This window comes from Nicotiana tabacum, chromosome 9 (assembly GCF_000715075.1).
Source record: "Nicotiana tabacum cultivar K326 chromosome 9, ASM71507v2, whole genome shotgun sequence".
NCBI lineage: Eukaryota > Viridiplantae > Streptophyta > Magnoliopsida > Solanales > Solanaceae > Nicotiana > Nicotiana tabacum.
Genome location: NC_134088.1, coordinates 22,270,384 through 22,342,472, shown reverse-complemented (window position 1 = coordinate 22,342,472; position 72,089 = coordinate 22,270,384). Strand labels below are relative to the sequence as shown.

The 72,089-nt window shown below is 37.8% G+C and overlaps 3 protein-coding genes across 3 annotated transcripts; all 3 read left to right on the top strand.

Moving 5' to 3' along the window:
• Window positions 1-4,623: 4,623 nt before the first annotated feature.
• Window positions 4,624-9,045, top strand: LOC142163817 (uncharacterized). Its single transcript, XM_075220962.1, has 8 exons — window positions 4,624-5,165; window positions 5,218-5,554; window positions 5,674-5,892; window positions 5,972-6,181; window positions 6,704-6,879; window positions 8,031-8,099; window positions 8,616-8,712; window positions 8,800-9,045. The coding sequence occupies exons 1-8, from the start codon at window positions 4,624-4,626 to the stop codon at window positions 9,043-9,045; spliced, it is 1,896 nt and encodes a 631-aa protein (XP_075077063.1).
• Window positions 9,046-28,880: 19,835 nt separating this feature from the next.
• Window positions 28,881-34,138, top strand: LOC107831748 (putative membrane protein At1g16860). The gene is made up of 5 exons (XM_016659543.2): window positions 28,881-29,143; window positions 30,435-31,437; window positions 32,123-32,278; window positions 33,256-33,467; window positions 33,594-34,138. Exons 2-5 carry the CDS (start codon window positions 30,580-30,582, stop codon window positions 33,784-33,786), a joined length of 1,419 nt encoding a protein of 472 aa, XP_016515029.1. The 5' UTR covers window positions 28,881-29,143; window positions 30,435-30,579; the 3' UTR covers window positions 33,787-34,138.
• A 4,719-nt stretch (window positions 34,139-38,857) lies between these two features.
• Window positions 38,858-47,232, top strand: LOC107831749 (RNA-binding KH domain-containing protein PEPPER). The gene is made up of 6 exons (XM_016659544.2): window positions 38,858-39,289; window positions 43,047-43,296; window positions 43,389-43,537; window positions 43,627-43,884; window positions 46,426-46,626; window positions 46,804-47,232. Exons 1-6 carry the CDS (start codon window positions 38,936-38,938, stop codon window positions 46,993-46,995), a joined length of 1,404 nt encoding a protein of 467 aa, XP_016515030.1. The 5' UTR covers window positions 38,858-38,935; the 3' UTR covers window positions 46,996-47,232.
• The last annotated feature ends 24,857 nt before the right edge of the window (window positions 47,233-72,089 follow it).

Genomic DNA, 72,089 nt, shown 5'->3' with positions numbered 1-72,089 from the left:
GCACAATTGTGACTGCGGCCGCACAATAATTGTGCGGTCCGTATTTTTGATGGACTTGAATTGCAGAGTCTCTGAACTTTGCTCTGACCCAGCTTCTGCGGCCGCACCATTCATGTGCAGACCGTTTGCACCAGTCTCTGATGGATTTTCCTTCATAACCTGTGGCCACAGATGATATTCTGTGGTCCGCATTTTTGAGCTTCTGTGCCTTATTTTGTCCTTGAGTTCAGATTACTCCTTCTTGAGTTGGATTTCATCTCGGGAGTTCATCTTCTAATATTCCTATAATGAAGCACATTTTATCAGTTTTCGGGAACATAATTAAACACTTTTGGACTAAAACGAAAGCTAAAAGGCGCTAATAAGTAGTAAAAATCCACACTTATCAACTCCCCTAAACTTAAGCTTTTGCTTGTCCTCAAGCAAATAAAGTGGTTCCCACCTCCACAAGTTAAGAGTCATTCCAGAAAATCAAAGTGAGTCACTCACACATCAATTGGGACCAACAATTACCCACACCACTTATGAATTATCAACAAGGCAACAAGTTAAACTTTTAAGCACAAATAGTTCTATTGTGACACTTGAGCATCAATAGTTGACTTTATTCATCAAGGAAGCTTCCTCTTTCATGTAGGTCATTGTGGATCCCAAACTCATCTTTCTCTACTCTCTGGTTGACTATCTCACTTAAGAATTTAGCACTCAATCCAAGGATTTGCTAAAAGTTCACTCATCTCTCTCAAAAGAATATCGCAAGTACGGCTTTAAGTACCATAGGCTTGCCCTCATGTAAATGACCACTAATGTAAGCTCACTCGGCTTGAAATCACGTAGGGCTTTTTTACGGAGTGCAATGAAAGCTTTTGGACTAAGGTTGGATATGCTATGATAGAACGAGTTCATCTTTCCTTAAGCACTTTTATTTTCTTTTCTCGGCTCATGCTTTTCCAACTCTTGAGGCATTGATGGTAGGCTATAATTGTATATTTTGGCCATTAATTGCACTATAATTCTCTGTACTTTACTAATATTTGAGCTTTAAATGGTATTAATTTGCACTGACTGTGTGCTTTATGCTTTGCAGGAGCGATTTTGAGCTACTATGGAGCTTTGAAGGCTAAGTAAAAGCTTATGGAGTAATTTGGGATTATGTTCGAGGATCAAAGGATGCTAGTGTACTTAAAAAGAAGAAGGAAGAAGAGAGCAGAAAGTTGCCCAGGTGCACGACCGCGTACTGGGCGCGCATGACAAGCAGAAACTGGCCAAATTGCGTGGCCATATGCGCCGTCACCTGCCCAGGTGCGCGACCGCGCACGTATATCGGAAACATTCTCCCAAGGCTAATTTTATAATTTTGGAGGCGACTTCCCTTGACCTATATGAAGCCCAACTCGTCTAAAAAGAGGGCATCTTGGATTTGGAGGGCATCTTTGCAGGGAGAAGAAGCACGGAAGCAACGGGAAAGCAAGATACTTGATCCAATTCACTCAATACAAAAGTTGGTTTGAATTTGGGAATTGTAATGTCTCCTTGTTCTTCTAATACTCTTGCTATGAATATTTTCTTCGTTATGGAGTAATTCTCCTCAGGGTTGTTGGCGGATGTTATGAATTGACTATTGTTTTGGGTTTTACTCTATGTTAATTGCTCGAATTTACTGAATGGGCTATTAATTGAATTGCAAGGTTTATCGTAGATTTACTTTAATTGAAAGAGAAGTCTGCTGCTATTTGCTTTGTACCATCTTAACTGGGTTGATTTTACGCCCCTTCTAGGTAATCGAAAGAGCTTAAGGAGTTATCGATTTACCTAGTTCAGGAGAATAACCGAGAGGAGCTCTTCGAAAGATCGTTCATTCACTATTTTAGTGCATATATTCAGAGGGCCTGTTATTAGGCTAGCTAAAGGAATCAAATTTATTCGGAAGAAGACTCAATCCCAACCGAGTTATCGAGGATGCATTTGAAAATGCAGGTCCTAGGCCTGGGAGATTATGCTAGATCGGTGTACAACCAACAACAGTCTAGTGTGAGGCCCCCAGAATAATTGCATTTTCAGAGGCAAACCCAATAAAGATTCCAACAACCATCTGATGGACTTTGATAAAATTGTGAACACATTCCGCTACAATGGAGCATCACATGATGCTATATACCTCAGAGCATTCTCGTTCTCGCTGAAGGATGATGCAAAGCAGTGCTTGAGAAGTTTGCCCACAGGGTCAATCTGTACGTGGGAGGAGATAACTACCAAGTTTCTGGAAAAATACTTCTCAGCTGCTAAGGCTAGAAGGATGAGGAAGGAGATACACAATTTCAGCCAAGGTGAAGGAGAGACAGTATTCGAAGCATGGGAAAGATTTAAGGAGATGCTGCAGAGGTGCCCTCACAACGGAATGGAACAATGGATGCAACTTCAGGACTTTTGGGACGGTTTAAACCCGTCATCTAGGAGATTGCTAAATAGTGCAGTTCCAGGCCCTTTGATGAAGAAAACTCCAGAAGAGATTGTCACTCCTTTGAATGAACTATCTGAAGATGCAGATCAATGGTCCACAGACCAAGTGGATCGGAGAAAATTAGCAGGGGTGCACCAAGTAGAATCATCTGTAGCAATGCAGGCCCAAATTGCAGTTATAGCTAAAGACATCAAGCAATTGACTATGGCTCAGGTGCAAACTCAACCACAGGTGGGTTGTGACATTTATGGGATGGGACACCCCACACATGAGTATCAAGCTACAGCTGAAGAGGTCAACATTGTGGGGAACTTTAATAGAGGAAACTACCAAGGTGGGAACAACTTTAATGCTATGGGTCAAAGACATCCAGGTTTTTCGTGGAGTTAACCTAATGGGATCTTGAACTCATGGCAGCAAAACAATCTCAAACCCTAGGGTCAGAGACCACCAAGTTTTCAAAACCAGCAGAGGCAACAATACCAGCCACCACAGCCAAATCAGTCAAATATTGAAGATCTCAGAAAGGCATTCATTAACAAAACAGATGAAAAATTCGAGACTCAGGGCATGACTATCCGGAACTTAGAAAGGCAAATGGGATAGATTACAAATTTGTTGTCTGAGAGGGCTCCTGGGACTGTTCCCTCCGACACTGAAAAGAACCCGAAGGAAACAATCAACATTGTATCTCTAAGAAGTAGAAAAACATTGACTGACCCAATACCAAAGGCTAAATCGGAGGTGGTTAACAAGCAGACCGAGACACTAGTAGAGGAAAAGAATGAAGAGCAAAAGAGCTAGAATAGTGGGGTACAAAAGAAAATTGAAGAAAGTAGTCATATGCCAGCTCTACCGTTCCCTAAAAAGATGAAGCGGGAGAAATTTGACAAATGTTTTGGGAGATTCTTGGAGATGCTCAAACAACTTTATGTGAACATTCCCTTCACAGAGGTACTCACTCAGATGTCTGCTTACGAAAAATTCTTGAAGGAAATCCTGTCTAGCAAGAGGAAATTAGAGGAGACAACAATGGTCACGTTGAATGCCCACTTCAGTGCCATATTGCAAAATAAAATTTCCCAAAAGTGTGGGGACCCAGGAAGCTTCACCATACCATGCTCGTTGGGGAGTGAGAAATTCGACAAGGCCCTCTGTGATTTGGGTGCGTCTATAAATCTAATGCCTGTCTGTATTCAGGAAACTGGAAGGTAAACTTGGAGTGATCAAATCAATACCAGTATCCCTACAACTGGCCGACTAGATCACCATTCTACCTAAGGGAATCATTGAAGATATTCTAGTACGGGTGGACAAGTTTGTATTCCCCGTAGACTATTATTGTGGTGGATATGGAGGTGAACAAGGAGGTGCCTTTAATTCTAGGGAAGCCATTTTTATGTACAGGTAGAGTCATCCTTGATATGTATGAGGGGCAGCTTATACTTAGAGTGGACAATGAGAAAGTAGTGTTCCAGATGAAGAGAATGATGAAATACCCCAGTGATGAGGCGTCTGCCTACTCGTGTTTCAAGCTAGATGTCATTGGAGAGTTGGCTGAAAAGTATAAGTTTGACAAGCTTGTGGGGGATACTCTAGAGAGGTGTATAACTCAGTCTAGCACAGTGGAGGATGAAGATCCTGAAATAAAAAAAGAGGCTGAAGCTCTTAAAACTGAGGATCAAGTAGTTGATGAGGAGGAACAAAAAGAGCAGGCTTCTAAGCCCAATGTGGAATTGAAAGTCCTCCCCACTCACTTGAAATATGCTTTTCTCGAAACTAACAATTTTCCTGTGATTATTTCTGCTGACTTGACAGGTACACATGAGCAAAAGCTGGTGGAGTTGCTGTCAAAGCACAAGAAGGCCATTGGTTGGAGCATACCTGATATTCAAAGAATCTGTCCAGCCATTTGCATGCACAAAATTCTGTTAGAAGAAAATAGCAAGCCAGTGGTGCAGCCTTAACGCAAGTTGAACAAAAATTTGGAGGAGGTAGTGCATAAGGATATCATCAAATTGCTAGATGCGGGAGTGATTTTTTCCATCTCTGATAGCCAGTGGACTAGTCCAGTGCAAGTTGTACCTAAAAAGGGGGGCATGATAGTGGTGAAAAATGAAAATAATGAACTGATCCCCACAAGAACAGTCACCGGGTGGATAATGTGCATTGATTATAGAAGATTGAATGATGCAACAAGGAAAGACCACTATCCACTCCCTTTTATTGATCAAATGCTCGAGAAGGTGGTTGGACACGGATGCTACTGCTTCCTGGATGGATATTCAGGCTTCAATCAGATACCCATTGCCCCAGAAGATGTTGAGAAGACCATATTTACTTGCCCGTCAGGTATTTTTGCTTACATGAGGATATCGTTTGGGCTATGTAATGCACCTGCCGCTTTTCAGAGGTGCATGATGTCTATATTCTCGGATTTAAATGGGAAGTATCTAGAGGTGTTCATGGATGATTTCACCCTTTTTGATGATGAATTTGAGGATTGCTTGATGAATTTGAAGCTCGTGCTTGAACGTTGTGATGCCACTCACTTGGTTCTTAACTGGGAGAAGTGTCACTTCATGGTGAATGAGGGAATTGTCCTAGGCCACAAAGAAATTGCGCATGGAATTGAAGTTGACCGAGCTAAGGTTGATGTTATTGCTAGGCTCCCCTCCCCCTACTTCGGTGAAGAGCATAAGACGTTTCTTGGGACATGCTGGGTTCTATAGGAGGTTCATCAAAAACTTTTCCAGCATTACCAAGCCATTGACAGCATTGCTAGCGAAAGATACCAAGTTTATTTTCAATGTGGAGTGCTTAAGAGCATTTGAATTGATAAAGGAAAAACTTGTTAGTGCTCCTATTATGGTAACACCTGATTGGAGCCAGCCATTTGAGATAATGTGTGATGCTAGTGATGTAGCTGTGGAAGCAGTTCTGGGGAAACGAAGAGATAAAATGTTTAGGCCTATCTACTATGCAAGCAGGATATTGAATGATGCTCAAGTCAATTATGCCACTACTGAGAAGGAATTTTTTGTTGTGGTCTTTGTTTTTGACAAGTTTAGATCTTACCTGGTTGGAAGTAAGGTGATTGTACACACTGATCACTCAGCGTTGAAATACCTATTGAGTAAGAAGGAATCCAAGCCGCGTCTGATGCGGTGGGTGTTGTTGCTCAAAGAGTTTGACTTGGAGATAAAAGATAGGAAGGGCACAGAAATCAAGTTGCAGATCATCTATCTCGACTTGAGAAACCTCCAGTTGAAACAATCGAAATAAGGGAAGAGTTCCCTGATGAGCAGATTGTTTCCATAGCAACAGTCTTTGAAAGGCCGCCTTGGTATGCGGATGTAGCCAACCTTTTGGCTAGTGGATGGTTACCCCGTGACCTCACTCATGATCAAAGGCGAAAGCTTCAAGGTGAGGTAAAAAGTTATTTTTGGGATGACCCTTTCTTGTTTAAACTATGTGCAGATGGTGTAATTCGAAGATGTGTGCCTGAAGGAGAAATGGAAAGCATTCTGTCTCATTGCCATGATGGATCATCTGGAGGACACTATGGTGGAAATCACACTGCAGCAAAGGTCATGGAAGCCGGTTTCTTTTTGGCCTACTCTGTACAAAGATGCAAGGGCGTATGTAGCTGCATGTGACAAGTGCCGGAGAACAGGCAATATTAGCAAGAGGGATGAAATGCCTCTCAACTCCATTCTGGTATGTGAAATTTTTGATGTTTGGGGCATTGACTTCATGGGTCTGTTCCCAATGTCGCATTCTCATGAGTATATCCTAGTACTCGTTGACTACGTCTCTAAATGGGTCGAATAAATCCCTACTAGGACCAATAATACTCGGATGGTGTGTGAGTTTTTGCGGAAAAACATCTTTACCCGTTTTGGGACACCTCGAGTGATTGTTAGTGATAATGGGTCACACTTTGTGAATGAATAGTTTGTTGCACTACTGTCCAAGTATGGGGTCACACACAAAATAGGAATCTCGTACCATGCCCAAACTAGTGGGCAAGTCGAAGTGGCCAATCGAGAACTAAAACAAATTCTTGAAAAGACGGTTAGTGCTTCTCATAAAGATTAGTCTGTCAAGTTGGATGAAGCACTATGGGCGTATAGAACTGCGTTCAAAATGACCATAGGGACTTTGCCATTCAAATTAATGTATGGTAAGTCGTGTCACCTACCTGTTGAGATAGAACATAAGGCTTATTGGGCAATTAAGGTGCTTAATCTTGATCTTAGTCTTACAGGTGATCACATGTTGGAGCAGATGAATGAATTGGAAGAGTTCACACTGGACGCATATGAAAGTGCGCGAATTTTCAAGGAAAAGACTAAAATGTGGCATGATCATATGATTAAGCCAAAGGAGTTTCATGAAGGGGACAAAGTCTTACTGTATAATAGTAGACTCAGATTATTTCCCGGAAAATTCAAGTCTAGATGGACGGGACCATATGTGGTGAAACATATATCACCATACGGGGCAATTGAGATCCAGAACCAAGACGGAATAGAAAGTTTTAAAGTAAATGGACACAAACTAAAACCGTATCTTGTTGGGGGATTTGCACAGCAATCCTCGAGCATCAAAATCAACTAGGATGCCCGATTGAGTCAAGCTGACGACTATAACTCAGAACTACCTCTAACCCTTCTGCTAGTTAGATTTTCTTTTTTTTTGCTTCACATTTGTTCACAGCAAAGAATAGATAAAAATTAGTGTATACTATGATGTAATAGGTACAGGAAGGCACATGTTGTGGAAGGTAGGAAGTTTTATAAAAATAAAAAAAATATAAATGTGCGCAGCCACGCACTGACCGCGCATATGGTCGCGCATTTTCAGACCTTCACTGCCTCACGTGTGCGGCTGCGCATTGACCGCGCACCGACCGCGCATTTTCAGACCTCCACTGCCTCACGTGTGCGGCCACGCACTGACCGCGCACAGGTAAGCTTTTTTTTTTCTTTAGTTAATTTTGGACCACCCCCCCTCTTCTTCTAAACAACTCCAATTTCGGACCCACCCCTTTCCTAAACAACCCCAATTTCAAAATCCCCCCTTTCCCCTTCTTCTAAACAACCCTAACCCAAACCCCTTCTCTCATCTCTTCTCTGAAGCATCCAATCCCACCATCAATTGACAGTGCCCACTTTCCTTTTCTCCTCTCCCCACAACCTCACGAGTTTCCCCTCAGGTAAGTGAGATGTTTTCCCCCACTTAGTTTAGTCTATTTTCTTTTCTTTTTCTTGAGTTGTAGTAGATTTTTGTTAATGTTTTCTTTCTAGTTATACTTGTTCTCTTATGGGGTGGTAGTTGAATTTCACCAAGACGGGCTACGTGTGACATTGGTGTATCTTTCATCGAATTGGGGGCTAAAAATTGTTGTGTGAGGGTTCGGTAGAACTGCGCATATCAGGTGTTCGTATAAATGCCACAAAGAGTTTGAGAGTGTAATTTTGTGACCAAGTGTGCTGGTGAAGTCTGAGTAACCGCTCTTGGTTTACCCATTGTGCCTTTAACTGATATTTGGTGTTTGTTACAGGTATTATGACGCCTTCCAAGAAACGAAGAACCACAAGTGCCTCCTCAAGCGCGCTGGCTCATCCGGGCTGTGAGTTTCTGCTAGTGCTCGCCCGTATGATAATAACAAGTTCGTCTCCAGTGAAGCCGAGGAACGCTTCAGTTATAAGGCAAGCAAGAAGCGTATATCGGAAAGGGGAATCGATATGGGGTCCTTCCAAAATGACTGCCCCAACATGTATCATGAATTAGTCAGGCGAGGGCTCATGATATTTTTTGAAGAACCTGACGAAGCCAACTTAATGGTTGTTCGGGAGTTTTATGCGAACTGCTTGGAACATGTTAACCATGTTTGCACAGTTCGAAAGAAGAGTGTAGACGCATCCACAGAGGCCATTCGAAGGGCCTACCATTTGCCAGTGTTTGGGGAAAATCCTAAAGCAGAAGACTACTATGACACGTATAGCCGAGAACCACCCATGTGGCAACTGTTCTTTAGAAAAATTTGTGTGCCCAACAAGGAGATAGTTTGGGTCACGCCGGGGCAAAAGTTTCATTCGGCATCATTAACCTTTGAAGGGAAGTGTTAGCTCTACATTATAAATAGTCGCCTGCTGCCTTCTTCAAACACCACTGAGGTGAATGGTCCCCGGGCTGCACTGATCTTGTGCATTATCAATGGCAATGATTTTGATGTGACTAAGGTTAGTCACGATGAGATGTTCATTCGTTGTCCTGTATAGAGGTATGGGTTCTTCTTTCCATCCTTAATCACTCGGTTATGCTGTGAGGCACGTGTACCGGAAAACAAGGACATGGATGGGAAAGTCAAAAAGGAACAAAACTTTCGGGCCGATAAAGTAGTAATTGGGAAGGACTCTGTTGGGCCTGTAGAGGTAAATAACGATGCGTCTTATGTACCCGACGATGGTAATGAGGTGCAAGCTGAGGATGTGGTTGCTTCCCTGCCGCACGAGCAGGTTGTTAGGGGAACCTCAGATGGCAGATGGGACACAAGAATGAGCGCCTTAGAGTAGGAGATGACGAGGATGCGTACCTCTATCACAGACTTGGGAGCTCGAGTGGATGCCCTTGCTACACAAAATACCAAGTCCGAGAGGAAGGTCATGGCATGGCTGCGTGCACTTGGCCGGGCTTGCCATCTAGACCCCGGCACTGTCTCCGACACGGACTGACTCTATCAGGGAAGTTTTCTTTACCTTGCATTTTTTCTTGTGTGACATGGGGGCATGCCACTATTTAAAGTGTGGGGTGGGGGATATGTTGTATGTATGTATGAATGTATATTAGTTTTAGTTTTCTTTTGTTAGTTGAGTAAAAAAATAAATTAAATTTTTGACTTTTCCCGACGATGGATATCATTCGACGGGTTTCTTGAGGGATTAAAGTCGAAAGAAAAAGACAAAAAGATTTTCTTTTGTTATGTAGTGTATTAATTCCCCCTTGGTTTTTCTTTGTGTCGCGGTTCTTTTTCAAGGGTTTTGTTTGAACCGGGTGTAGTTAGATTTTGGTTTTTATAAGTAGGAAAACCTTGTGCTATGATTTGAAATGGAAGCAATATCTCTTGACTTGAACATGCCTTGAGAATAGTGAGTGCTTTAGTTGTGACGCTTAGGCTCAGTTTTTGACTCTTGTATAAGTGCCTTAAATGGTATAATCTTGACTTTGCTAAACTGCTTTGACTAGAATGTTTTGATGATCCAATCTTGAGTGAGTCATGTGCCATGTGCGTGTGAGGTTTGGTGTATTCTGTGCATTGCATTTGATGTCTAGAACTTGCCCGGTGTGTTTGCAAAGCGAAATAGTAATTTTGTTCAGTTCTGGAAGTGATATAGGCATTTCTTTGTTAAGTCAGATATATAGTTTACCCACCAAATTGTTATGTAATCGTAGTCAAACCCATTGAGCCTATAATCATGTTCCTTGGTAACCACATTACAAGCCTTACCCATTTGTTTGAATTGTCCATCTTTTTGAACCGTGTACCTCTCATGAGCACTCGAATTTGTTATGAACTCTACAAAAGTTGAAGTGTGGGGTGGTTGGTTTGGTTTTTGAGTGGAACTAATAAAATAAGGAGAAAGGTGCACTGATTTGAAAAAGTAAGAGCTACTTGTACTGGAAAAAAAGATTTAGTTGTATTGTGTGCAGATATTCAGTGATAAGTGGTAACTCTTGATATAATTGTGCTTAAATAATGTGGGATTTGATGCATATTGGTGTGAAGGTGGAGTTTTGGTTTGACATAAGTGTGGGGTTTGAACAATGAAATATATGTACTAAAGTGCTTAGGGAGGTGTAGTCACTCTTATATCTAAATGTATCCTACCCGTCCCGCAGCCTACATTACAACCATTTAAAGTCATATTTGATCCTTGACTGAATGAACTCGATTAGTTGAGGAGTATACTATGGGCAAGCATATGGTTCATCATTTGTGGCATATGAATATTGGTTCTGAGAGTGAGTGAATTATTTCTATCATGAGTTCCTAATCATTCTTAACTTTTATTGTGTGTGGAACTACTCTCTTTTGTTGTGTGAGGGCACTTGATTCATGAAGAAAAGGCAACGTTATTGACCTCTATGTTAGAGAAAGTGAGTTGGTTATAGATAATGTGTGGTGCTGTTGAGTCAAATTTTGAGGTTAAGATGTCACAATATTGTACTTAATCTGTTTTAAAGAGTCTTGGTGTGATGAGTCTTGAGTGTTGTTGAAAAGGGGAGTATTTAGAGAAAGTGTAATTGGATTGCTCGGGGACGAGCAATGGTTTAAGTGTAGGGTGTTGATGGTAGGCTATACTTGTGTATTTTGGCCACTAATTGCACTCTAATTCGCTGCACTTTACTAATATTTGAGATTTAAATGGTATTAATTTGCACTGACTTTGTGCTTTATGCTTTGCAGGAGCGATTTTGAGCTACTATGGAGCTTTGAAGGCTAAGTAAAAGCTTATGGAGTAATTTGGGATTATGTTCAAGGATCAAAGGATGCTAGCGTACTTAAAAAGAAGAACGAAGAAGAGATCAGAAAGTTGCCCAGGTGCGTGGCCGTGCACTGGGCGCGCATGACAAGCAGAAACTGGCCAAAGTGCGCGGCCATATGCACGGTCACCTGCCCAGGTGCGCGGCCACGCACGTTTTTCCGAAAAAATTCTCCCAAGGCTGATTTTGTAATTTCGGAGGCGACTTTCCTTGACCTATATGAAGCCCAGCTCATCTAAAAAGAAGGTATCTTAGATTTGGAGGGAACCTTTGGAGGGAGAAGAAGCACGGAAGCAACGAGAAAGCAAGATACTTGATCCAATTCACTCAATACGAAAGTTGGTCTAAATTTAGGAATTGTAATGTCTCCTTGTTCTTCTAATACTCTTGCTATGAATATGTTCTTCATTATGGAGTAATTCTCCTCAGGGTTGTTGACGGATGTTGTGAATTGACTATTGTTTTGGGTTTTACTTTATGTTAATTGCTCGACTTTACTGAATGAGTTATTGATTGATTTGCAAGGTTTATCGTAGATTTACTTTAATCGAAAGAGAAGTCTGCTGCTATGTGCTTTGTACCATCTTAACTAGGTTGATTTTACGCCCCTTCTAGGTAATCGAAAGAGCTTAAGGAGTTATCGATTTACCCAGTTCAGGAGAATAACCGAGAGGTGCTTTTCGAAAGATCGTCCATTCACTATTTTAGTGCATATATTTAGAGGACCTGTTATTAGTCTAGCTAAAGGAATCAAATTTATTCGAAAGAAGAATTGGAATCCCTGAAGTAGTCTAAACATCTGTTGAAATCGAAAGAATCAATAGAAGTTAAGATTTAATTTAGCACAGAGTTACCCGGAACAATAGTTGATCACATATCTTGTCATTGCCCTTACCTCTCGCACTGATATCCATTGTTGTTACTAATCATTCGGGTATCTTTAGTTTCTTACAGTTGAAAATCTTAGTTTATTTGTAGTCAATAATAACATAAATTAAAAGGTTTATTATCCTGGATAGTGTGGAGCTGAAGAATTAATAGAACATTGTTGAAACCAACCCCTGTGGAGACGATTTAATACTATACTATCTTTGACTAGCGAGCCTATGTTATGTATACCGGTTTTTCACTCGTTAGGCATTTTTTTTCCTTAGGGGAACTAGAGAAACTTAACATCACTCTTTCTTGATCATGATATTCAATTTCTCCCTCTTTGATTTCTCAATTCTTTGCATCATTACTTTTGTTTTGAATCCCTTCCACTTTTCCTTCTCATTATTTCTTTTCTCTTTTTGTGCCTTGATACCTCTTTCAAGTTCCTCGTCTCTCCCCCAAACCTACGTTTTTAGCCAATTATTTCACAAAAGTGTTAAGGAAAGCTCGGGTGCCTAGAGAGGGTCACGATAAAACGGGTAAAGGCTTGTAATATGGTTATCAAATAAGAAAGGTTTTTAGGCTCAAATGGGTTGACTAGGGATAACAATATTGTTGGGCAATGAAAAACTTCAAGCAGGACAAGGAGAGCCTACAATCACTTCTCAAGCCAAGCAAAACTTAAATTTCGCCTAGAAACACATTCGGGCAAGTTCTAGACCATTCGCACGGGTACTTGGACTTACAACAACAACATCTCACCTCTCACGTCGATGGATTGTTAAAGAGGATAGAGTCGAGGGCCCACAATGACTATATTCAAGATTGAGAATCACTATGGTTCGATTAAACCACTCGATGATAGCCTAAGTCAATACAAGAGTCACAAGGTCACTAACTAGAGCTATTTCTTTCCAAATATCTTGTTTTTAACCATAAGCATGCAGTTAAGTGTGTTGGTACCAAGTGAAGCATGTTTAACTCTTCGAGCATGACTCAATTAGGCCTTGTTATTCATTACTACTACTATTATTATCTAAATACCAAAAATGGACTCAATCCCTTAAGAAGGTTGTCACGTCATCCATCGTTGGGAAGAGTCACCCGGTTCACACAAAAATCACCTTTTGAAAGAACCGTGGCATTAAGAAAACCGAAGGCTTATTATCCACTAAAACATAAAAAGAAGTTATTAAATAAAAAAGAAGCTACTAACTCAAAAAGAAGACAAACCTAAAGATAAAGAAGCTACAAAGCAAACTATTGAAAGCATAATGAATATACATAATGAGAGATACGATAGAATATATACATAATGAGAAAGAAGAAGAAAATAGTAACAAATTAATTACAGGCCAAATGTCTCATAGTTATCAAAATACAAGATGTATCAAAGAAACTCCCTCTCCCCCAGAATAAAAATAAGCATTGTCCCCAATGCTTAACAAAATACGAACAAAAGAATGGTGAAAGTGATGAAAACTCCCTATGGCTCTGTGGCCATCTCTGTGTCCCCGGCAGTGGCACCGACCTCAGCCTCATCCAATTGGATCTCATCATTCTCAAGTTCGGGAGTGGCTGGGTTGGTGAACATCTGACGTACTGCCTCGGCAATGTTAGCAGGGCTCCTCAGACTGGCCATCTGGTTCTGTAGGTGCTATAGGATCTGGGCCTTGGTGGTGCGGGTCTATCAGCATATCAAATGGAATGTCTCCGGCTGCTGCAATCTTGGTAATATATTGCCGGAGCTTGTCCACAGACTTCTTGGAGGCCTGTGATTTCTGCATCTTCTTCACTTCCTTTCCCAGCTCCTCTATGACTGACCCATATTGTACCAAAGTGGCCATAATTGTGTTCTGGTTGTCCAAGAGCTTCTTCAAGGATTCTTCAACTGTGGGGGGAATCTGAGGTTTCGGAATAGATGACTGTGCTGTAACCTAACCGGATATGTCAAACAGCTTTGTAGTAGCTGTCTGCATCCAGTTGTTGAGGCTCGCCAGTGTCTGGGAGACTCATAGCGCAGTAAGTGGAGCATTGGGCATAGGAACCAGTTTCAAAGCCGAGATGGAAGGCACTGAGGCTGAAGGTGGAGGCATGGTAGTTGCACTGGATGAAGGCTCTGCTAAAGCGGATGGCATATTGGTTGTCTCTGCAGCTACCACCGATGGTTCGTCATACTGGCCTACAGTGGTAGTCGGCTGACCCTTTCTATTCGGGTTGTGTGCATCCATCAGAGAATACCATAAGAAGGCTTCTTAGCCCTAACCTTCGTGTCAAAATCTCTAAGCTCTACCCGTGCATCCGTAAGGTACTCAGTGATGGTGTTGGGATACGGGTAGAAGGTATGAGCTTGCCTGGTGACCACTGACATGTTGGCCAATATTACGGCACCCACATTGATCGGGTACCCGACCATAATAGAGGCGACTAGAACTGCCCGTGGAATAGGTATGTTGGTTTCATTCTGGCACGGGTCTAGTCTGTTGCATACGAAGGTCTGCCATCCCTTCGCCTTAAAGTTTAGGGTGTTCCGCTGAATAGGAACCCTTATTCTGATCCATGGTAGATGTGGCCCTAGGGGCAATAATCTCAGCTAGCCATGGGCGAGCTGCATCACCCATCGCCAGCTTCTCCAAGTACTGTGCCAGCTCAACATCCTCAAACCCCAAATAGGTGTTCAGTGTGTGTTGGTCAAATCTCACCTTCATATTCCTCACTTTTGTCACTTTGGTCCCTTTCTTTATGTGCGCCACATTGGCATAGAACTCCCATACCAAATACTTCTTGGCATCCACAATAGTCTAGGTGAACCACATCCACTCCTTCATCTCTCGAAACTATCTCAACACTGCTGGATTGTACTTCTCTAGATCTTTGAGTTGGAACTGTCGCTCAAGAGTGAGTGATCTCACCGGCCACGACCCACGAAAACTGGTGAAGGTAGTTAGACTGATGAAACGATCCTCCCAGACCTCTTTCTTTTTTGATCCCTCAAGGCCGGCAACTGTCGTATCACCCCCTCAGCCATCATCCAGAATATCGTCAATAGTAGTCGCAGGTGCCTTAGGGACAAGTGCAGAAGAGGGCTCTAAAGCCTGACCGGCACTCTCCGAACCCTCGGAGGTGCTATGTGAGGAGGAAGGCTCATCCCAGAGTTGATACCTTCCATGTGATTGTGATTGGACAGCAGGTTGCTCTTGCACTGAGTTCGCCCTCCGAAGCTTCCCAAGATGGGGTATATGAACTAGATTCGGAGGGATATGGAATTCTTCCTCTGCCGACTGTAGCTTTCTTGGTGATAATCTTTTGGAGGGCGAGGGGTAAAGTGTTTTTGCCTTGACATCTGGAAGGTTCACCCCTCCCCTTTGATGTATCACCACAGCCTCGAGATCTGACCATTTTCTGTAACAAGTAACAGCAGTAGTCAGTTGTAATTCAATTGCAAGCAGACAGTAACATACAGTTTAGAATATGTTGGTAGGGTGGGGAAGTGCGGTCCGTACAAATACAAGTGTAGCCGCTGGCTGGGATATGCAGACCTCACAATTTGAACTTGCGGCTGCAGAGCTGGAACTGCGGTCCGCACAATTTTTAGTGCGACCGCAGATTTGAAGTGCGGTCCGCACTTTTATCATTGCGGCCGCACATTAGATATTCCAAAAGTGGAAACTCTCTGATGAAAGAGATTACGTTATTCTGCGGCCGCAATGGGATTTCTGCGTACCGCACAATTTCAAGTACGGCCGCAGATTCAGCCTTACTTACAGTACCCTAGTCGTAACTTCTGCGAACCACCCAATTTCTTGTGCGGCGCAGATTTCAAACCAAACTCGATTAGACTCCTAGGGTTTACATAATTTTTCACAAATTCGACATGGTATGAACACATAAGCATGAAAAATAAATCACCCATTCCCCATAGAGCAATTATCAATTAACCCAACACAGTTTAAATCCCACTTGGTAGTAAAATTGAAATCTTTGACAAATGGCCTAAAACTAAATTAAACTAAAAGTTGAAAAATTCTATGAGTAATTGAAGCATACCAGATATGAAGTAATGCAGATGAGTGATCACAGATATGGATTGAGTATGGCAGATGATTGAACAAACGATTTCAATGTTTTAGAGTTTAGAGTGCTCAGAGAGGGGAAAAATGTACAGTAACCACTAAGGTTACTATTTATACTTAAAAATCAGACCTGAGGGACAAGGGAGGAGTGCGGCCTCAGAATTCCTTCTGCGGTTCGAACTCTATTACTTGGGGCTCAAATGCCCTTGATGATCTACTGTCCGTAGATTTTTTGGTGCGAACTGCATATTTTGTTGTGCGACTCCACTTTGGCCATTTCTCTGACAGACCAAACTTCAGAGAGTTTGCAATTTTCCAACTCAATTTGTGTGGTCCGCACTTTAATTGTGTGGCCGCACTTCCCTTCTGCTGTAGCACCCACAATTGTGCGGTCCGTACAATCCATTTGCGGTCCGCACTTTTTTCACACTTAGCCAATTTTTCTGAGCACAGTTCCTGTAAAGCACACTCATTCCTGCAACACACTTCAAATCTAGTTAGCACAAAAATAACACCTATCTACAAAAGAAGAAAAGAAAAAGAAAAAGAAAAAGAAAAAAAAAGAAGAAAAAGAAACATGGGTTGCCATCACTTCAAATGAATAACTCCCACCACGTGGCCATCATCAACTTGTCCCAAATAATGCTTCACTCGGTGACCATTGACTTGGAATACCTCATCATTTTTGTTCTTCAAGTCTAATGCACCAAAAGGTGTCACACCCACAGTTTCAAAGGGACCACTCCATTTAGATTTCAGCTTTCCGGGAAACATCTTCAATCGTGAGTTGAATAACAAAACAAGATCGCCCACCTTGAACTCGTTGTTTCGGATGTATTTGTCATGAAGGTACTTCATCCTATCTTTGTACAAGGACGAACTTGCATATGCATGGTAGCGAAACTCATCCAATTCATTCAAATGTGCAACCCGCAAATTAGCGGCTGCATCCCAATCAAGATTCAACTTCTTTAAAGCTCACATGGATTTGTGCTCAAGTTCCACCGGAATATGACAAGCTTTTCTAAATACCAACCAGTATGGAGACATCCCGATAGGAGTTTTGAAAGCATCCTGATAAGCCCATAGTGCATCATCAAGCTTCTTTGACTAATCCGTCCAGTTAGCATTCACTATTTTGGACAAGATGCTCTTTATCTCCCGGTTGGAGACTTCCACTTGACCGCTAGCTTGTGGATGATATGGAGTTGTAACTTTATGAGTGACACCGTACTTGCTAAGCAAAGTGTCAAAAGCCTTGTTGCAAAAATGTGACCCCCCATCGCTTATGATAGCCCGCGGAGTACCAAATCTTGTGAAAATATTCTTCTTCAAGAACGCCACCACACTTCTCGCTTCATTGTTGGGTAGAGAAACGACCTCCACCCATTTAGACACATAATCAACCGCGACCAAGATGTAGGTGTTTCCACAAGAACTCACAAAAGGACCCATGAAGTCAATACCCCACATATCAAAAATATCAATCTCCAAGATGGTAGTGAGAAGCATTTCATTCTTCTTCGAGATTCCACCGGCCCGTTGGCATTCATCGTATATTTTTACCATATCACTTGCATCTTTGTAGAGAGTGGGCCAATAGAAATCGCAACTTAGCACTTTAGCCATCGTTCTTGCTCCGCCACGGTGACCACCATAAGGCGAAGAATAACTAGCCTCAAGAATAATATTTTGCTCTTCATCCGGTACACATCTTCTAATTACCTCATCCATGAAAATCCGGAAAAGGTATGGCTCGCCCCAATAATAATCTTGACAATCCCGTTTAAGCTTCTTCCTTTGATTTGAAGAGAGCTCATCCGGGATGATTCAACACACAAGGAAGTTTGCTAGATCCGCGAACCATGGCACCTCCTTCATTGACATATCCAAGAGTTGCTCGTCGGGGAAAGAGTCATTGATTTCAAGGCCATCATGCGGCCTCCCCTTCTCCTCCAAACGAGACAAGTGGTTCGCACTTGATTTTCACTACCTTTTCGATCTTGGATGTCAATATCAAACTCTTGGAATAATAGCACCCGTCTCATCAACCTAGCCTTTGAATCTTTCTTGCTCATAAGATATCGAGGTGCCGCATGATTCGTATGAACAATAACCTTTGCACCCATCAAGTATGGGCAGAATTTCTCAATTGCAAATACAATGGCAAAGAGCTCTTTTTCAGTAACGGTGTAATTAACTTGGGCATCATTCATGGTCTTACTAGCATAGTAGACCGGATGAAAAATCTTATTGATACGTTGCCCAAAAACTGCCCCAACCGCTACATCACTAGTATTGCACACGAACTCAAAAGGAATACTCCAATTAAGAGTGGTGATAATGAGAATTATTGTCAACTTGAACTTTAGCAATTTAGAAGCTCTCATGCAATCATCACTGAAGTGAAACCTAGCATCTTTCTCTAAGAGCTTGCACAATGGGTTCACCACTTTGGAAAACTCCTTTATGAAGCGCCGGTAGAACCCCGCGTGACCTAAGAAACTTTTTACGCCTTTCACTGAGGTTGGAGGTGGAAGTTTAGAAATCACCTCTATCTTCGCCTTGTTGACCTCTATGCCATTCTTTGAAATTTTGTGACCAAGGACAATGCCTTCTCGATCATGAAATGGCATTTCTCCCAATTTAGCAATAAGTTCGTTTCTTCATACCTTGCCAATACTTTATCCAAATTTGCCAAACAATCATCAAAGGAATCCCCGACTACCGATAAATCATCCATGAAGACTTCAAGGTAATCTTCTACCATATCCGTAAAGATCGCCATCATACACCGTTAACAAGTTGTCGGTGCATTGCATAAGCCAAATGGCATCCACTTGAAAGCAAAAGTGCCATAGGGACAAGTGAAAATTGTTTTCTCTTAATCTTCCGGGGCAACAAGGATTTGATTGTAGCCCGAATATCCATCTAGAAAGAAATAGAAAGCACGACCGGCCAACCTATCAAGCATTTGGTCAAGTAAAGGGAGTGTAAAATGGTCTTTCCTTGTGACTTTGTTTAGCTTCCGATAGTCCATACACACTCTCCAACTGGTCACCGTTCTTGTGAAAATCAACTTGTTCTTATCATTGGTGACCACTGTTATGCCCCCTTTTTTTCGGGACACATTGCACCGGAGAAGTCCATGAACTGTTGGAAATAGGGTAGACCACCCCGGCATCCAACTATTTGATAATCTTCTTTTTGACCACGTCTTGCATGGCTTAATTGAGTCTCCTTTGATGTTCAATTGAGGGTTTGGCATCTTCCTCCGAGTTAATCTTGTGCATGCATAATGTGGGGCTTATTTCCCGAATATCCGTCAAAGTCCACCCAATAGCTTTCTTCCTCTTGTGGAGCACCGCCAATGTAGAGTCAACCTGCACGTTAGTCAAGCAAGAGGAAAGAATAACCAGTAGAGTAGAACAAGGGACAAGAAATTCATACCTGAGATATGGAGGCAATGGATTCAACTCAAAGATCGGAGGCTATTCAATTGAAGGCTTTGTAAGAGGAGTTTTCCTATTCTTAAGATCCAAGAAAAGTTTCCGAGGTGCATATTTGTACGACCTCATTCCTTGCAAAGAATTAACACATTCCATAAAGCCATCCATCTCGTCATCATCAAAATTGAGCAAGACGGCCTCCAACATATCACCCACATTAACCGTGACACTTGTATCATTAATAATCATATCGGTCACCAAGTCCACGAAGGAACACACTTCATTGCAATTTGGTTGCCGCATAGATTTGCACACGTGGAAAACCACCTTTTCATCACCCACCTGGAAAGTGAGTTCTCCGGCTTTCACATCAACAAGAGCCTTCTCCGTAGCAAGGAAAGATCTACCAAGAATAATCGGCACCTCATAGTTCACTTCACAATCAAGAATAACAAAATCCACTGGGAGAATGAACTTATCAACACGAACTAATACATCTTCAATCACCCCCAACGGTCTCTTCATTGTACGATCGGCCATTTGTAATCTCATAGATGTGGGTCTTGGTTGCCAATTCCCAAGGTCTTGAAAATCGAATAGAGCATCAAATTGTTACTCTCCCCAAGATCACAAAGAGTTTTGGCAAACTCGGCACTTCCAATGGTGCAAGGGATTGTGAAAGCACCGGGATCTTCCAACTTAGGAGCCATCGAATACACAATTGCACTCACTTGGTGAGTGACTTTGATAGTTTCAAAATTCATCGACTGTTTCTTTATCACCAAGTCCTTCATGAACTTTGCGTATCCGGGCATTTGCTCTAAGGCTTCAACTAATAGCACATTTATCGAGAGACTCTTCATCATATCAATGAACTTTTTGAATTGATTCTCGCCATTTTTCTTGCGAGCCTTTGAGGATACAGAGGAGGTGGCTTAGGCAATGGTGCCTTAGCCTTTTACACTACCGGTTCTGGTATGTCAATCGCATGCTCCCTAGACGGTTTCACTTCCTCTTGAGTCTCTTCCACCGTGTCATCAATATCAATTCGCACTTCATCATTTTCTTGCAATACATTGGATGGGATCTCCTCTTATTCTACCACTTACTCAACATCCACAAGTTGCCTTTGACTTGATGTGGGTGCATTCCCACATCTTTCACTTCTTGTAGTAACGGCCATGGCATGCCCCGTATTGTTCCCACCCTTCGGGTTTACCATCGTGTCACTTTGTAGTGCCCCCTTAGGACGAGAATTTAAAGCTTGTAAGATTTGACCCATTTGCACCTCTAGATTGCGGATCGATGTGTTGTGTGAAGCAAGTTGGGCATCAGAATTGGCGTTCTTCTCCATCATTTGCTTGAACATATTCTTAATACAACCCATTTCATTATTAGAAGAACTAGGAGTATGGGAAGGATAAGGAGGTGTGTTGCTCGGTTGTAGATACATCGGGGGCCTTTGAAAACCTAACCCCCGATTTCCTTGATTGTTATTCCACCCGCCTTGATTGTTGCCTTCCCCATTGCCTTGGTTATTGTTGTTATGCCAATTCCCTTGATTATTGTTTCCACTCCAATTGCCTTGACTGTTGTTGTTATTCCAATTGTTTTGATTGTTTTCACCACTCCAATTACCTTGGTTGTGATAATTCCAATTGCCTTGATTATTTTGAGGTCTCCACTGTTGTTGGCTAGGGCTTTGGTAGTTGTTTCTTTGCCCTTGAAAGTTGTTCACATATTAGACCTCCTCTTCTTGGTCATTGTAAGATTCATCTTGATCAAATCCACTATCATCTTGCACAAAATTGTCCACTCTTTGTTGCACTTGCGTACTTCTTGTTCTTTGCTTGTTCACCATCATATTTACTCCCTCTATTGCATTGAGTTGCCTCGGGTTTTGCACTTGTTGAAGTTGTGCCCTTGCCAATTGGTTTATGGAGGTAGTCAACTCGGTTATGGCTTGTCCATAATCATGCAATTTCTTTGTGAAGATGAATCATATTCGGGTCACCTTGTGGAACATTAGCCCGAGATTGCCACACCGACGAAGTATCTGCCATCTCATCCAAGATATCACACGCCTCCGCATAAGGCGTAGTCATGAAGTTCCTACCGGCAAGTTGATTCACTACATTGGTTGGTGGTATTGATCCCTCGATAGAAAGTTTGTTGAATCATGTTCTCCATCATATCGTTGTTAGGGAACTCTTTCACCATTGTTCTATACATTTCCCATATCTCGTGTAGTGGTTCATTGGGCTCTTACTTGAATGCTAAAATTTTATCCCGAAGAATAGCCATGTGCCCGGGAGAGAAGTACTTAGAAATAAATTTCTCCGCTAGTTCATCCTAAGTATGAATGAAATGATTTGGCAAACGTTCCAACCAATCTAAAGCTTTCTCCCATAGAGAGAAGGGAAAAAGCCTTAGCCTCAAAGCATCCCCAGAGACATTAGTTTGTTTACTACCCCAACACGTATCTACGAACCCCTTCAAGTGTTTATATGCATTTTAACTCGGTGCACCAGTGAAGAACCCTCGTTGCTCGAGCAAAGTGAGCATCACATTAGTTATTTGGAAGTTGCCCGCCCTAATACGGGCAGGGACTATAGCACTTGCATACCCTTTATTCGGCAACCCGGTGTGGAGCCGCTCGTGGTGGAGGTGGGGGTAGAGCGGGTATATTATCTTGAGGTGCTCGGCCTCATCTATTTGCTTGAAGTTCAAGAGGGACCTCATCTATTTGCTTGAAGTTCAAGAGGGACCTCATCAATTTGATCATCCTCAACGTCCACATCCCCCAAAGCTACGTTTCCGAGCTCGTTGTTTGCCATGATTGCACCTATACTACTCACACGTTAGTAACAAGAAAGGAAAAGAAGATATTCCCAAAAATACACCTAAATATATAGCTAACACCGTTTTTGGCTCCCCGGCAACGGCGCCAAAAATTGATCTCGTCCAAGTTCACACCTCAATTCGAGGTTATGAAAATGGTCGATGCAATAATAGTACCCAACAAGAGTCGGGGTCGAATTTCACAGGGGGCTATAGATGGGAGTTAGTAGTATATATCGTAGTGTGTGAATTTGAATATCTAAATTTACTCTTCAACAAAATTTGGTTGTTTTGAAATCTAATTTGAACTACGATTGCAAGTTCAGAATTAAAACTAGAAAATTATTTTTGTTGTTTTTTAAATGCTGTAAAAAGCCTAAGGCTATGACCTTCACCTAGATGATTGCCTAATGGGATATAAACTTTAAAGCTTGTTTTAGTGTAAACTTAATGGGTGTTTAATTTATTGCTTGTTTATGATTGGGTATTTATTATTTAGCCTTGTTCTTTCTTTTATTTGTGGAATTAATGGTTCCAAACATTAGTTCATGTCTATTTGACTTGGTCTCTACTTGAGAAAGAGAGACTTAGTCTAAGAAAACTTGGCTAACAAGAAATTGGATCAATCGAGAGATTGATAAGCCCAATTAAAGGGTTGAACCTAGAGATAGTAACAACCGGACCTGAGATTTTATCAACCGTTTTGTTCAATACCCATTTGGACTTGAGAAAGCCAAATTGGGCAAAATCACTCTCTGACCGAGAGGTATTTAGTGGGTAATTGAGTATTGATAGCTATAATACATCACAACACTAGTGAAAAATCTAGCTACTCATGCTTGAAATGGAAGAAATAGAAGAAGAAATGATAATTAAACTCATATTGCTAATTAAAATGATAAAATCTAAGTTAAAATAGCTCAAAATATGAAAAACTGCTAAAAAGAGAAAAAGTAAACGGCTACTGTAGCAGCTGATGTCAAAAGTTAACCTAAAAATGTGAAAATTATCTATTTATACAGGGCTGGAAATTTCTGACAAAAATGCCCTTTCGGAGGTTCTGCGGCCGCACAATTTCATGTGCGGTCCGCACTATTTTTCAGCTTGATAGGATTGAAAATCTGCGGCCGCATAATTCTGAACTGCGGCAGCACTGCACTCTTTCTGTGGTCCGCAGATTTGTAACTGCGACCGCATCTTGCTCTTCTGTGGTCCACATAATTGTGACTGCGGTCGCATAGCTCTTCTTCTGCGGCCGCACAATAATTGTGCGGTCCGCATTTTTGATGGACTTGAATCACATCTTCTGCGACCGCATAATTCTGAACTGCGGCAGCACTGCACTCTTTCTGTGGTCCGCGGATTTGTAACTGCGACCGCATCTTGCTCTTCTGCGGTCCGCATAATTGTGACTGCGGCCACATAGCTCTTCTTCTGCGGCCGCACAATAATTGTGCGGTCCGCATTTTTGATGGACTTGAATCACATATTCTGCGGCCGCACAATTCATGTGCGGACCGCACTTTGCACCAGTCTCTGATAGATTTTCCTTCATAACCTGCGGTCGCAGATGATATTCTACGGTCCGCACTTCTGAGCTTTTGTGCCTTTTTTTGTCCTTGAGTTCAGATTATTCCTTCTTGAATTGGATTTCATCTCGGGAGTTCATCTTCCAATATTCCTGCAATTAAGCATATTTTATCAGTTTTCGGGAACACAATTGAACGTTTTTGTACTAAAACGAAAGCTAAAAGGCGCTAATAAGTAGTCAAAATCCATACTTATCAAACAATAAAGTAATAATACTACTCAGTCTCGAAAAGCAGAGCAAGAATGTAAATTACTTAGCAAGAATACAACCAACATGAAGGCTTCCCAAAAATCGACAAGCAGTAGACGAATTAAAGCAACAGAGCATAGTAAATTAAGAAATGGCGGGACCTGGATTGTAGATGGGCTGCCAAACTAAAAGTTGTCACTCATTAGGGAGCGAAATTGATATAGAAGAACCTGGTTGAAGGGCGTCGGAAATCTCGAGGCTTGCCGAAAGACTGACCAGAGGGGCTGGACCTCGAGCAACAAGCAGGAATTATTCGATCTACAGCGATAACCACCAGGGTGTGTGGCTAGTTCGTGCCAAAAAATCATTGCATTGGAACTGTTCTCAAACAAACACACACACACACACACATACACACAGGGGCAGAGAAGGGGAAAGGGTATGAGAAAGAGGGAGGAATAGACAAATAGGACTAGCAGAATGTTGTCTAGGGCACCGGTCGGTCTTAATCAATCTTGTCAAAAAAAGAAAAGGACGGAGACGAGAGAAAGATGGAGAAGAGAGGTGAAGGAGAATAGAGGAGAGATGATAAAGGTGGATTCCTTACCTGCGTCGTCGCCGGCGAGGCGAGATGCACAAACAAACAGCTGCTACCGTTTGGGGTTAGAGAGAGAGAGAGAAAGAGAGTCAGAGAGAGATTCTTCTATGTGTTGATATAACTTATAAAGAAGATTAAGAGTTAATCAAAATACGAGTTTAGTTTTCTACGTGTTGGTATAACTTATAAAGGTCATAGTATCAGGTGTGTATGTAGGAATTTTTGTAAATTGTGTCACAATGTATAGAGGAATTGGAATAAATAACTTTAACTATCTTTTTTTTTATACAAAAATAGTCTTAATCCATTAGTTTTATTGAGAACCTAGAAAAGGTCATGATTTCTACTTAATTACAATTCTTAACCACAAAGACTCTCTCAAATATTTGTCAAAAATATATGCTAGTTGAGATTTTAACCTATGCAAAATCAGGCACATGACTAACATGCTAGGAGACAATCCATGTTTAATGGTGTCATTTTTTCTACTTATTTGATCCCTCACGGTACTAATATATATATTTAGTAAAAAAAATTCGATGCATCAGTGTTACGTGACATCGCTTCTTTGACCAAGCGTGCATAATTCTTTTAAGGAAATATACGATCTAATTTATATGATTCTTTTTTCTATTTTCGGAAGTTCAGAAATGTTTTGCACTCTATAGTCTATAGACAACAAGCTTATTTCATATAATTTTCAGTATTCATAAAAAAAAAAAGATGTATTAAAATAAGTAAACCGACATTTTAAGAAATACAGGAGGATAATTGAAAAGAATAATGAAAAACATAATCATACAGCTCACTATAAGTTGGAAAACAAGGTTAAACACCAAAAATGTTAGAATGATGTGGGTCCTACCATAAACGTGAAAATAAAAAAATATTTTTTTTTTTTAACAAATATGAAAACCATTACATGAGCTCCTAGCAAAGCCTCACTTATTTACCCAAAAAATTATGATGTGACTTGAAACTATTCGTAGACAATATTATTAGTAATTTTCTCTATTTTCTTCCAATAAAATTCTCCTACGTGAGTTCCTCTTGTGACTAAATAAGGTGCGAGTCAAGTAAATCCAGCATTGTTTTAAAAGGCGTTTTCGGGGCGAGTCCTGGGGCGAGGCGTATCAAAAACGCCCCGATGCGATGGTACTCAAGATGAGTGCTCTCCTATTCCGACTTTCCCAGAGCCTCCGGTAGCACAGCCGAGACAACGACTGTGTGTGGCGAAAGTCTCAAGAGGCGTACGCCCAGCAATTCGGGACGTATGCCCGTGCATTTGAGGAGTATTTTTTTTTAGTGAGGCGTAAGCGCCAGAGACTTTTTCAAATTAAAACAAAATTTGTTGAATAAGTCCTTCATATAATACCCAAATTCTCAAAATTCAGCTTGGTAATTACTCAAAAGTTTTAAAAAGGAGCTGAAATGTATTAAATTTAAAAGTTAAGATCTTTTTTATTGATTGAAGTCCTAATTCATGATCTTTCCCAATTCTTTATTTTGTCCGCTAGTCTACTAATGTCTCCCAAAAGCAACGAATATTCAAATTTTTTTCAAATACAAAGAGAACCTCATTCTCTTTCATAGCAGCAAGTTTTAAGTTCAAATTGCAGGTTACTCATCCTTTTTGTTCCTCCATGTAGAAAACTTTATTCTTTTCGACTCAAGTTACTTGTGCTTCTAAGTAGAGTATAATAGATTGTTTTGACTATTTTTTTGTGGGGATGGATCATATATATATATATATATTTCACATATTTATAGTTTTCTTCAATTTTTATGCAATTTTACCTGTTTATAAATATTTACTGTAATTATATTATTTTATAAAATATTAAAAAGTAAATACCTATGGGGCTTATGCCCCGTGTCTCGGGGCTTACGCCTCGCTGAGGCATATGTAAAATGCCTCGCCTTACGCTCACACTTTTTAAAACATTGAATCCTAGAACAATTTACTACTGACACTTTAAATACTCAACCAAATAAGGAATAAAGCAATTTCTAGGTGCTTCGACAGATTTAAGTTATATACACTAAAAATATAAAAGTTTATTTATATTATCAATATATTTTAGATTGTAATAGTAAACAGTTTGTTTTGTTTATCAGGTTATCAATTAATGTCTATTACAAATATATACTTGTAAAGGATTTTTATACGAATGATCTATCGTATTCACTATTTATTTTTAAGATTAATATTGATTCTCTAGTCGGTATACATATATTATACATATATTATACATGAATTATAAATATATTATATATTCGTCGATTATTTTTTGCTTAAGCAATTAGATAAATAGGTATTTAAGTTAACTCGCCTGCTTGTAATTACCTCGTAAGTTATATAATTGTATAAATACTTTTTACAAGTACTGCATTGAACTTTTGCTCCTCTTCAACTATTCATTCATAAATTTTCAACAAGATGGCCCTAAATGAGTTAAGGAAGCAAGCAACTTAATTGGTAAAAAATTATTCGCACCCGGTGTTTATATTAGATTAATAATTTACCAACCAATAAATACATGATATGTATTTGCACATAAACTTTGAGCAATTAACAACTTGTTTGGATGATTGTTACCTATTGTATTGTATCGTATTGTTACTTTAAATACAATGTTTGTTTTGATTGTTACTTAAATTTTATTGTATTGTATCGTTAAATCCGTCGTTACGTAACGACGAAATGTGTCACTTTATGTAACGACCGATTTGGTGTGGTCGCGTCGTTATCTTGTCTTTTTCTCTCATCTCACCCTTCATTAATATTAAATAATTTTATTTTATCATTTACACTACCTTTTTATATATAATAATTTTAACCTATATCATAATTTCTCTTTATAATATTGCAAGTCTATTCTTCATATTGCTGGTGCGTGATATCATAAAAGGACGGCAAACGTTACAATCTATTCAAACATTGTATTCATCAAACGATACAGTACAATACGATACGATATGATACGATACATTATGAAACAATATGTAACAACCACCCAAACAAGTTAGTAATCATGGTTGACTATTACATATTTTTATTTTATTAAAACCCCTGACTATGATAAATCTATATGACTTGGTAGAATTTAGAAACATCGATTCTACATGAATATTTATTCAAGTTTAATCAGTATAAATCAAACTGGAGAGTCTCACACTCAAATTCCTAGTGTTTTGGCCTGCAAGATACATTTCCTAAAGCTATGGTGTCAAATTATGAGCACTTATTATACAAGCCTCTTTTTTTCTTCTTCGAAATATTCTGTAATAAAGGTATAAAATATCTATAATAGAACAAATTCCCCTTATCCTTTAAGTTTATTCTGCCTCTTCTTATTTTGATTGTATTATAATCTAATCGTAAGTTCATTCAACTTTTTTACAAGTATTTTCCTCTTAGGAAGATAAAAGGAGAAGAATGAAAAAAATGCAAAATGAATGAGGAAAGACAAGCTCAGCAGATAGTGGAGAAAGTGTTTTACGTTAATTAATTTGTAATTTAAAATTCCTATTTTTTGTTTTGATGATAATTATTTGTGTAAGAAATTATTTACAATGATAAATTAACTAAATGAAATAAAAAAACATTGTTCAATAAATTAGAAGAAAGAATGAAATTTCACATAAGGGACAAAATTATCTATTTATTATAGATTATAATTTGGCTACGATGCATGAACTGTTTCGGGTAGGATTTAAGTAATATATATTGACGATATTATATATATTTTTAGTACAATTTAATCTGTTATAACATGTTTACGTACTTACCATTTAGTATATATTATCAATAAATATTATTAAATGAAATTACTTTCAATTACCTTTTAAGTCATTATATATGGGTGTACTCGAATATATGAGTGTACTTATGACTAAGTCATTATATATGTGTAAGATTTTATAATATATGGGCATAAGTGTTTGATTTTAAAGTCTAAAGGGTGTATCTGTAATTAAGTAATTAAATTCGTATGATTTAGAAATATAGCGAGTGTAAGTGTTTGATTTTAGAATACAAGAGGTGTATACGAAACTGAATCATATTATAGAGGTGTTTAATGCAGTTAATATAAATATTTAAATCAAATTAGTGCTCCTATAAGTTTATAAGAAAAAACCAGTGGCAAACAGAAATATAGCCTTTACATTGAAGGTCAAAAATGTCATTTAACATCACAACCTAGACAACCAGCAGAAAAGGAAGGTGGAGGGTCCATTTTCAGTTTCCACGTTTATCCTTTTTAATTTCTTAATTAATTTTCCTCCTAAAAACACTTTGCTCCTTAGCTAACAAAACCACCAAGACCACCATATACCCAACCCCCCCTACATCCTTCACCCCACCCCCCTTACCTTTTACTCAAACCCCATACCCACCAACACTACTAGTACTACTACCTTCCCATATCCCAAATCCCATGTTAAACAAACTGGTTTCTTGATCCATTACCATGTTACTTCTTATTATTCCCAACTCATTTTCTTCCTCAGGTACCCTTCACATTTTCTTGATTTTCCTGAAATGAGTAATGTTTTGAACTTTATTATCTGTTTTTTTGTTTGTACATTTACCCTTTTGTTAGAAATGTGAATGTGGATTGTTTTTTGCTTTTCTTGATTTAGTTCTAGAGGGTTTTCAAGATTTATATACATGGTAGATTTATTTTTTACCCATTCTGCTGATTTTGAGTTTTCTTGAAATGAGTAAAGTTTTGAACTTTTTGATCTGTTTCTGTTTTTTTGGGCATTAACAATTTTGGTTAATAATGTGAATGTGGGTTGTTTTTACTTTCTTGATAGTATAGCAGGTTATTTATTTTATGGGGTTCTCCAGATTTGTATAAATGTACTAGTTTCTTTTTTTAACCCATTTTGCTGATTTATGTTTTTCTTGGATCCTTACTTGAGACATTTTTGTGTGTGTAAAAATCGAATCTTTATTTGAGTTTTGTACATTTTGGTCTCTGATCTCTCAGATTGTGCTTCTTACTGCAATTGTGTTGTTGGGTATGACTTTTGTTTTGTTTCTTTGTTTTGGATCGATGGGCGTCTTTGTTGGTACTTGATGTGTGAACACTAACCACATAGTTAGTTAAAGGATGTTAACAGTTTGCTACTGTTATTCAAGAAAACCTTTTAGTAGAACTAATTGAATGAGATTTTCTTCGGATTTGCTTGTCTGCATACATGTACATGACTGAGATTGACTGCAATTTTGAAAAAAATATCCAGATCTGTGGGTTATGAGTACTGATTCATGATACTGCTCTATTGTATCTACATCTATTACAGGCTCATTGTTTCATTTTCTTTTAAATTGGAAGGAAGAGAATTATTAGAACTCTCGTCTGCCCCTCTTTACCCTCTGCAGCTGAACTTTCTTACTTATGCAATGAGAGCTTAGTATTGAAATCGAGTCAGGCAGAAAGTACCGAAAGTCCGCTGCCCGCCCTATCATCCTGTGTCTCAACCAACGTTTTTGAAATTATGGTTATTGCATAATGGTTTACAAAATCTCTAGATCTCTGTGCATTATCCCCCACCTTATACTTATTGGTCATTTTCTCGTTCTCATTAGTTGTGATTCAGAAAATAGTTGATGCTTCTTTCTGGAATTTAAGTCCTAGTGTGAGTGCATATATATTGTGCTAAGTTTGAAGTATCTAAATTTGAAGTTAAGCTTTGATATGCAGAAAGCTTATCATAGCCGCCGTTGGTGCTTCTTGTATTTTGCTTCCCAATGTAAATGAGATGCTTATACGGCAGTTTTTTTGTTGAATAGGTATAACATTACTGTTGAAATTGGTCTGCTGAGGTGGGTTTTCAGCCAGTTATCAAGTCTCTATTCGTGGGTGTTAAAGAATAAACACTGCTATCCTGTCTACGTGCATTGCCATTGGGCTTCTACTGATAGCTAGGTTGGCATTATGGGTTCTCGGTTCCCGTCTCATAAGTTGAGCAGTGGCCTTTATGTATCTGGTCGGCCTGAGCAGCCGAAAGAAAAGGCTCCAACAATGAGCTCGGTTGCCATGCCTTATACTGGCGGTGATATCAAAAAGTCCGGAGAGCTTGGGAAAATGTTTGATATCCCAACTGGGGCACGGAAATCTGGACCTATTAACAATGCCCCATCAAGAACAGGATCATTTGGTGGCGCTACTTCTCATTCGGGTCAACTGAATTCAATCAGTCGCATGTCTTCTGGTGGCGGTCCTGGATCTGTTTCTTTGAAAAAGACCAACTCAGGTCCTCTAAATAAACACGGAGAGCCTATGAAGAAGTCATCGGGTCCTCAAGCTGGAGGGGCTACTGGTAATTCCCGTCAAAACTCTGGCCCTATTCCCCCGATTCTCCCTACGACAGGCCTCATTACATCCGGTCCCATTTCTTCGGGTCCACTCAATTCAGCTGGTGCTCCACGGAAGGTTTCAGGTCCATTGGATTCCACAGGCTCGATCAAGCTACAGAGTTCTATTGTTAATAACCAGGCTGTTACTCGCCTAAGCCCTGGTGAAGAATATTCCTTCCGTAAGAGTTTCCCGAAGCCAATACTTTGGTCTATAGTTCTTCTATTTGTGATGGGATTTATAGCTGGTGGCTTTATTCTTGGTGCTGTTCACAATCCCATTCTTCTTGTCGTTGTTGTTATCCTATTTGCCATTGTTGCTGCGGTATTCACATGGAATACTTGTTATGGAAGAAGTGCTATTGTTGGTTTCATCTCTCAGTACCCTGATGCCGAGCTTAGAACTGCAAAAGATGGCCAATTTGTTAAAGTTTCTGGGGTATGTTTTTTCTTGATATGTTCATTCTGCACATCTTCGGAATCACCATTACTCTCCCATTTTCTCATGGAAATAGCTACTGCTTTTCCCAGTTTGTTATTGCCCATCCTCCCTTTTCTAAAATGCGGTTTAGGATCCTTTAGTAAAGTAGTAATAGTCTTTACTCGAAGTGTTGTTTTTGTGTTAGTTCACAGTAGTGTTCCAGTTTCCATAGGTTGCAGATAGGTTAGTGGTGAATTCTACATAATAGCGCTCACTTGAATATTGCAGTTGGTATATTTACTGCTAATCATAGTCAGAAGTTATACACACACACATAGGCATTATGTAAGGAAACTCTTCCTATGAGTATGTGGAAACAAAACGATTATTTGGCCAAAAGAAATTGAAGACTAAAATATTTGGTATCATAGGATTTAAATTCCGACGTGCAAATTAGTTAGTTGATCCAATAGATTCATGATTTTTTTTGGTCAATGGAGACTTAAAAAAGAAAACAACCATAAAATTGGCTCCTTGAAAATTTTAAAATGCTCTTGCAAGTATGATGCTTGTATCTTACTTGAGTAGTTGAGTTTACGAATGTTATTGTTCTTTGCATCTTTCTAAATTCTTACCTTGCCTGCACTGGATCCCGTAAACTGCTCGGATATTAAGTTTTAACTATTGCTTTATGGTTTTGCAGGTAGTTACATGTGGAAATGTTCCTCTGGAATCCGCATTTCAGAAGGTTCCCAGATGTGTTTATACATCCACTAGCTTATATGAGTACCGAGGGTGGGATTCAAAAGCAGCCAATCCAGAGCATCGTCGTTTCACTTGGGGCCTTCGTTCCCTGGAGGTGAGAAGAGATTTCACACCCCTTTTTTTAAATTCGGAAGTACCTTCTCTTTCCAGAGAAATAAAAGGAAATACCTTTTTCTTTTTTATCTAAGAATATAACCAGCTCAGTTTTAGCTGGTTATATTCTTGCATGGAAACGCTTTAAATAGACCTGAATATTGCAGATTCAGTGATATAAGTGCCTAGAAGTAAGTTCATGAAATTTATGACGTTCGAACAGTTGGGGGATTATGGAATGCTGTAGTAGCTTAGTAGCATCTTGTACTTGTACTCATACCATCTTGGTACCATTTTTAATAAAAGCTTTTACTTATCAAAACAAAAACAGTTGGGGGATTAAGCAGGCTACAGACGGCCCAAGAAATTTAATTTGAGAGCTGAAGTTTGTGGTGAAAACTTATGTGCCTGAATGGGATATGCAAGAAATTATTTCTGGTTTTGTGTTCTTGGACAGTGGCACTTACTCTATTTAGAACTCATAAATGTGATTGAATGAGGGAAATTTAAAGACAACAGTAATATGAGAAGAGAACTCAAGGAACCATCTCGCTGTCACCTTCTAAGTCAGTGAAGTAATAGAAGCTTCTATGAATCAAGATTGACTCCTTTGCTCCCTCTATCTAGGGAGAGTATCAAAGGTAGCATAGATCACACGACCTAAAAAGTAATTTGTCACCTAACATATATACACCTACCTAGCATTTTATCTCCTGTGAAATTATCGTGTTGATCTTCATAACTATCATGTTGATCGTGTGATGAAAGCGCATTGTTTGATTTATTCAAACAACAACAACAACAAATGCAGTATATTCCTACAACTGGGGTCCTGGGAAGTTAGTGTGTACGCAAGCCTTACCCCTACCTAGTGAAGGTAGGATTTATTCAAATAAGCTTTATAAATTAGGGATGAAGCAAACATATGGTTACAGTGAGACTGAAAATTTTATATGCTTCTTTTTTTTCTTTTTGCAGAGGCATGTTACAGATTTCTACATCTCTGACTTCCAATCTGGATTAAGGGCGTTGGTGAAAACTGGATGTGGTGCAAGAGTAACCCCTTATGTTGACGAATCTGTTGTTGTGGACATCAATCCATCAAATAGGGACATGTCCCCAGAATTTGTCAGGTGGCTAGCTGCGAGAAATCTATCGAGCGATGACAGAATAATGCGATTGAAAGAAGGGTATGATTTTAACAAATTTCAAAGAATTAGTGGTTGCACTTTTTTCCAACCGCCAACTACATAATACTAATATTAATAAACTGTAGTGTCACTCTTGACTCTTTTCTCATCTACATTTGCGCTCAGGTATATAAAAGAAGGTAGTACTGTCAGTGTAATGGGAGTTGTCCAACGAAATGATAATGTCCTAATGATCGCTCCTCCTCCTGAGCCGTTTTCAACAGGTTGTCAGTGGAGTAAATGCATTCTTCCCGCCAGTTTAGAGGGCATTGTACTGAGTTGTGAAGACAGTTCAAAGATTGATGTCATTCCGGTGTAACAGATGAAGGCTCTACTATTTTGGTATTAAAGTCGTTTGGAAAATCCACTTTTAAGTAGTACTGAGAATGTCATCTCCACTCGGTTAACCAGGTGTATAGTTTGTCAATCCTATTTTTTGCTTCTTTTTTTTTCTTTTATCCGTAATGGTGTTGGTGTGATTATTATAGTAGAGGAAACATGTTGATTAATGAGGATTTTTGAGAGTTTTCTTATGGTTAGAGAAGTTTGATATATTCTTATTCATGTTGGGGCTTGTCAAAATCTGTTATGTCCTGAAAAAAAACAAGAAATATGTTTATTGGTTTGAAGAATTTTTGTGTGGCCTCTTAGCCACTTTTAATTGCTATGAACTAAGATCTCACTTGCAGAAATATTACAGATTAGAAAGCTGAAGCCTTGAAGTTCAGACAAGGAAAGAGATAAGGTTGAAACAATTTTGATATAATTTGGAGTATTTTTCTGGTTTTTACACACCATTTAATGTGTATATGGTTTCACTTGACTAAAATAACAATGTCTTGTCGACTACTTCTGAAAATAACAATGTCTTCTCGACCCAAAATTTATTATTATTATTATTATTATATAAGTTTTAATCTTTTATTTACATATTAATGTTTACTAAATTCTTTTTTCTCTCTCAAATTATAACATAATTATTTGTTTTTCAAATTATTTTCCTCTAAGGACCTACTCTACCAGATCTAATTATTTGTTTATATTCATTTTATCATTTAAGCCTATATGATATATAAGCTAACGTACTCTCCTTTATAATACTTTATCGTGAAAATAGCACGGTGCTAGCTAGTTTTCGAACTGGTAATTGAAAAATAGCCAGCGTTTGCAAAGTCATTAAAAAATAGTCACTATTTTGTTGCAATATGAAAGTTCCAGCATAATACACTGGAGATTGGTGCACTTGTGAATGAACTCCAGCATATTATGCTGAAACTCCAACACACGGTAAGTTCCAACATAATATACTGGAGATTAGAGCACCTGTGTATGAACTTCCGACATATTATGCTGGAACTCCAGTATATTATGCTGGAATATTTTTCAGATTTTGAACAGTATTTTTGTTCAAATTTATCTTTACATGAAAAATGACTAAATTTTAATTATTTTTAAAATTATAATTATTTTTTAATTATCACTTATAAATCCGATTATTTTTTAATTTCACCTAAAATTATCTCCACAAGTTTAGATATTGTTCAATAGTTTTGAGTTTGATTAGCAAGTCACTAAAGTAGGATTACCTTTCATCATTTCAAGTTTGCACTTTTTGTTTGTTTGATTTTGTTTTATACCTTTCACATAGGTTTTAGCAATATATATGTGTGATTTTAAAAGTTTTACTTGTTGACACGCGGCATATATGCGGCGAATATGGAAGCTAGTTTTATTAAATAAAATATATTTATTGATATAATGTTAAATATCCGCCTCTACTCATATTACAGTAAGCTCTAGCTAGTATTTTCTTTATTTAACTTCAACACTATTCTATTAGTAGCTTCTTGTTATACTTTCCTCAGTAATCATTCTTGTTTTCATTGGAAATCTCCAGCATTTGAATGTCTAGATACTCTTTGTCAATTTCAACTACCAAACCTCTTAACTCAATATCTATATATGCAAATATAAAAATCTACAATATAATCAAAATATATACATGCATTATATACTACAATACACGCTCAAATGTCGTATTTTCCCCGTATCAAGAATTTTTTTGCGGTCTCTTTTCCCCCTATTATTCAAACAAAGGATGCATTGCTTCTACGGTGCATTTCTTCAAATGCACAGCATCAACCGCCGATGATTTTGTCCTCAACACATGCTGCTGCCACTACTAATATCCCTTCTAATATTTTTCGCCTTTAGTTCTAACTGTGGAACCGCATAGGGGTGGAACTGATGTAATATATAATGTAGATGTAGAACCATGCTCCCTATATGTAAATTCTTTACTGTTTAATGCAATGTTTGTCTTTCATGATCCAAAACAATGAATGTGTGCCAATGAAAATCTTTAATATAATACTAAGTGCTTTGCAGCCTAAGTTAGAATATTCGTCATATTTTGTTCTAGTATAATTTTGTTTACTACTATTTATTATCCAAAATATACTACAACATAATTTTACTTACTATTTCCCCCAAAAATGTTTTAAGAATTTAGGTGAAATATTATCCCAAAAGTTTGATCATTTGTCCCCTAAAGTTCAGTTTTAGGAAGTTAGAACACCTACATATGAAAAGGATTACAAATCACCTTAATAGAGTGTTTGCATCAAATGAATGCAAGATATGATTGTTCTTCCACTCATTTATCAAGTAATCATTGTTAAGTGACGAATATTCCATTTTCATTTATTAGTCATAGAGTACACGTGTTGCGCATGTACCTCGCACCAATAAATATAGTTTGTTTAAAATTATATAGTAGATGTTTTCATTGTATGATTTATCAAATAGTTTTTTTAAAAATAAATTCTTGAATAAAGGAAGGAAGATATATACTTTATAAAAGTCCTCATATACTTTTTTATTTGAAATTTTATTAGGAATAGCTTTAGGTTCTCGCACCATCCTTTATAAGCATATATGATTATTATCAGGATAAAGAGATTATGTTGAATAACACTTTTACTTCCTTTAGCTCAATTATGATAGATAATACTAGTCACGCATTTTTCTAGCTTGATATTTATTTTCAATTACATGTTATAGCTATCACCCATATAGATTTATCGATGCTAGAATTGCGAAACTTCATGATAATATATTTGATAAAATATTTTCTTAAAAAGGAATTACTTGAGTTGATAATAGCTGTTAATATTTTTCACACTAACTAGCAACCTAAATAACAAATACGCTTTGGCATAGTGGTTAACACCATAGCTTATAATTGTGACACGTGATTCCTAGTTAGTGCTAGATAAAAGAACATATTTTACCATGATTAGTCCAAAAAGAGTAAATAAGGCAACTACTAAATTTTTTAATTTACACATTAATTGCCTCCTTTTTGTGATCTTGAAATAAAAAACCTATTATTTTGATCAAACTAATTTAATGTACTTCGTAAATATTTTAAAAAATAATAATTTTCTATTGTATAGTATCTGGATATTTCAATTTTATTTTTAAAAATAACACGTACTTCACTTGAATATGATCATATTGACTAACTCATACGTATAATAAGACACTTTGAGGCAAAGAGAATGTATTCAAATTGTTAAAATGCTAAGTCATTTTAAATCAATTTCTTTGATCTATCTGTTTCAATTACTTAGCATGTTATATTTTTTTATATTCTTATCTTTTTTTTAAATCTTCTACAAAAAGATTAACCAAAAGCTCCCAATCCAATAAAAATATTGACAAATTAACACGATATCAAACTTATAATTCTAAAGCTAACCCAAGTCTTAGATCTTCAAAAGTTTTAGCAATCCGACAATATCTTGAGCTCTTGATTTAGATTTATGTACAATTTGATTTTAGAGTTTTCATCTTTTCCTCTTGCCATTATTTGCACTTGTATATATTTCCGTATACTTTGATTTTAGAGTTTTCGTCTCTTCCTCTTGTCATTATTTGCACTTGAATATAAAAAAACAAATTAATTTAAGAGTCTCTTTGCATCTTGAAGTGAAAGATTTCTAATGTCATATGGATTATTATTGTTTTTGATAAAGTAATAATTCCTAAAATAAATTTTCATAAAAATTTACTTAATTAACTAATATAGCTAAAATCTTACTGAGATTAAATTATTCCTAAATGTTATGCGTTCCTATATTTTCAAATAAGGAAAGATATAATAGTCAACATTTTAGTTAACTTCATCATTCTAAATACCACTCGTAGAAAATACTAATTAAATGACTTTTTTGTCCAATATGATATATATTTTTAAATGATAAAATGATCGATCAATATCCTGTTGGAGTTTCGTGCTATTATAATAGTTTCTGGATAGATAAAAGAAGACAAGATTAAAAGAGTGAAATATTATTTTCCTATATATTTAATAGTTTTAATTTTATTCTTACATCGGCTTACAACTTAATGAGAATAAATTAATGTAATTTGTTGAAAATACTAAATGTTAGTAGAATTATTCTTCAATAAAATTACTCTAGTTGTTGACTACTTCAAATGGACGTAAAATTGTGTAATGACCTTCCAAATATTTGACCTTTCTAATGATTTATTAAAGGTAAAATATTAATTGCCTTTAAGTCATAAATTTTAGGTATATACTTCAAATAAGGAAATACTTAATAATCAAAATTTCAGTGAATTTTCAAGTTCTAAATATTAGGAAGATAATTTAGTTATAAATTTTATCCAATGTAAAATATATTTTTAAAGGGTAAAAAAGGCGAACGACATTTCGCTAAGGGCCATCGTGTTTTTAATATAATATAGATAATCTTTCTGATCCGCTTTAAGTAATTTTTTTGGCTCTTTTCATACATATTAAGAAATTTACTTTTTAGCATTAATTAACAATAAAATTGACCATATTAACCTTATTTTGCTCATTGGAAATATAACAAACTAATCATAGGCTCTTTACTCCAAGGACCACTTTGAAAAAAAGAAGGTAATTACTTCTTGATATCGTAAAATAATAAATATTATAAACTACAAAAAAAAAGGCCAAAAAATCTGATAGAGTAGACCGGAGGGCGTAGATGCTAAAATTAAATTGCTTTGGTGATAACAAGGAGTAAATATTTACCTACGACGACAACAACAACAACAACCCACTATAGTCCCATCAGTGGGTATGAGTAGGGTAATGTGTATGCATACTTTATCCTTACCTGGGTAGAGATGCTATTTTTGATAGACCCTCGACATACCTCACTCCAACAACTTTTCAACTTGCTTTTGGGATGACTCGAACTCACAACCTCTTGGTTGAAGTGCTCACATATGAAGAGAGAAATAAAAATGCACAGGCATGTGTTATGCACGTGAAAATCTCGGCCTCTATAAAATCCTCCACATCTTCCATTTTTCAATTCTTTTATTTTTCCCTCACCTGCAAAAACTTGCCCTAAACCCTAATACCACCCCCGCACCCCCATCCCCACCCCTAGCAGCGTCTGCCAATGGCTTCCACAGAACAAACCCAGAACGGCTCTACGATATCACCAGAAACCCTTACAACAACCACTGAGACCAAACCAGAGCCTGAAAATCCTCAACAAAAACCAGAAGAAACAACAGACCAAGGCCCAGACTCAGTTTCAATTAACGCTGAACCAGTTCCAGCTTCAGAGGTTTCAATAGAGAAGCCAAAGTGGCCAGGATGGCCCGGGAGTTGTGTGTTCAGGATGGTAGTACCTGTGCTCAAAGTTGGAAGTATAATAGGGCGTAAAGGCGAGCTCGTCAAGAAGATGTGTGAAGAAACGGGCGCTAAGATTCGCGTACTCGATGGCCCTCCTTCTTCTCCTGATCGCATTGTAAGTGTTACCCCTTTAAATGCACAATCCTATTAGTAATGTTTAATTTATACATAGTTGCATATAATTCATGTTAAGTTAGCTATCAAGATTTGATTTTGATTATCTATCAAATTCACTTTTCGACATTATGTTAGGAACACTTTATTACACTATTGATTAGCGGCCGGGGGTCAATTGAATTCCCCTTAGTAAAAAAAGTGTTTTGTTGCATATATATAAGCTTTTGAGTTCCGTTGACATAGGGGAAGATTCTAGTTTAATGATAACAACTATGCCTCAGTTCCAAAATTTAATATGAGGCCTAAATTTTTAAAAGAAAGTTATAAGATACATTTTTATTTGAAGTCTACTCTTCTAACTTTTTGAGATATAAAGTTGTTAATAATTTTTTTTATAATCGATTTTCTCTAATAATTCTTGCTCGATTGATAATATAGCCAACTTATTTAATCTATTGTTGATCTTAGATAAGATTTTACAAAGCAATAGAAATATAGCACTATTGGAAGCTTAAAAGTATTGCTGAACACTTGAACTAGTGAAATCTTGGAGAAAGAAGGTGAATAGTGAAATCTTGGAGAAAGAAGTGAGTAAGAATATTAAAGAAAAATACAAAAATATGTAGGGATTTCTGAAATATGAAGAGATTGGAAAAAAAAAGATTGACTCGGACAAATTAAGGAAAAGAGAGCAAATTTTTTAATAAATGAGTAAAAAATGAAAAACTAAAAGTTATGAAAACTATTCATCTACACATTTTTAAGTAAGTCAAATTATTATTTTATTTATATATCTAAAAAGTTTTCTTTCCTTTATATTAAAAATGAACCTATTATTTTTATAAAATGGGCCCCCTAAATTTGGGGGACTAAGGCACAAGCCTTACTTCACACAAGGTTGGAGCCGGCCCTGGTTTGAATCTCCCTGCTAGAGTTCCTTACTCTGCTACTGGTGTAATACTTATATAAAAAAACAACATACTAGTTAAATGAACATATTAAAATCGTAAAATGAAAGAGAGGAACTATGGCACCGGAGGAGGAAGATCAAAATTTGCAATCTAAGATGCAAAGTAGGATTTTTACCACAGGATTCACAGGTTCACGCTTCTTGAGTATTACATTTTTATTGGTTTGCGTTACTAGCCTATAAATTATTTTTATGACATATAAGCATAAAGGGTTTAGAAAGTTTGAGTCTTTTGTGACTTAGAATACCACTTTAACTCACATTGATCCCTCAGCTTGCATGGTTTTGTAAACTAGCCCTCGAACTTCATGATTCTCAATTAAACACCTCAAGTTTTTAGAATACATATTTTAAACATCTGGACCCGTGAGTCCCTCATTTGTGAGAATGTGGATAAAACATCAGTATCCACGCACATCATTATTTATCTTCACCGCGTTATCTATACAAATCTCAAAGACCTTTCTCTTATCAACTTCTGACTATGGCACCGTACTCCTTCTCTTCCACTAGCACCATTCCTTTCACTTCCACCCAATACCACCCCATACACCACTGGGAGAATGTCGATAAGTTTGGCCGCCACTGGGAGCACTGGGAGGAGATGACAAATAAAGGGGTAAAAGGGATTTGGAAATTTCAAACGGCAAGCTCTCTCATGCATAGTCCTTTTCAGTAGTTCTCGGTCCCGTTAGTACCTTTTCCGGCTTTAAAAGTGATAATGTCTGCATCAAATATCGTCTGATTATCTTGGTGGAGAATCTCTTCCTGGAAAGAAAGAAGAATTTGTGGAAGTATGGAATAGTTTCACTTTATACTATCAGCCTTATTCTCGAGAGCATAAATCCTCTGCACACCCCTCCATCCCCTGCCCCCGTACCTTCCACACAAAAGGAAAAAAAGAAAATGGTAGATGTAAGTAACCGACTCAACTGATCTTTTCATGTTGAAAATAATCTGGTCTCAAGCTTTAATGAATTGAAAGAAGAGTGAGAACGATGAAGTTGCTAGGGATGAAAATGAACAGAGGACTAAGTATTACACTAACAAGTTACCAGAAGTAGTTGGCAAAGATTTTTACAACAAACAGCAAGCTAATGGATGTTCACGAGATTAGAACCAGCCCAATATAGACTTATAGAGTTCAACAACGTTAAGAAGCTTTGCCGAGCCATGAGATTTCAAATTCGCTATGTGATCTACTTTTAGACATCCGAACAAGCATCTATTTGAAGTGCAATGAAATTGTAATTGAAGATTAATGTCAAAGCTAATTCTGAGGGACAGAAGTTGAAATAACGAAAAGCAAAAGAGCTGAAAATGTTAAGGGAGCTAGAGAGGTGAAGCAAAAAGCAGAGCAATGACCGTGATTATTTGACTTCTTAATCCTATTAAGTAGGAAAAAAAGACTTACTGTGAGAAGAGAAGTGAACATGTATTTATGCTTCTTTATTGATAAAGAAGAGAAGTGAACACTCCTTACAAGCATGATTACCACACACTTTGTACCACCCAGTCAAAGATAGGTTACAGAAGCCTGGTCAATTGTCAAAGGTGTTTAAAACATGTGTTTGACCAACTTGAGGTGTTTAGTTGGGAAAATGTCAAGTTAGGGATCCATCTTTACAAAATCGTGCTAGTGAGGTGTCAATTATCTGTATTATGGCTAAAGGCTGCAATGCTTGTTCTTTAGGGGAATAGAGTACCTAAAAATTTAGTACATACTAGGGAACCAATAAAGAGCAATTCTCATCGTATCAAAGCACATGGTATAATTCCTATGAAGCACATAGTGCTTTGATAAGATAGAATTCATATCACGAGTTCGAATCCTGCCGCATACAAAAGCTTGGTATTTAAGTGGAGAAGAATAGAGGGGCGGGCCCGTTATACACCTAGCTTCGAACTGTGCGACATTGGGCCTAGGGGATTTCTCGGTTAACAGAAAAAAAAATATAGATTTGCTCTCACTATACCACTAGTGTTTTCTTGGATTCTTTCCGTAATTTTTATTATACGAACATTGCATTGCAACTGCTTTGTTTGCTAGTGTAACAGTGTTATTTATGTGTAGCATTTGTTTTCTGGATCTTCAAAATGCTGTCCTGATATAGGAGTACTTTGTTTCGTATCTTGAGTCTATAAACATCTTGTTTTGTGCCAATTTTTATGCAATCAAGACGTCATCTATACCGACACATTGTTTTAAACTATGCAAATTCTAATAATTGGGCAAGTGGATGACTGCTTGAGGAGTTTTCCCCCTTTGCTATGGCTGCAGAAATGGGACAAAAATGATCCAAGATTTGATGTGGAACTAACAAGTTTCCTGCATCCACGTGATCTTCCGTAAAACCTTTTTCGTTAGTTGTAATAATTGACGGACGCTTCCAAGATCAAATGAAAATCAGTTTCTTGCACCATATTTGAGATGCTGTACGCCGCTTGAGCACAAGTTTATTGATCTTTTGTGCTTTCTACTTTTACTTTAGGGGGCTAGTGGTGAGGAGCGATAGATGTAGGTTTTAGATACAAAAATTACTTCCCATCCCCTTTAATGTGACTAATTGAAAGAGGAAAGGTGACTGTCAATTATTTTCTTGCGAATTTTGCATTTTATTCTTCTTTTCTCACTCTTCGATGCTTCATTAGTTATCATTCTTTCGAAGCTATCATTCTTCAATATATTTAGATGCTGTTGTGAAGGCTTTCGGCCTCCTTTTTCTGTTCTGCCCTCTCTTTGAAAAAGTAGTCTTTACGATAGTCTCCATAAACAATGTCATAGGTTCTAATATCGGGGAAGGAAGAACCTGAGGCAGCATTATCCCCTGCGCTGGATGCTGTAATAAGAGTGTTCAAACGCGTTAGTGGACTTGAAGCTGATGGAAACTTACCCGGAGCTGCTGGGGCTGCATTCTGCTCTATCAGACTTCTTGTAGCATCAACACAAGCTGTGAACTTAATAGGAAAACAAGGGTCTTTAATCAAGCCTATCCAGCAAACAACTGGTGCCTCCATTCGAGTTCTTTCAAATGGTATTTTGTCGCAGTCTTCATTCTATTACTGTTTGATTTACTGGAATTATGCTAAATAAGTTGCAGGGGTTCATTTTAATTTATGAACTCAGATGAAATGCCAATCTATGCGACTTCGGATGAGAGAGTTGTGGAGATTCAGGGTGAAGCTCTGAAGGTTCTTAAAGCTTTAGAAGCAGTGATTGGGCACCTTAGAAAGTTCTTGGTGGATCATAGCGTTCTTCCCTTGTTTGAAAAGAGCGTAAGTTTACTTCTCTTTCTTTTGTCAGTTTATTATCAAATCAATGTCCTTTTATCTGCTTATATTTGTTATCCTTGTTCTTTCCACAGTACAATACACCTGCCACTCAGACGCAGGAACGCGAACCTGAACCTTGGTCTGAGAGGGCGATGCTTAATACGTCACGGCCTGGACTTGGCATGGATTATCCTCCTCCAACAAAGAGGGATTCTCTATTTTCTGAACGTGAAAGTCAGCTGGATTCACAATATCATCCTCCTGGACTTTCATTGTATGGGCAAGATCCTGGACTTTCTGCAAATCGTACTTCAGGCCTTGGTCGTGCTGGAAATCCTGTTATTACTCAGGTTTGTCATTTGTGGCTTTAGCATGGAACTTTACATTGTGGAAACATATGTTTTTTTCTGTAAGATTCTTTCTCTTGTCTATTTTCACATGGTATGGGAGCTTTTGCAATCTTGGTGGAGACTAATTAGTTTTTGCCTACAGTAAGGGGCCGTTATACTGTCTGATCCGACGTTTTTCTTTCCTTTCATAAGTTCACTATTCTTGTTTCTTCCTATTGACCATTTTGGCGCCACAATATTTTTTGGGTGACACCACTCCTGTGGCCCCGGTTCTTAGGTGACTTTTTGAACAAAACTATTTTTAAAACGTTTTTACTTCTTTTTATTCGTGGTATTAAAGTGTGGATATTAGATTCTTCTTTTTATTCGTGGTATTGTTATGCCATTGCATTTTCACTCGCTGTTTTTACTCCTTTTGTTGTGTTATTAGAGTCAGGCAGTGAGTCTCTCTTCTACTCTGAGCATTGTATTTCCTGTCATTGTTTCGAGAACATTCATTTACACTTCAGCTCTTAATTCAAGCTAAACTGACGAGGTCCTGGACATTTCATCCCTCTACCTCTTTTATGCGAATATATTTCTGTGTTTATTACGATAAGCACATTTCTTTTAATATTGTGCTTGCTTTGCTATTGACATTCTAGGGAAAAGAATCTTAGCAACATTTTTCTTTGCTGTGATTTAGTATTTCTTGTTCAAATATACAAGAAGAAAAAGAACTCCTCTTAAGTTTGTGTGGAGTGTTGAATGTGAAGTGAAACATTATAATTTGTGTGGAATATTCTTAATGAATTTGTTAATCAAGTGAATTATTGAGCAGAATATTAGTTTAGAATATTCTCTTCTTTTTCTTTATAGTATCCTTGTCCGAGTATTGCCGTTGGCCATTGAATTTTTTATCACCGGCATGGAAAGTCATCTTTTGTTCTTATTGGAGTCTGAGTAGCCAGTCCCTCCTCTGAGCATAGTAGTTTGGTTCATTGTTTCTGCAACTTTTGGTTACTTTTCACCTTCTAGTTTCAAGATAAACTGATGATGTCTTGATGTTTACGTTACTGTACCGTCTTTTCGAGAACTCCTTTCGATTTACTATAATATGCTCTTTTTTTCCTACTTCTGAATTGTTGACTTTCTTTGAGAGAGAATTGTAGCACCATTTTTCTTTCCGGTGATGTTTTAGTATTTCTTGTTTAAAATAAGCAAACTCAAGTTAACTCATCATCTTGAGTTTGTGGGGAGATTGTCAAAATAAACATTAAAAGTATTGTGTAGAATATTCTCAATGGTTATGTTACTCGAGAATAATTGAGAATATTGTTTAGAGTAATCTTGATTTGGGACTTGGGGAAGGAGCTACTTTGAGCTGTACAAGTAAATATAACTGTCTAGTTGCATAGGTTCTCTCTTCACCTACTGGTCATGGTCTTGTCAATGCTCGTATATGGGTTTGCCAACCTCCAGTGCCTCGGTGAATTGCCCATATTAATTTTTAGTCATAGAAAACAACTTCTGTACTTCAGTTTTATGCTATGCTTTCTATCAATTACTTTTAGGTTTTCTTAACCTGTATGCTTCTTGAAGGACATATGTTCGGGACAGAGTGTTTCTTATGGAAGTACAAGAGCGGATTATGTAGCCAAAAAGTAATATGAAACGGCATAAGTCACTGTTTATGACTCGTATAATTTGACACGTCATATTGTAGTTAACATAATGTTACCCACTGCAAGATTTCTCAGTACTTGAAATGAAAGCGATTTCTTCTTTGCGTTTTTTAGTAAAATCAGATCTCTCCTGCAATTCCCTGATCATTGCAGTTTAAGCCATTCTAATTGCAATGGACCTTTCGACAGAGAAGACCCTTATCAAAAAAGCATGAAATAAGAAAGAAACAGAACCTCCTGGCTTTTAATTGAGATATTTGTAGGATAATATCTGTTCTTTAAACTTCTAAGATAAATTGTGACATTGTTAAGTTAGAATCTGCCTTTGGTGAGAAATACAGTGGTTGTGATTTTTATGGTTTTATTCGGAAGGGTGAAGTGCACCAGTGAATTAGATATGTCGGTAGAAATTTTGGTTGGTGATAAGAATTGGAGAAACATTTGCTAACTGTAAACTGTAGTAATTTTAGCTGCAATAGGTTGCTTTGCTACACTTTCCAAACACCGCTAGCTGAGTTTATGAAGTAGTATGTTTGTTATCTCAACTGGGATTATACGATTAGTTGCTTATGTTTTCTGCTATAAGAAACCTCGATCTGTAAAATCATAATTAAACTTTACATGCTTATGCTAAAGGTCTCCGTGTGACCTAGGTCCGTGGAATCAGCCACTCGCGCTTGCTGCTTACATCACACCCTTGTGATGCGGCCCTTCCCCGGACTCTACGTGAATGGGGAATGCTGTGTGTACCGGGTTGCCCTTTTTATGCTTATGCTAAAGTTGCTAATATTATGTTTTTTTCGATGTGTGAAAAGTTACTCTGTTATGTCAAAAACAATATTTTATTTGGCGATCTTATCTTGTTTTTCCTTTGCAGATTTCCCAAACTGTTCAAATGCAAATACCACTAGCTTATGCAGAAGATATCATTGGCATTGGGGGAGCAAACATTGCTTATATACGGCGTACTAGTGGTGCCATTCTTACTGTGCAAGAAAGTAGGGGCTTACCTGATGAAATCACTGTGGAAATAAAAGGGACATCATCAGAGGTTCAGACAGCTCAGCAACTTATCCAGGTAATCTCCATTTCCTCTTTTTATAAAGAATAGTTTCAAGAAGCCGACAGGTTGAGATATAAGTAGTTCATATTTTTATGCAATGCATTTAAAACCCTGTAAATTATATGCGATTGAGGAGTTTCTATAGTGTTCTTCCGAATTGCAGTGTAACTGATGAATGAATGGTCATTATAGGAATTTATGGGTAGCCACAAAGAATCACTTCCAAGCAGTTATGGCCAATTAGATACAGGCTTGAGGCAGTCTTCTTACTCTAACCTAGGCAGTGGCTCCTATTCATCTTCTTCATACGGCGGACAGCAATATGGTGGTGGCGGCAGCTATGGATCATTTGGTGCAGGAGGGTACAGTAGCTACAGGTCATGAACAGATTAGCCTTGAGTCTTAGCACTCGTAGTTACCCGTACTGTTTTGTTCGTATGCGTTTTGTGACAGAGCAAACACTGAAGCAACTGCAGGTGGTTCATGCTATGTTAATCTGATGTCTCTTACTGCAATGTATTGATAGCTTTTCAGTAGCTCACCATATCTTGTAGTTCTCACATGTGTCGGTATGATAACATTGAATTTTGCAAGTGTAATGGTTAAGGTGTGGTTCTTAAAGTATTATCTCTCGTTTAATATCTTGTTTATTATTTATTTTTAACCGTTATTTTGTAGATGTTGCAACTTGCCAATTCATAAAAATGATCAGTTGCAATTGCCTCGTTGGAGGGGTATTATTATTTCCATAAGTGAACCTTGTCAAATTTTGTTCTTTAGAATGTTTCTTTTTGTTTCGTTATCTGTAAAGTTGAGAGGATTCTTATCCACTATAAACTGGGTATATGTTAATTCTTCTTTGAGCAATCTCTCAAGAACAGGAGAAATAATAGTTTTAGCAAAAAGTAATTGTAGTTGATCAATGTTATAAAGTAAAGGCGGTAAAGTAAAGACAAGTATAGAGAGAAACTGATATATTATTCAAATTTTAACTTTATGTATATAATGAATTGAAAATTCCTCTATTTATAAAAGAAAGGAAGTAGCTGCGAGACTTTTCAGGAAGCAACTACAAGACTTTTCAGGAAGCAACTGCAAAGTTTTTTTTTTAGCTTCTTGTAAGTTGCTTGCAGATAAATTTCAACAGAGTACTAAATGGATAATCTTCTATCTATAGTGGAGTAATAAATGGACATTCACAATATAATTATTTGGCGAAATACATAAACGACCCCTTTAAGTTGTCCTCAACGATCAACCAGACAACTCAACTGATCCGTTTATCATTTTAACACTTCTTCTCCACTAAAGTGCGACCTCGTAAACCCTTTACGCTGACATGGCAAAGTGTGCTTTGTATTTAATTCTAAGCGCGTGAATCCCTCAAAATTAAATTTTCTTTTAAATTTAACTTTATTTTATGTGGACCACCATAATTTTATGTGGGTCCCATTATATTTTTAATTTTTGACACATTAATTTCACTTTCTTCCCAAAATATTTCATCTTCACCAAATCAGTAGCGCCTCTTCCTTCGCCATTAATCCACCTCCTCTTCTTCAATCTTGAAAATAATGTAATAATTAATAACAACCACTACACTAACAATTTCATTTATCGCCCACAAAATTCCAATCCCATTTTCTGCAGCTTTTACTCATGGATTAGACTTGCTGGGTCTTTGCTGGTTTTATTCGCCGGAGAAAAATGGATGCTAGCCGCTAGGACCGGTTTTAGTGGTTTCAGTTGGTTAAAAATGAAAGAAATAAAAGAGAGAGAGAGAGAGAGAGAGAGAGATGGGTACTCTAAAAGCTATGGCCTTTTTTCGGTGAGATGAGCGGAAAACTCTTCATTAAAACTCAAACTCCTCCAAACCCATTTGGCCTCTACATTGTTGTTCATAATCCTTCAATCTTTTTTGGTGATATAACGTGTATCTCATCCAAAAAATGTTAATGTTGGTAGGAAATTAACGTGAGAGTTTTTTTTTTTGTGGGGAAGGGGGTGGGGGGAGGGGGAGAGGTAAAGGAAGAAGATGAATTGGAGGAGGCAGTGTCTGCTCAATGGTTAAAAAGGGTTTTGGTTTTTTCTTTTCTTTAATTTTTTTTTGTTAATTATAGTTGTCAAATTTCTTATTATAATATACATGTGTCATTCTTTAATTGGTTCATTTGACATGTCATTTGCGAGTGTAATTCACGCATATAGTTTGATGGACTCGGATGTTCATGAGATATACTTAATAGCCACTTGAAGTGTTAAAATGATAAACGGGTCAGTTGAGGAGATTATCTATAGCGGAGTAATAAATAAACATCCATAATATAATTATTTTCATAACACTCCCCCTTGGATGTTCATTAAAAGGTATTGTGCCTCGTTAAAACCTTACTAGGAAAAACCCAGTGGAAAAAATCCTAGTGAAGGAAAAAGAGTACACATATTTAGTAATACGCATTTCTAGCTGCCTCATTAAAAACCTTATAAGGAAAACCCTGTGGGAAAAAACCTTAGTAAGGAAAAAAGAGTACATCGCATATTTTACTCCCCCTAATGAAAACCTTGTTTCAAATATTTGAGTCTCTGCATTCCAAGCTTGTATACCATCTTCTCAAAAGTTGAAGCTGGCAAAGATTTAGTGAATAAATCTGCCGGATTGTCACTTGAACGGATTTGTTGCACATCAATATCACCATTTTTCTGAAGATAGTGTGTGTAGAATAATTTTGGTGAAATGTGCTTCGTTCTATCTCCTTTTATAAATCCTCCCTTCAATTGGGCTATGCATGCAACATTGTCTTCGTATAAAATTGTGGGTCTTTTCTCACATTCCAAACCACATTTTTCTCGAATAAAATGAATTATTGATCTCAACCATACGCATTCCCTACTTGCTTCATGAATAGCTATTATTTCAGCATGATTTGAAGAAGTAACAACAATAGATTGCTTTGTGGAGCGCCATGATATGATAGTATCTCCACATATAAACACGTACCCGGTTTGAGATTTAGCTTTATGGGGATCAGAGAAATAACCTGCATCTGCATAACCAACAAGATCTGCACTATCTTTGTTAGCATAAAACAAACTCATATCAAGAGTTCCCTTTAAATATCGCAATATATGCTTAATCCCGTTCCAATGTCTCTGTGTAGGAGAAGAACTATATCTTGCTAGTAAATTAACAGAAAATGCTATGTCATGCCTTGTAACATTAGCAAGATACATTAGTGCACCAATTGCATTGAGATAGGGTACTTCGGGATCAAGGAGTTCTTCATCCTCTTCTGGAGGTCGGAAAAATCTTTATTCACTTCAAGTGATCGAACAACCATTGGTGTACTCAATATGTGCACTTTGTCCATGTAAAAGCGTTTTAAGACCCTTTCTGTATAGGCATATTGATGGATAAAGATCACGTCCTCTAAATGTTCAATTTGCAAACCAAGATAAAGTTTTGTCTTTCCATGATCTTCCATCTCAAATTCTTTCTTAAGATATTCAATTGCCTTTTGGAGCTCTTCTCGAGTTCCAACAAGATTTATGTCATCAAACATAAATAGCAAGTATAACAAAATTTGAAGCCATTTTCTTTATAAAAATACATGGACAAAGAACATCATTTATGTAACCCTCTTTCAGCAAATATTTACTGAGGCGATTATACCACATGCGCCCAGATTGCTTTAAACCGTATAAAGATTTTTTAAATTTGATTGAGTACATTTCCCGAGATTTTGAATATGCTTCAGGCATTTTAAATCCTTTAGGGATTTTCATGTAAATTTCATTATCAAGTGACCCGTACAGATAAGCTGTAACCACATCCATTAGATGTATTTCAAGCCCTTCACGTAAGGCTAAACTGATAAGATATCGAAATGTTATGGCATCCATAATGGGTGAATATGTTTCTTCATAATCGACTCCAGGTCGTTGTGAGAATCCTTGTGCAACAAGGCGAGCCTTGTATCTTTCAACTTCATTTTTATCATTCCTTTTTTCGTACAATAACCCATTTATGGCTTTATACCGGTAGGTGTTTGGACTAACTGGTCCAAAGGCCTCTCTTTTAGCAAATGACTTCAATTCCGATTGAATTGATTCTTGCCATTTTGGCCAATCAGATCTTTGTCGACATTCTTCGACAGATCGGGGTTCAAGATTCTCACTATCTTGCATAATGTTAAGTGCAACATTATATGCAAAAATATTATCCACCACTATTTCAGATCGATTTAAATTAATCCCATCACCAGTAGAACTTATTAAAAGTTCCTCACTCACTTGAGTCTCGGGTTCATTGATTTCTTCTGGAATCTCAGAACTAATCAGATCTTGGGTCTCTTCAGGAGATCCCTTCATAATATCATTTTGATCATTTGTTGATTTTTTTTTCTAGGATTTCGATCCTTAGAACCCAAAAGGCATACCACGCTTCAGGCGTGCTTTAGGTTCACTAGCTCTCATGCTAGTAGATGGTCTTGCTGGGACATCAATTCGGATAGGTACATTCTCTGCAGGGATATGTGACTTAGTTATCCTTTTCAAATCAGTAAATGCGTCTGGCATTTGATTTGCTATATTCTATAAATAGATGATCTTCTGGACCTCCTAATTACATATAGGGGTACGTGGATCAAAGTGAGATAATGATGAAACTTTTCACACAATTTCTCTTTTGATTTCCTTTTTCTCTCCTCCTAATTATGGGAAATTTATTTCATCAAATCGACAATCTGCAAATCGAGCAGTAAATCAATCTCCCGTCAATGATTCAAGATAGCGAATAATAGAGGGTGATTCAAACCCAATATATATTCCTAACATTCTTTGGGGGCCCATCTTACTGCGATGTGGTTGTGCTACTGGCACATATACAACACATCCAAAAATTCGTAGATGGGCAATATTTGGTTCATGACCAAAAACTAATTGTAACGGAGAATATTTATTATAATGTGTCGACCTGAGACGAATAAGTGATGCTGCATGCAAGATAGCATGTCCCCAAACAGTAGTGGGCAATTATGTTTTTATAAGTAGTGGTCTTGCTATCAATTGCAGGAGTTTAATAAATGACTCTTCAACGCCATTTTGAGTATGAACATAAGCTACAAGATGTTCAACTTTTATTCCAGCTGATAGACAGTAATCATCAAAAGATTGAGATGAGAATTCTCCAGCATTATCAAGGCGAATAGCCTTTATAGGATAATCTGGGAATTGTGCCCTTAATCGAATTATTTGGGCTAATAGCTTTGCAAACGCTAGGTTGCAAGATGATAGTAGGCACACATGAGACCATCTTGAAGATGCATCTATTAGGACCATAAAATATCTAAACAGCCCACTTGGTGGGTTTATAGGTCCACATATATCTCCATGTATACGTTCTAAAAAGGCAGGGGATTCAATGCCAACCTTCATTGGTGATGGTCTAGTGATCATTTTGCCTTGATAGCAAGCATCACAAGAAAATTCATTATTTGTAAGAATCTTCAGGTTCTTTAATGGGTGCCCACTCGAATTTTTAGTAGTTCGTCTCATCATTATTGATCCAGGATGGCCCAAACGGCCATGCCAAAACACAAAAGTATTTGAATCCGCAAACTTCTGGTTTACGATAGAGTGTGCTTCAACTGTACTAATATTTGAATAGTATAAGCCAGAAGATAAAGTTGGTAACTTTTCTACAATGCATTTCTGGCCAGAAATATTCTTTGTAATACAAAGATATTCCACGTTCATTTCATATATCGTGTCAAAATAATACCCATTTCAGCGGATATCCATAAAACTCAACAAGTTTCTTTGGGACTTGGAGGAGAATAATGCATTATCTATAATAAGTTTTGTTCCCTTAGACAGAAATACAGTAGCTCTTCTGAAGCCTTCAATCAAACTTATATTACCAGAAATTGTAGAAACATTTACTTTTTCCTTATGCAAATAAGAAAAGTATTTCTGATCTTTGAATATGGTATGAGTTGTTCCACTATCAATTACACAAATATCTTCATGATTGGTCTTTGATCCAAACATAATTTGAGAATTATCCATATTCTTCAAAATGACATAAACAAAATAAATATGATAGTAAACATCATTATCAAAGCATAACTTTTATTTATGTACAACTATTACATAACCATACTATCTACTACAAACAACAAAAATTAAAATATTTACATCTCTACAGATTCATCACTGATCACATGACTTGTTTCTCCTTTTGGGAGTGCAAAGTAATCAGCTACATCCAAATGCATGAAGTCTAAATTATCTTCAAAAATAAAATTTGCTTCAGCATTTTTCTCTGTCTTCTTCAGGGAGGCTTGATACAGCTCAACCAGGTGCTTTGGCGTACGACATGTACGTGACCAGTGCCCTTTTCCTCCACATCTATAGCATGCATTTTCTGCATTTGGTGCTTGCACCGCTTCATGCTTTTGTTCCTTCCTTTTCCACTGCTGGTGGTGAGGAGGCTTCTTTGGTGCATTATTATTACCATGATTGGGGTTTCTTCCCCGACCACGGCCATGACCACGACTGGGGCCACGACCTCTTCCACGTTTAGCTTGGTGGAAGTTCGTCTCATTCACTTCAGGGAATGGACAAGAACCAATAGGTCGACTTTCATGATTTTTCATTAATAGCCCATTATGTTGCTCTGCTATAAGAAGATGTGAGATAAGTTCAGAATACTTTTTGAATCCCATCTCTCGATATTACTGCTGCAGGAGCATATTCGAGGCATGAAAAGTGGTGAAAGTTTTCTTCAACATGTCATGATCAGTAATATTATCACCACATAGTTTCAATTGAAAAATAATTCTGAACATAGCAGAATTATACTCACTGATAGATTTAAAATCTTGTAGCCTTAGATGAGTCCAATCATAACGTGTCTGTGGAAGAACGACCATCTTCAGGTGGTCATATCTATCTTTCAAATTATTCCGCAGTATGACTGGATCTTTAATAGTAAGATATTCCATTTTCAGGCCCTCATCAAGGTGATGGCGTAGGAATATCATTGCTTTGGCACGGTCTTAGTTTGATGCCTGATTTTTGTCTTTAATGGTGTCTGCCAGACCCATCGCATCAAGATGAATTTCGGCATCAAGCACCCAAGACATGTAGCTTTTGCCCGATATATCCAGGGCTACAAATTCAAGTTTAGAAAGATTTGACATTATTTAGAAAAAGAAAGTTCGTACCTGTGATACTTTCAAAGTATTTGCTCGAGATGACAGAGTCTCGTGTTGATAACGTGTTATAAAATAAAGACTGTAAAGTAAAGACAAGTACATAGAGAAACTGATACATTATTCAAACTTCAAACTTATGTACATAATGAACTGAAAAGTTCTCTATTTATAGAAGAAAGGAAGCAACTGCGAGGCTTTTCAGGAAGCAGCTGCAAGGCTTTTCTTTAGCTACTTGTAAGCTGTCTGCATGAGCTGCTTGCAACCTGTCTGTTTAATAAGAAGCTGCTGCAAACCATTTCATTGAGCTGCTTGCAACATGCCTGTATCAACTGCTTGTAGATAAACTTTAACAGAGTACTAATTATCTATATCAGAGTAATAAATGAACATCCACAGTATAATTATTTTCATAACAATCAAGTAATAGTGTGAATTTACAAATGAAAATTTAGATCAGCTCCTAAAAGATTCAGTAAGCTCAAATTGTTTAGGGGGAGAATGTGAAAATCTTTCTAATTTTACGTGGCCATTAAATAAACCCTTGAAATATTTCTCACATTTGATTTCTTAAACTAAGACTTTCATATGCATTTTGTATTTAATCAGTTAGATTGTCTTTAAACTTTTCATTTTTGAACGCCTAAACTTACTTTCAAATATTAAAGTCATTCTCTAACATATGACCCAAATAAGAAAAGAGTAAGATTCACAATTGTTGGAGTTGAAGTAAGTTTACTTAGTGAAGTGATAGACGCAGAGAACTAATGACTAACATGAATTTAGAGAATTTGGAGATAGACACTGTTAACAAAGTTTAGAGTTAAGAGTTAAAGCACTTCTATTCGAATTTAAGCTTTAAATTGCACTTCACCAGTAAGCTTTATTTGTACTTCATCCAATATTTTATGATTTTGACTATTACGCTCTAAACTTTACATTAGTAGGCATAATATTAAGTTAATAACTTTTTGGCTTAATTCCTAATTTGAAATGACCATGAAACTATTTTAAAGGTGTAATTGTGAATTTGCACGAACAAGATAAGATAATGTGTTATTTCAACAATTTATTTTCTTATTAAATTTTTTAATGTTCCTTGTAAAGTGATACATATCTATTTGATATAACATGCTTTTTATAAGATGTTAGCGAGATACTTATTTTACCAAAATCTGGACGTTTTTTTTTTGGCTTCAGAGTTGAAGATCTTAGGTGCCAAAGATTAAATAATAATAGTGACTAGTGAAATGTAATTGAAATCCAACTCCGGGGAATAAACGTTAAAATAGCACGGGCTAGCCAATTTTCGGACTGGTCATTCAAAATAGCCGGCGTTTGCCAAGTCAATGAAAAATAGTCACTATTTTGATGCAACAGAGACCGGTCCAGCATAATATACTGGAGTTCGGTGCACCTGTGCATGAACTTCCAACATATTATGCTAGACCAGTATACTTTGTTGGCTCCAGTATAATATACTGGAGTTCCAGCAAAGTATACTGGAACTCCAAACTCCACTATAATATACTGGAGTTCCAGTATACTTTGCTGGAACTCCAATATATTATACTGGAACTCCAATATATTATACTGGAGTTCCAGCAAAGTATACTGGAACTCCAATATATTATACTGGAGTTCTGGTATATTATACTGGAATTCCAGTATATTATGCTGGAGTATTTTCCGGATTTTGAACAATGTTTTCGTTCATATTTATCTTTACATGAAAAGTGTCTAAATTTCGATAACTTTGAAACTGTGGCTATTTTTGAATGACCACTTATAAATCTGGCTATTTTTGAATTTCTACCGGAATAAAGTGCTTTTAACGCAAAAGCGCATGAGGTAAATATCGTATTAAGAGCTCGTTTGGCCAAGCTGCCAAAAACTGCTTATTTTGAAAAGTACTTTTTTCAAAAATACTAATGGAAAAAAATAATTTGTGTTTGGCCAATTCATTTAAGAAGTACTTTTTGCAATATTTGATAAACAAATTGTGTTTGGCCAATCTTTATAAAAAGTATTTTTGAGTGTCAAATTACCAAAAAGGATAGTACCAAGGTTTTATAATTATTTAAAAATTAAATAAATTTAAATATTTATTATAAGAGATTGTTATTTTTATTTTATTTAATTTAATTAAATTATAAACATAAAGTAAACATACATACTAAATATTTAAATCATTACAACATATATAGTTATACCAAAGCAATAATATTATCTAGTATAATTACTTGTTATTTACACGATGATTTGAATAATCAAAATACGTCATTCAGTGTGACTTAAAGTTTATTGCATAAATTACTATATATTGATAATCAACCATGAAATAATAAGCAAAGTCACTCACACATGATAATATTTCTCAAAAATTTCATCTCTAATTCTATCACACAATGCCTCCATAATAGTAGAAGACCTGTCTTGCATTTCTAAAGGAATACCAAAAGGTCCATCTCCTTCCTCAATCTCTGCAATAATGTCTTCATTATAAACCTGTTTAATGGGCCGGGTTGACCCATTTCCGGCCCGGACCGGTAGTTAGGGGCTGGGTGGGCTGGATTAGGGGGTTGGTCCGCATAAAAAAAATCGGTTAACCGAACCGGTCAAACCCAGTCAAGGAAAATCACTGTTGAACCGGTTAACCGGCCTGATCCGGTTCAACAGTGATTTTCTGATTTTTGTTTTTTAAATTCATTTGACCATTGGTAACGACCACCCTCTTCTTCATTTCTTCACTCATCTCTCATTTCTCAAACTCAAATTCTCAATTCAAGTTAAATCCTGCCCCGTGATTCTAGAGTGCACTCATATATTTGGGAACACTTTGAAGTGGTAGAAGAAAATGAAGAAGTTCACAAAGTAAAGTGCAAGAACTGTGGTCGAGTCTTAAATTTTCGTTGAAAGTGGGAGGACACAGGCTGTTTAAGGAGGCATATGAAGAGTTGTCTTGAGCGTCCTATAGAAATTCGTATTTAAGATTTTAAGTTGATTTGAGACAATTTGTGTTATTTTAAAAATATTAGACGTATTATGCTAAATATTTTAGTTTGTTAGATTAATTTGAAGTATTATTATACAATGAAAATTTGAAATGAAACTATGAAAGCCTTTGAATTTAACACTGCAGAAGATGGCCAAGAAGGTCATATTGATTATGAAGAACTTACTAAGGCAATGCAAAACCTTTAAAATTTTAGATTTATATTTAATAATTAAACTTTGAATTTACTCTTTTTTATAATTGTTGTTAAATGTAAACTTTAATTTGCAAGTTTGAACTTGCAAATTATAAGTGCAATTTTTTTTTTCCATTTTCATTGTATTCTATTATCTTAAATTCTTAATGAAATATTCAAATATAAGAATTTTAAAATCTTTGCATCCTTTATTCAAACACTCTTTTTATAATATTATTTTTTTATTTTGTATTTTTACTTTAGTTATACAAAAAAAAAAAAAAAACGGCCCGGCTCGACTCCTTAGGCCCGGAACCGTTCCGGTCTAATTTTTTACCGGATGGGGCCAGACTCGTTAAGCCCAGTTTGTATAACCTGAAACTGGTCCGTATCGATGACCAACCGGTCCGTTTTGTTTCTCGACCCGGATCGGCCCGACCCACCCGTTTGTCATCTTTACTTCATTAGTATAATAGTTGAATTTCTTATCAGTAGAAGAATGTCATCGGATGGAATTGTGTATAGCGATGGTAGTTATAACAAGATGAATCTGAGTGTCAAACTTGAAAGATGGCATTGAGCGTAAAATAGAAAACCTATTTTTCTAAACTCCAAATGTTCTTTCAATTGTACATCGAAGACCGGGAGAATTCTAGGAGATCTATTAATTTAGAGAAATAAAAAAATAAGATTAGTCAAACAAAACATCAAAAACAAGAAAAGTCAAAAAAGAATTTGAAAAGTTACAAGATGATTCATGTATTTGATATCTTTAATTTTTAAAATAATGGTAGAAAATAGAAAAAAGAAAAGAAAAAAAAGAACTATCCAAGGGAAAGAAGTAAAAACAAATGAAAAGACAAAAAATAAATTTGAAAAGTTTACATGATTCAGATGGTAGAAACGTTACACACACACACACACACACACACACACACACACACACATATATATATATATATATATATATATATATATATATATATATATATATATATAGAGAGAGAGAGAGAGAGAGAGAGAGAGAGAAAGTGTAAAGGATAATTTGGAAAATATATATTTATGGTGAGGATAGTTTTATCAATAAATTAATTTTCTTCTTCTGCTTATGCTTCTTGGAAGAAGCTAAAATTTTTTGCTTCTTCCCAAAAGTAGAAAAACTGCTTCTGTTATTGGCCAAAAGTACTTTTTTATTTTGGCCAAACACCTTAAATTTTTTAAAAAGTACTTTTTTGACAAAAAAAATAAAAAAAATACTTTTGACCTCTGAGAAGCTTGGCCAAATATGCTCTAAATCTTTTCCGAGTGCAAGTATATTCTATCTAAAAAATAACGATAACTCTGATATTCTAACGCGTCAAATAGTTTGACTTTAACTATAACGTGGAAAGATTGTGATTTATTCTTTATGTAGTTTTTAAAAATATAAATAATTTAAAAAATAAAAAATTTAAGACGATAAATCTAGGACTTTAATATCCTGTTTGTCAAGCTTCTAAAATCAACTTATTTTGAATAGTATTGTTTTTTCAAAAGTGCTTTTCAGAAAAAGTATTTTGGTAAGAAGCATCTTGTGTTTGTCTAATTAACTTGAAAATCACTTTTGAGCAGCAATTAGTGCTTGACCAAGCTTTTTAAAAGTGATTTTAAGTGTATTTTTCTTAAAAGTGACTTCTAAAATTAAACAAAAAGTAGTTAAATCACTTTTAGAATTTCTAATTCCAGGAAAGTATGTTGTTGCAAAAATCAAAATAGTAGTTCTAAAAAGTTGACCCTATTACTAGTTGTTATGGGTCACGAGCATGTAACTTATTTTGAATTTCTCTTTATTTTATATAAGCCCTTTCTTTAAGGTAACAAAACGCCGTTGGTGTGTATCCTTCTTCCATCCGTCCTTCTAGAATCAATGCTGTGAAGGAAGACTATAGTTGTCAAGATTTGAACATCATCGCTCCTGACTCAGCGAAGTAGGTAACCTTCTCCAAGAAGGGTTTTACGTAAGTTTACACGTACCCCTTCACTTTGGGCCCGCTCATATTGAGCGGGGGCCTTGATTCCGGTATCTTGGAGTTTTTCTTCCGTTACCAAGTCTGCTTGGCACATGTGAGCCCTTCTGTGTGGTGGACAGTTGCCTGCCTTTAATGTCTATGCCAGCAGATGGGGGAAGAGCTATCTCTGGCTCGACTGATGAACCTTTATTCCCCCAAAATTTTCCATAGGGAATGACAAACTTCAGCGAACGTGGTTACCATGCTTTGCTCACCAGCATGGACTATAATAAAGACCGTGGATGGATGAAGCGGTTCATTGCAATTGCCACCAGGGACATCATCCCCGCCACAATTCCATCCTTTCCTGAATCATGGAAACATATTCATAAGTTCAGTGTATGTATTTTCTTCTAGTTAAAGATTGTCCCATGCTATTACTGATCCTTCTCCTTTCATTATTTCAGCAACTCGGTGGACACCACCAAGGGTTGAAGGCTTGGAGCTGCGAGTCCTGAAGATTTTGGACGTCACTACGCCTGAGACCCGCCGGTGGAAAGAACTGGCCCTTAAATACGGGTGGAAGGACAAAAATCATGGTAGGTTGAACTTATCTTGTTTTTACCTTATGTATAGGAAAACTGGTTAACTTTTCTTTCCTGTTGAATTCAGGTCTTCCGCAGGGCTCTGTTACCGTACCCGAGGAGGACGATTTGACTGATCCTACTAATGCGGCGAGGTTGTTGCAGGAGGCTTTCACCTGAACGGGTGTCATCGGGCCTTCTTCCGGTGCAAGTGCTTCCTCTCGAAGTCCCCGATCGGAGAATAAGCAACAAAAAAGGCTACGTTCCTCCACGATTGAGGGCAAAAATAAAAAGGCAAAGAACGCCACGCCTGAGCCAGCCGCAAACACTGTGGTGATTGATGATGATGGAGGATCCAGTGATGAGGGGGCTTCTCTACATAGAAGACGATGACCTTCATTAGCTCAACAGAATGCTCAATCTATTGAGCTAGTTACACCAATCGAGGATGATGCCCAAGCGTTCTAAGGGGAATGTGATATAGTAGAAGATGCCAACTCTTGCTTCAAATTCCCAGTCGATGTTCCCGGTACCGTGAGGCTGGGTACCGGGTCTCTTCCGTCTTCGATTGATGAGCAACCAACAACTAGCACTACTTTTGCCGTAACTGCTTCTCAACCTAAAATACCATCAACTTCATCTCCCTCTTCGCCAACTTTGCTTCGCCACCAACAATTACTACATCATCTCCACTGGCCGCTGTTGTCCGAGAAGAGGATGCCCATCTTCCTCAGTCCCTAGTTCATGCGAATTTGGGACATAACTACTCTGCCCCTTCCGAAGATCCTCAGAGGAATAAAATACAGTCTCTCCCGGAAGAGTGTATGGTGAACAATTCAATGCACAACGCAGCAGTGGTACGATCTTTGTTCCCTAAGTTGTTCCTTTTATCTTTGTTATGGCAGGGTTTTTAATTTGTACTTCCGTTTTATAGGCTAACTTCCTTGATTCTGAGGGCCTCTAGGGGTTGATCCTTGATAAAGATAAACTCACCTCCGAGCGGGATCAATTGTTGGCCGAGCGGGATCAAATTGCTGCTCGCCTCCCGGAACTGGAAGCACAAGCTGCTGAGGCCGTTGAGTTAGAGGCTCGGTTGTAGCAAAGTAAGAAAGAAGTAGTGACCCTCAGCCAAGAGGCGTCCCTGTTAAGGATATAATTTGAAGAAGCTAAGGCAAAGTGGGTTGAGTTCCAGAATGTCGTTCTTACTGCTGCCGATTGCGAGGCTGCCTCTACTGAAAGATTCAATAATTTGGAGACAGCCTTAAACTCCAAAGCTGAAGAGACTGCTGTTGTTGCTGAGGAGAAGCATGCCCGGTTGGAAGATAGGCATAAGAGAGTCATAGAGCATAACAAAGTTTATAACTCCACTATCCGTGACCTTGATGTTAGTCTCTAGGCCCCTAGATCTGAGCGGAATAACCTTTTGACTGAGGTTGACCAGCTTAAGGAAGAACTTCAGCGCCGAGAGGCTTCCCTCATTGTTAGAAAAACATATTCTATGTATAACATGAGGAGAAAAACCTTGGAAGAGGCCAAAGCGGATGTCATTGACTTTGATGCCGAAATCGCCAAGGCCCGTGAGCTGGAGTCAACTGCCCGGAGGGGTCTCCCGGTCCAACCTGATGCTACTGAATCTTCTGGTTCCGGTTCCGAGTTCTCGGGAACTGAAGAAGAACCTGAAAAGGATGATGGTGAAGGCCAAGATCTTGAGCTGGCGGCGGATTCGCCTGCTGGTGTGCAGATGCTTCTCTTCCCCTAAATTCTGGAGATGCAATAGCTTAGCTTTTTGCTTTCTTTTCACTTTGCTTTTCTTTTCCATACTTTTGTACTTGTGCTGATTGGAACGTTTGTTTTATATAGAAGTACTTTTTCATTTAACTATTGCGCAAGTTTTTCTCTTTGCGTTGAATTATGCAAGGCTTCGGGTGCATTTTCCCCCGATAATATTTGGATCTGGGTATTAGTTCTTCCATAATAAGCCCTTTATCGTGAGGGTTTCATAAGAGAGGGACCTCTTATGTTTATGGTGCTCTTAAAGAGGACGTATCATGTTCATTATGGCACTAACATTTGAAGTACTTGTTTAACTTTTAAATGATAAAATTAATTCATCGCTCGGACAAGAAACAAGATAAAACTAAAAGGACTTTACTTTATTCCTTCCATTTTCAAAAGTACATAAGCATTCGTTGTGCTAAAAAGAAATTGTCATTACTTGTGGCTAACTTGTACAACTTATTTCTACGGGGCTGACCGCGCAGTCCCCGGTCCCGATGATAAAACTTTGTTCCCGACATTCGTAGTCCCGGTCAATGTGCCAGTCATGTTGTCGTATTCTCATATCATTCCCTCCCAAGTGTTCGAATGCGAAGAATGCGAAGTTGAACACTCGAAGCCTTGCTTCTTTGAAGATTCCACTAGTGAATGGTTGAATAATCTTTGGTTCGATTGCAAGATTCACTTCCCATTAGGAACTTTGCTATAGAGCCAAAGACTAACTAACCACCCCTTAGTGGCTTGCACTCGTGAGCGGTCGGGTTACCTTTGGCCCGATAGCAAACTTTACTTCCAGTATGAACTTTGCTGCCGAGCAAAAGATTATATAATAGTCCCGTAGCAGTTTTCTGCTTCCATGCTTTGTTGCTTAAAGGTCTTACTTCTGTTGACGATGTTTATTTTGTAGTATGCTTTCAGTTGCTTCCTCGTTAAAAACCTTGTCAGAAAAATCCAATTAGGACAAAAACTGGGAGAAGGGAAAAATAGTACAATATAGGCAGTGCTCATCAGCAATAGTATCTTTTGAGGTGTGCAACATTCCAGTTGCTCGACAACTTTACTCTGTCTTGATTTTCCAATTCGTATGACCCTTTTCCGGTGACAGCTGAAACCCAGTAGGGGCCTTCCCACATCAGACTTAGCTTTTATGCATTGAGCTCCCGGGTGTTCTGAGTTATTTTCCTTAAAACCAAGTCTCCTACTTTGAAATAACAGAGGTTGGCTCTTCGATTGTAATATCTTTCCATTTTCTATTTTTGGGCTTCCATCTTATAAGCACCAAGTACCTGCGTTCGTCAAGCAGCTCCAATTTGACCAATAATGCTTCGTTATTTGTTTCTTCGTCTGCCTGGAAGTATCTTATGGTAGGTTCTCCTACTTCTACCAGGATCAAGGCTTCTGCATTGTATACAAGAGAGAAATGAGACTCCCCCGTGCTTGATATGGCAGTTGTTCGATACGCCTATAGTACTCCTGGTAGCTTTTCGGTCCATTTTCCTTTGGCTGCTTCCAATCTCTTTTTGAGATTTTGGATAATCACTTTGTTTGTTGATTCTGCTTGATCGTTTGCGCTCGGGTAATAAGGTGATGATGTGATTCTTTTGATTTTCAAGTCTTCAAGGAATTTTGAGACCTTAACATCTATAAATTTTGGCCCGTTGCCATATGCTATCTCTTTTGGTATCCTGAATCTGAAAATTATATTCTCCCACAGGAAATTTACCACTTCGCGCTCGCCAATTTTCTGGTAAGGACCTTCTTCAACCCAATTGAAAAAATAGTTAGTTAAAATCAAAAAAAATCTATTCCCCCACTTCATGAATGGCCAAGGTGATAGAACCGAGTGCAATAACTCTGTCGGTTGGTGTACAAATGGCGCATGGCGCTGACACTTATCGCATTTCTAAACATAATCTTTGGCGTCTTGCTCCACCCAGGGCCAGTAATATCCTGCCCTAATCAGCTTTAATACCAATGAGTCCGCACCTGAGTGATTTCCACAGATCCCTTCGTGAACTTCTCTCATGACATAGTTAGCCTCGGAGGCTCCTAAGCATCGGGCCTTGAAAAGTGTAAATGCTTAATTTTGGCTCTTGTCTTTTCTTCTTTTATGTTTATTATGTGTGTATGTGTAGGTTTTAAGGTTTGATTATAGTTTAATTAAAAAGGATAAAAGGGTTTGGGCTAAGTTGCATTGTTAACCAGATTGGGCCAAAAATTTGGACTAAATTAATGGCCCAATGGCATTGACCCGCTCCAGATGAGGTTGGCCAGGGAGGTAAGCTAAACAACGTAGTTTCAAGGTGAAACTACATCGTTTCATTTAATAACTTGGAGATATAATCTCAATCATTGATCACCCTTTGATCCAATGGCCCTTATCTATCCCCTTACCCCAGGTATTTAAAGCCTAAAATCCCAAAACTTTGCCCCATTTTCCTTATTACTCTCCCCCTTTCATCTTCCTAGTGTTTTAAAATGCATTTTCGGGATAAGCCCTGGGCGAGGCGCACCAAAAATGCCCCGAGGCAATGGTGTGGGGCAAAAGTTTCAAGAGGCGTACGCTCAATAAATTGGGGAGTACGCCCGGGCATTCGGGGTGTACGCCTTGAGGCACGTTTTGTAGTGAGGCGTAAGCCCCAGAGACTTTTTCAAATTAAAACAAAATTTATTGAGTAAGTCCTTTATATAATACCCCAATTCTCAAAAGTCAGCTTGTAATTACTCAAAAGTTTTAAAAAGGAACTGAAATGTATCAAATTTAAAAGTCAAGACCTTTTTATTGATTAAAACCCTAATTTATGGTCTTTCCCAATTCTTTATCTTGTTCGCTAGTTTGCTAATATCTCCCAAAACAACGAATATTTAATTTCTTTTTTACAAATACAAAAAGAACTCCATTCTCCTTCATAGCATCAAATTCATATTTCAAATTGCAGGTTAGTCATCCTATTTGTTCCTCCACGTGAAAATTTTTATTCTTTTCGACTCAAGTTACTTGTGCTTGTAAGTAACGTACTAGTTTTTTGTGGGGATGAAGCATATATATATATATATATATATATATATATATATATATATATATATATATATATATATATATTTCATATATTTATTATTTTCTTTAATTTTTATATAATTTTACCTGTTTATAAATATTTATTGTAGTTATATTATTTTATAAAATATTAAAAATTAAATACCCATGGGACTTACGCCCCGTGCCTCGGGGCTTACGCCTCGCTGAGGTATATGTAAAACGCCTTACCTTATGGCCACGCCTTTTAAAACACCGATGCTTCCTCTCTCTCTCTCTCTCTCTCTCTCTCTCTCTCTCTCTCTCTCTCTCTCTCTCTTGCCCTTTCTCTTCACCGCCCTCTCCCCACTGTGTACTGCTGCCGAAAATCGCCCACCGACGACGAAAAATCTCCATTCGGCCTTGTTGTTTCACCATCTCCTCGTCTCCTCCTCCTCTTTCCATATCTCCAATATAATACCCTAAATCCTCACCAATCTATATAAATCTAAGAAAATACGAAACCCTTGTCGCCGTCTACCACCTCCAAATCCCATAGAATCACACCATTAGCCTCCTCTCACTCTCCTCTTCTCCATTCCATGCCTCAAACCCTTCAACCCCTCCCCTCCTCTCCCCTCCAAAATTCCCTTCTACACCGATCCGACCAACCCACTGCCGCCTCATGCCGCATGACCACCCTGCTGTCGTCCACCACCACTGCCTCACCACCTACACCAACCTATGTAACTCGTCTCATATCATATACACGACCCCACAACTCTGTTTTCTACTTGACATAACTTGGAATTAATTTCGGTATGCCGGAATTCCTTTTTCCAACAAATGCCATTGAGAATACAGTGCTCGAAGAGTCAATTCCTTGTGGTTCATATCGTATTTGAGATTTGAGTTTAACGACCCAACCGGTCGTTTTGAGCATTTGCACTTTTCTTGGTAGTTTACGGGCGTGAGTAGCTCTATATGATGTATTATGACTTATGTGAATGGTCGGTTTTTATTTTTTTTCCAGGTTATTCAGAATTGATTTAGAAGCATGATTCTCAACAAGAAGCTTTAAATTTGAAAGGGGTTGACCAAGTTTGACTTTTTAGCATTTGACCTCGGATTGGAATTTTGATGGTTCTGTTAGCTCCGTTGGGTGATTTTGGACTTAGGAGCACGTTCGGATTATTATTTGGAGGTCCGTAGTAGAATTTGGCTTGAAATGACGAAAGTTAAAATTTTGGACTTTTTCATATCGGGGTTGGATTTTGATTCCGGAGTTGGGAGTAGGTCTGTAATGTCAAATGTGACTTGTGTGCAAAATTTGAGGTCAATCTGATGTGATTTGATAGGTGTCGGTTGTAGAAGTTTGAAGTTTCAAAATTCATTGAATTCGAATTGAGGGTGATTCGTCGTTACGATATTGTTATGTGTGTTTTGAGACCTCGAGAAGGTCCGTGTTATGTTATGGGACTTGTTGGAATGTTTGGACGTGGTCCCGAGAGGCCCGGGTGAGTTTCGGACGGGTTTCGGGCTGTTGTTTTTCCTTCATTCTTCAATGTTGTGTCTTGCTTGTTCCAAGTGTCTCGGTCCTTCATCGCGTTCGCGTGGCAAGTGTCGCGAATGCGTAGTGTATTTTGATGGCAGCAGCAAATTGTTCTTCGCGATCACGAAGTATATCCCGCGTTCGCGTAGAGTTGGGGCAAGTCCTCTTCGCGTTCGCGTATGGAGGATCGCGTTTGCGTAGTGTTGAGGTTGGAAGCTGGGAATTTGAGCATTCTTCTATGTGATCGCGTAAGGTTAGTCGTGTTCGCTAAGTTTTGGCAGCAGTGTTCATCGCGTTTATGTGGTGTGTATCGCGAACGCGTAGAGTCTTTTGTGGCAGTGTGAGTTTTATTCATCGCGAACACGATGGTTTTCCCGCGTTCGTGAAAGAGGACGTCTAGGCAGTGTATATAGTACTCTATTTCGAGGGTTTCGACCATTTTTGCATTTTGGGAGCTATGGAGCTCGGATTGAGGCGATTCTTGAAGCAATTTTTACCTTATGAATTGGTGTAAGTGTTCTCTACTCGGTTTTGGTTATATTTCATGAATCTATCTTCGATTTTAGCGTTTGGTTGATGAATTTTAAAGAGGAAATTGGGGATTTTGGCCTAAAGTTTTATAATATGAATGTTTGAGTTTTGAACATCGAATTGGAGTCGGATTTGAGTGAAACTAATATGGTTGGACTCGTAATTGAATGGGTTATTGGATTTGTAACTTTTGTCGGGTTTCGAGGTGCGGGCTCGGGTTGGGCTTTTGGCCGATTTTGGATTGTGGATTCAAGAATTGATCTTTTTCGATCGGGATTGGTTCCTTTAGCATTGTTTGATGTACTTGAGTTGTTTTTGGTTAGTTTCGAGCCGTTCGGAGTCGGAACGCACGGGATGGCATTTTGGAGCATCGCTTGGCTTGCTAGACATTGGTATTGGCTTGTTCGAGGTAAGTAACTCTTCTAATCTTGAAGCTGAGGATATAAACCCTAAATATACGTGTTATGTATTTGATTTTGAGGTGACGCACATGCTAGGTGATAGGCATGTGGGTGTGAACTATGTGAATAGTGATTTCCGTTATTTCTGTGGTACTGTGTAGTTACCTCAACTTGTTTGAAATTATGAAATCTCTACGTACTAGAGTTATCGAGCTATGATTATGTTAGAAACCATGTCTAGGCTACATGCTTATCCTATTGGGACCGACTGAGGTCATTTCTGTTGTTGAGTAATCTGCTTTCATTGCATTACATACTCAGTCATACGCATTCACATGCATATCATATCTCAGTCTCTGTTGTTATTTATTGATGCATCACATCATTGTCTTTGGGCTGGTATCATAACATTGTGAACCCGAGAGACTGGAGAGATTGATGACTGAGTGAGGCCGAGGGCCTGATTGTGAGGATGATTATGGGATCAGGCTGCACACCGCAACGGGTCAGATTAGCTTACTATAGCATATGAGTTGTCCGTGCAGCATGTGAGTTGTTCGTGCAGCACGTGAGTTGTCCGTGTGATTCCAGCAATGAGCCTTATGGCTATTTATATATTTGGATCGGACTGCACGCTGCAACAATATAACACTTGGGGTGAAAGAGCCCCTCCGGAGTCTGTACACCCCAAGTGAGCACATGTACCTATTGAGTGTGAGTACTGAGGGCTGAGAGCCGAGTGATTAAGTTGCTGAGGAGAGCTGAGTTCCTTGAGAGTCTGAGAGTATGCATATGATCTTTATCACTGATCTGTATCGCATTTGGCATGCACACTTGACATATATCATAGAGATGCGTTTTTTCTCATGTTGTACGGTATCACGTCATTCATGATTTTTTTACACACATTGATATGTGGGCATAGAGAGGTATTTCACACTTGCTACCTGGAAAAAAAATGAAACATCTTATTTATTGTGGAAATGATATTTGGAAAAATTACAGTTTTTAAATTTACTCATATTTTTGGCATTTTCGGTAAAAGATATGGGTTTTCACTAAGATACTTGAAAAGCATGACTATTTTTTGAAACTGTGAACGAGCTGAGCATTTTACTTCTGAGATACATCTTTTATTACTTGTATTATGCTGTTATGAACTGTTGTGGGATATTGGTATTGGACCCGACCTTGTGTTAGCTCGTCACTACTTTCAACCTAAGGTTAGGTTTGTTACTTACTGAGTACATGGGGTCGGTTGTACTCATACTACACTTCTGCAACTTGCGTGTAGATGTTGGTCGCTGATGTTGTTGTGTTCGATGGTGTAGCCGACATTGAAGATGTACCCGCGTCCCGGTTATAGCTCCCTCTTGTTCATGGTAGCCTTAGATCTATAAAACTATGTTAATGTATTTTTCAAACAGATGATGTATTTACTTCATTTCAGCTTTGTAAACTCTATTCTTAGAAGCTCGTGATTTGTACTACAAGTCCTTGGAGAATGTATAAGATTCAAATATTTCTTTACTTAATCGCTTTATTAATTGTTATTGGAACTAGTCAGTGGTTGATTGGCTTACCTAGCGGGTTGGGTTAGGTGTCATCACGACTAGTGAATATAGAGTCGTGACATTGAGGCAGCCGTTTGGATAGTTCGGTACAACCCCTAACTCTTTTTTTTATTTTTTATCTTAGCTTTTGAATTTTGCTTTTTAGTTTCTGGTATTGTTTGTCTAGTTTTGATCGACAATATGATTGTTCGAACGCCGCGTATACGTTCCCGATGTATAAAATCTGGAATAAGTTTTAACTCCTCTTTACATTTTAGTTTAAATAATATTTTGTTAGTCTACTGGTTGCTTTAAATATATTGTATCACAAAGCTCTGGGCTGTTGTAGAGTTGGTCTCTTAAGATTATCTTTATTATATCTATGTTTATGTGCAAATTGGGAGTTGTATATAGTAATAAAAGGAGCTGATTTTTGGTTACAACTAAACCGTGGATACATATTTTTGTCTTTGTTCCAGGGAGATATTTTTCCACGTTAGTGAGCATTTCCTCACCTTGTTGAAATTGTATTGCACTTTATTTTCTTGGTAATGAGTAAAGAATTTAACTTTCCTTTTCTTTAATTTTGCTTCGTTTGTTTCTTGTAATGCCAAGACAGAAAAGTTCTTTTTTTTTTTTTTTTTATCTTTGCATTAATTGTCAAAAAAAGAGAGGAAAAGAATAAAATATCACTAGAATAATTAGTTAACATTAAAAAGCGATTTTTAATGGCCAACTGGATTTGTGTTTGTTTGGAAGATTTGGGCTCAGGTTATGTTAAATTATTAATGGGTCACACGATCACTGGAATTAGTAGAAATCTACTAATAGTATATTAATGAGCTGAGGCCCATATTTTCCTCAAATAAGCTGCTAGTCCATTCTTTTCATTTCGTTTTTAGCTCATATCCTCTTTAATATCAAAACTGGCCCAATGCCATAATACCTAGCCCAATACATATGTAGCAACCAATAAACATCTTATTGCCCATAATACCATAGTTGGAGTTAATCTTTAATTGCTAGTTTATTCAAAATAATTCTTAAAATTTAACTCTTTTATAGTAATTACCTATTAAAAAAAATTCATTTAAACTAATTTAATTACTCAATCACAAATATTCATGACTAACTAAGAGGTAACAAGCCACCTGAAGATAAATAATTTCATCTTAACCAATGTCGGGAAGACTCAACTTCGTAACAAAGACATAAATAAAATGGCAAGGTCATGAGGACACATCTTGTTTTCAATTCTTTCAAATAAATTAAAGTTTGTTATTTAATTAACTTCGAGTAGGCTCCAATTTTGGGTACGACGCACGAACTAAGGTCGGGGATACTCGTCTTGGTTAGTGTAAGCTAGGGTCGGGGATACTCGTCCTAGTTTGATATTAATAAAGTCATCAACAATAAAAGCGGACATAGGCAAACAATAAGCATAGTTTATCCAAAAATTAATTCAAGCCAATTTTAGTAAATAAAAGCGACCGTGCTAGAACCACGGGACTTAGGGAATGCCTTACACCTTCTCCCCGGTCAACAAAATTTCTTACCCGATCTTTGTTTTAGGAGACCAATAATAATATAGTAAAACCTTCCTTTGACTAAAGATTCAAATAAAAGGTGACCTCGAACACCCAAATATCAATTCCCAGTGGTGACTTCTAACAATAAAATAATCTCTACTCAAGTTTGTCACTTTAATTGAAAAAACTCTTTAACCCACAATCCATAACACATATCTTTTGGGGTAAAAAGGGATGTGACAGCTCCAGCGACTCCACTGGGGAACCATTCAAGAATTCGAGCTTGTACATTGACTTTATTTGCTTTATTAATTCTTATATATAGTGTGATTTATTTGGGCTAAATGTGCTACTTGCATACTCTTTACCGCTTTGATATTGTTGAACTGTATTATAAATTATCTTCTTGCGCACCTCCTATGAGTCTTCTGAATACAACCCCGGGAATCGCGGATACGCGCCCCATTCTTTTTTGAGATAATGCTGTGGGCGTGGGCTCCCGGTGAAGGATTATTAATCACCCATATTTAAGAACAGGGAGGGGCCAGTAGTTAAGCCGGAGAAGTATTGCTCCCGGTACTCTAGCCCTTTCCAACTCGAGCTGTCCGCTCGTTTTATGCCCAGTCTAGATGCACCTCATCCCCTAGGATTTTTAAAACCTAGAAGAACAAGCCACATGCCTGGTTATCCCTAGTAGGATCGTTTTGGTGCATCATGTGCATTTGACTTAGGGAAAGTCGGCATAGGGCCGGGTCCGTATAAGACAGGTATCCTCTTTGAGACCCATCATGTTCACTTATGTGCTACTTGCTGCATCATTTGGAAGAAATTTAGTTGAGCGAAACCCGAAAAAAAAAAGAAAATCATTTCTCCAGTTTGGTTCAATTAATCCGTTTTTACTTAAAAATAAATAAATTGAAGTAGTATGATGTGAGATGTCCAAAAAAAACGAAAATGGTCAAAATCTGTCAAGTCTTGGTTGAACTATGCGGGTTTGATTCTCACCGGAAATTAAATCCAGAAATTAAAAATATAATTGAATTTCAAAATATTTTTGTTCTCTTCAGAAGTTTTTTCTTTCGGAAATTAAAAAGAATACTCAGAATCAAAAGATTTTTTTGTTGTTTTTTGGAAATTCAACGGCAAAAATTCAAAATCCCAAAAATATTTTATTTCTTCTTTAAAAGTCTTTTCTTAAAAAAAATCGAAATCCAAAAAAAAAAAAAATTTCTTTCTTCTTTAGAAGTCTTTCTTTCAACAATTTTCCAAAAAATAAAATCCAAAAATATTTTCCTTGTTAGGAGCTTTCGTGGTCTGATTTGTATATGAGTAAAAAAAAGAATTAGTTTATTTAATTTATTTCTGATCTCCCTGAACTACGTAATGATCTGATTCATACGGCGACATGATACGTAGGCAACCCCTAAAAGGTTCGATCAAATATTTTTCAATGACTCTAAAATGAGGGATCAAAATAAGGCGAGTGAAAGGAAAAACGAAAAAAAGAGAAGGAAATAAGAGCGTCAATGAGCAGCAACCTTATTAGCCGGAATGAAACATGAAGCCGTCCAAAAGAATGTTAGAGATGGTGATAATTTTAGGAGCGTAGCATATTTATGTGTGATTCGTATCTGTAAAATGCTTAACCCTAACATGTTTGTTGTCTCTTATTTAGTAAGCTTAAGGTGGTTGGTTTGTGGTGAAACTGGCAACACATCATTACTTTACCTGATCTAAGAGGAAGGTAGCAATGGCTAACAATGATGAAATTGAGGTGGTCAGTGACGACCCTCGGGGTCAGTCAATTGAGCAAGTGTCGGAGGAAGTAAAAAGATTGAAACAACAATTGTCTGATGTGTATCAGGCTTGGGTCTCCGGTCAGCCTCCGCCTCAGGGTCCCTCAGAGGGAACTTCCACAATACCCCTAGCTACCCAACAACCACTCCCTGCAACGAGCGATCACATTCTACCTATGGGGTATGTACCAAACTACAGCTTCCCTACCGCCCCTGGTACCTCTAATATGCGAGCTCCTGCCACACTGGTCAGGAAAACCTTTCTTGTCGTGTCTGGCGCGCCGGTATATACAATCCCTCCACCACCTCTTGTGATGAGGCCAAATAACGAGCCACCATCTCATGAG

Coding starts and splice junctions, on each gene's coding strand:
- LOC107831749 (XM_016659544.2), top strand. CDS start 38,936: ATGGCTTCCACAGAACAAACCCAGAACGGCTCTACGATATCACCAGAA. Junction 43,538..43,626: donor TTCCCTTGTTTGAAAAGAGC/GTAAGTTTACTT, acceptor TTCTTTCCACAG/TACAATACACCTGCCACTCA. Junction 43,885..46,425: donor GAAATCCTGTTATTACTCAG/GTTTGTCATTTG, acceptor TTTCCTTTGCAG/ATTTCCCAAACTGTTCAAAT.
- LOC142163817 (XM_075220962.1), top strand. CDS start 4,624: ATGTGCATTGATTATAGAAGATTGAATGATGCAACAAGGAAAGACCAC. Junction 5,893..5,971: donor GGCGAAAGCTTCAAGGTGAG/GTAAAAAGTTAT, acceptor GTGTGCCTGAAG/GAGAAATGGAAAGCATTCTG. Junction 6,880..8,030: donor GAAGGGGACAAAGTCTTACT/GTATAATAGTAG, acceptor TGTTTGTTACAG/GTATTATGACGCCTTCCAAG.
- LOC107831748 (XM_016659543.2), top strand. CDS start 30,580: ATGGGTTCTCGGTTCCCGTCTCATAAGTTGAGCAGTGGCCTTTATGTA. Junction 31,438..32,122: donor AATTTGTTAAAGTTTCTGGG/GTATGTTTTTTC, acceptor ATGGTTTTGCAG/GTAGTTACATGTGGAAATGT. Junction 32,279..33,255: donor GGGGCCTTCGTTCCCTGGAG/GTGAGAAGAGAT, acceptor TTCTTTTTGCAG/AGGCATGTTACAGATTTCTA.